Here is a 72,089-nt window from a genome sequence, read left to right on the forward strand (position 1 = left end):
CAGAGGGTCTGAGGTTATTCTGGGCTACAAAGTGAATTGCAGGGCAGCTGGGCTATGGAGTGAGACCTTGTCTCTGAAAACAAACTAAACAATTTTAAAGCGAGTCTGAGAGAGGACATTCAAAGCACAGGAAGATTCAGTGCTATGTCACTCAACAGTGGGGACAGGTTCTGAGAAACGAGTTTGTGGACAGTTTACCATTGTGTGAGTGATAAAACAAGCCTGTGGGCTAGACTAACCTGTTACACACCTGCACACACACACACACACACACACACACACACACACACTCACACACGCATATGCACACAGAGACAAAGACAGAGAGTCACCCAGAGAGAGACACAGAGAGAGGGAGAGGGAGAGGAAGAGGGAGAGGGGGAGGGAGAGGGAGATGGAGGGGGAGAGGGAGAGGGAGAGGGAGAGGGAACACACAAGCACATAATGCTCCTAGGGCCACTATGAACAAGACAATGTGAGATTAGATTAAGCACAAGAGAAAGTAATGCATAAAAAACATGATGGGGCCAGTGAGGAGGCTCAGCTTACTGCTGTGTAAGTGCGTTGACCCAAAATTGATCCCCAGAACCATGTGGATATAGGAGAGAACTGGCATTGTAAAGTTAACCTCTGACCTCCACATGTATGCTGTGGCATGCGTGTACCCCTCATGGCACACATGCACACACACTCTTACACACTCACATTCACACTCATACACTCATATACACTCACACTCTCTTTCACACACTCATACACAGTCACATCCACTCACACTCACACACACACTTATACACACACTTACATATACACCCACACAACTCTCACAACTCTCACACACTCACACGCTCACATTCACACTCAAACACACTCACACACACTCATATACACACTCAAACATACTCACACTCATATACACGTGATAAACTAGGACTGTAAAAGGCTGCTATATAACTATTTTACAGAAAACCTTAGTAAATAGAGAGATTACACTTTGATTTAAAACATATTTATATATGCATACGTGTACACACATATATGTATATATTTAAGGCAGTGTCTCACATAGCCCAGGTTAGCCTCAAACTTGCTAAGTAGCTAAGGATAACCTTGACCTTTTGCCTCTACATGACCCACCATGACCAGATTTATTGTTTTTCAGTATTGGAACCAAACCTATGGCTTGGAACATGCAAGGCAAACACATTATCAACAGGGGCACTTCTCCAGTCCCACACGCTATAGTTTTATATTCCTGGCAAGGCTGTAGATGTGTTCATACCACACTATACACCCACAAGTAATGGTTTCTGCGACAATGTTAGGCTGCTCTGATGTCACAAGGGAATAATTGTCATCTCTTGACATTCTTTGAGGTCTAACATCACATATGTGGTCTGTCATTGACTAGATGTGGTTCTGTGGCTTGTGACTCTACCAGGCCATTTTGCACACATTCACGTAGATGTGGTCCTCATGTTCATGTTTCCCCAGCCACGTGGATGTCAGTCTTCCCCTCCCCAGAACCCCTTCCAGCCCCTTTGTGTTTTCATACCACAAAAGTCTCAGATATTATTTTACATTCTCATGTAAGAGCCACAGCACCATCCCATAATATTCCACAGCATGACTATGCTTGGTAAGCGTTCTACCACTACACTACATGACCATCCCTTACTTTAAATTCTTAGCTAAATTCAGGAATCCCTGAACCAGGCTCAGTGGTGGGTAAGACTACTGGAGGAGCAGCTGCAAAGTCATCTATACACCCCCCATCCTTAAAAAATTCAATTAATTAACTAATTAATTAATTATGCTTACCGATGGAACCTGATGGAATACATTTTAAGTTAGTCCTCATCCGTCAGTCCAAAAGATTAGCGAAGGATGGCTGACTCCAAAGTTTTAAACCACAACCTCAAGGCAGGATAGCAAGTTCAAGGTCAGCCTAGACTATGTAAATAGACTTTGTCCAATGGGAGGAAGGAAGGAAGGAAGGAAGGAAGGAAGAAGGAAGGAAGGAAGGAAGAAGGAAGGAAGGAAGAAGGAAGGAAGGAAGAAGGAAATGGCCTGAGGAACACATTGCTTTGTTTTTTGTTTTTTTGTTTTTGTTTTTGACATTGTTCTCACTGGGTATGATGGTTTGTACATGCTCAGCCCAAGGAGTGGTACTTTTATAAGGTGTGGCCCTGTTGGAATAGGTGTGGCCTTGTTAGAGTAGGCATGTCATTGTGGGCGTGGGCTTTAAGACCCTCATCCTAGTTGTCTGGAAGTATTGTGCTAACAGCCTTCAGATGAAGATGTGGAACTCTCAGCATCTCTTGCCTCATGCCTGCCTGGACACTGCCATGCTCCCACCTTGATGATAATGGACTGAACCTATTAGCCAGCCCCAGTTAAATGCTGTCCTTTATAAGGGTTGCCCTGGGGGCTGGAGAGATGGCTCAGTGGTTAAGAGCACTGATTGCTCTTCCAGAGGTCCTGAATTCAAATTCCAGCAGCCATCTGTAATGAGATCTGATGCCTTCTGCTGTGTCTTAAGAGTTGCCTTGGTCATGGTGTCTGTTCACAGCAGTAAAACCCTAAGACACTGGGCCACCCTCAGCATTGGTTTGTAGAGCTGATTCCACCTTGGACCAAAACTGAGGGATTGGATAGCCATATGTCTCCACCCTGTGGCCATGGCTAGAACCACACGTGTCTTGCTCTAGCTGTCCAGCCAGGACAGAGAATTTCGCATTTTCTGCATCCTGCGACTGAGGGGGAAGAACTTGAATTAAGGGGAAGAACCAAAAACCCCCGCCTGGCACTCCACTCCCTTGCCCTTCCCTTGATGTGGAAAGAGAACCCAAAACACCCTGATCAAGCATTTCATCTGCTGCGCTCAGTTTTGTAGTCCTGCTTCTTGAAGTTTTGCATCAATTGCAGCCTGCCCAAGGGAAGGGCACCCACTGTCCCTGTGGTGGGTACAGAAAACTGGGGGACAGACTGATAGACAGTGAGGCAAGACACAAATATTTTATTTTATTTTTAAAAGATATTTATTTAATGCACATGAGTACACTGTAGCTGTCTTCAGATAAACCAAAATCCATTACAGATGGTTGTGAGCCACCATGTGGTTGCTGGGATTTAAACTCAGGACCTCTGAAAGAGCAGTCAGTGCTCTTAGCCACTGAGCTCTCTAGCCCCCTTATTTTATTTTATTTTATTTGATACAGGATTTTGTGTACCCCAGGATGGCCTCAAACTTTCCAGGTAGCAAAGGATGGCTTTAAACTCCTGATCAAGTGCTGGGATTGCAGGTGTGTGCTGTCATACCCAGTTTTAATTTGTGCTGGGGATGGAAGCCAGGGCTTCCTACATACTAAGGAAGAATTCTATTATTCAAGGCTGTCTGAGTATTAGGCCTGAAACACAATGCCCAGTACCCCAGCAGTGGTCCTTGTCACATACAATGCCCACTGTCCCAGCATTTGTCCTTGTCACACACAATGCCCAGTGTCCCAGCAGTGGTCCTTGTCATCCAGATTCTCTTCTAGACCTGGACTCATTCATGTGCAGCTTCCTTGCTGCCTGCCCAAGGCTCTCACTAGCTTCCTTTGAATTAGACCCTACAAATCTGGACCACCAGCCTCAGCAGAGCTCACAACATACTTCTGAAGACCAAGCAACTATCAAACCCAGAATTCTCACCTGCCTGGGCAGGGAAGCGATGTGTGGGAATGGCAGAATCCGTGGACACAGCTCAGTGGAGCCACCAAGAGGAATCATTGACCCCAAAAGACCCTATTTATGTGAATTACTCTCCCTCCCTCTTTCCTTCCACCCATCCCTTCCTTCTTTCCACCAATACATAGGTATTAAGTTTTAAATGGAGACAAAGTCTCAAAGGGGCCCAGAGATGAGCTATGCATGGATGTATGGTGAAATATCTCTAATAGCAGGGATAAAGACAGCTAGGTGCTGGGCAAGGTGGCACATGCTTGTAATCCCAAGACTTGAGATCAGGAGCTCAAACTTATTTTTGGCTACACGATGAGCTGAGGAGGCAGTGAACAAAGGGAAGAGGTCTCCTGCTGAGGTAGATGTGAGCAGGCATCATGGTGGCTTCCTGACAGTAACTCTCACATGGTGAAGAGAGTCATATTAAGAGGAAGCGAGCCCAGTGACTGAAGGAAAGACGTGAGGGTCGGATGTCCACGGAGGAGGAGTGCATGACCCTCAGAAGACAGAAAGCTGGAGGTGGTGAGAACAGCTGAGGAGGCGTGAACCTGTGAGGTCTGAGTTGAACCTCTTCTAGGACCTCTTGAACGAGACTCACGGAGGTGGTAATCGATGTGATGGCAAGAGGAGTTTAATTCCGACATGTTGGGGTCCTCCCACTGCGAGGGGAGATGATTCTGAGCAGATTTTAACAGGGGATTATAGACCATGCAAACAATTGGGGCAGAATTCAAACAAGTGGGGGCAGAACCTGCACAACAGTAACTAGGCAGGGCATTGTGCACATTTGGTGGAGTGAAACAACTTTCAGATTGGACTCAGTGTACCATTCAAGACTTTCCTAAGTGGGGAAGGGTGTTGGTTGGAAGCCACAGGTAGTTTTGTGTGACAGTTTGGCTTGCAGCTGTTGCAAAGGAACTTAGCCAGGAACTAAACCAGGTTTTTTTCTTCCTGGAATGGAGGTGTCCTTGTGCTCAGAGGTTGTGGTGGGAATTTTCCCACTGGCCCTAGATTGGCCTCCCAACAACTCTGGCTCTTTCAAACTTGCTTGGATTTTTTTATTTTGTAAACAGTTTTGAAGGCGCGGGAATGTATTTTTAAGGCCGAGGATTCTTGAGGAATAGTTATTGTAGAAAAATTGGAAGAAGGAGCTAGAGGCATAGCGCGGCGGCGAAGAGCACCCTCACCGAGGCTCACAGCCGTCTGTAGCTCCAGTCCCAGAGGCGCTGGCACCCTCTTCTGCCCTCTGTGGGTGCTGCCCAGTGTGGTGGGCAGACATTCACGCAGACAGTCACACACATAAAATAAGGTAGACGTAAGTAAGCTTCAGCGCTTGAAAGTAATTAAGAAAAGCTGAGTCATGCCCTACTTAAAGAAAAGCTAAGTCACGCCCCGACTCCGCCAGACCAAATCGCCACTCTTAGACTTTTTGAAACTTTATCTCTACGCTGTCGACTTATTTATAGTTAGCTATAATCCACAAAGACTCACTCCCGTGGGCCCGCCTCCCCCACACTTTGGAAATCGAGCCGGGAGGATTGCTGCAAGTTTGGGGCCAGCCAGGCCTGAAGAGTGAGGCCCGTTCTCAACAAACAAACAAACAAACAAACAAACAAACAAACAATAAGCAAACATCTTAGCGTGTCCTTTTTTTTTTTTTTTTTTTTTTTTTTGGTTCTTTTTTTTTTCGGAGCTGGGGACCGAACCCAGGGCCTTGCGCTTCCTAGGTAAGTGCTCTACCACTGAGCTAAATCCCCAGCCCCAGCGTGTCCTTTTCTTGAGCTCCCATCCTCCTATTCATGACTTTGTTTCCCACCATTCCTTACTTCCTGTATTTGGAGTTTGTTTATCAACCATCCGCAAGACCCCAGATGGTGCCGTAACCCTGGGGATGGGGAAGTGGGGAACAGTAAACAAGCTTCCTACACCCCGGCTTCCTCTTCTTCCTCCCACTGCTTGTCCCCAACAACGAAATTCTGGTGGTGGCTACCAAGCCGATTGCTCACGTGCTTCTGTAGAAATGAACTATTAAAAGCCTTGGAGCCTCCGAGTTGCCTCTGTGTGTGTGTGTGTGTGTGTGTGTGTGTGTGTGTTTAGGTGTGTAGGGAACACTTTGAGTGGGGTCCTCTTGCCCCATAGTTGCTCCGTGGGATGAACTGAAACGATATTCACTGCTCTTGGGTGTCCTGCGGTGTCTCTGTGAGTCCAAGTTGGATGGAGGACAATGTTGATTTCTGTTACCCTGGCAAGTCTATATGTTGGGAATTTTCCAGCACTAGTTGGTGTGGGAAGTAGACAGTGGCACGCTAGTGACTCATAACAGGGACACATCAGCAAATGAGTCTTTGGAAGACACATCAGAATGTCCTCTCTCCTACATAACTGAGGGACATTCTATGATGCGTGACATCTTGCTGCACCTCTGATGACCCAGATAAATGGCCTAATGACTGATGGATAAGACTAATGTCCAAAGGGCTGGAGTGATGGCTCAGTGGTTAAGAGCACCGGCTACGCTTGCAGAGGACCTTGGTTCAATTCCCAGCACTCACAGCTGTCACTTCAGGTTCAGGGATCTGATGTCCTGTTCTGACCTATGTGGGCCCCAGGCACGTACATAGTACACATACAGACGTGCAGGCAAAACAGCCACATGCATAAAACAAAGATATAGAATTAAAAAGAGTTATTTCTAAGGTGGAGGCCCAGTCAAACAGCTTTGTCAGGGGGTCACACTGGGTGCCACAGCCGTGCTCAGGGACCTCTTGACAGGGACTTTAAACTGTGACTGGTAGGGTTTCTGCTACTCCCTTCTAACCCTGTGCCAGCAGCACTCTTTTTTTTTTCCTTTTTTTTTGGAGCTGGGACCGAACCCAGGGCCTTGCGGTTGCTAGGCAAGCGCTCTACCACTGAGCCAAATCCCCAACCCCTACAGCACTCTTGTTTTACTTTGACTAATGCCATCTGAGGATACCGTATCCTCCCCAGTCAGAGAGGGGACCCGAGTTAACACTGGGGAGATAGCTGTTCCCCGATGAATGGATTTAAGGGAGAAATTGGCAGCCAAATAACGCCTCAATATTTCTTTTTCCTTCCTTCCTCCTGTTAGTTAGTTATTGATGGATTATTGATATATTGGCAGGAATATGGTTATTTGGTTTGTCAGAAGCATCTGGAAAGCGATGGTTATTTAGCCTCCAGCTGTGAGGAGTCAGTGTCCTCACAGAACCTTTTGTTCAAGAGAGAAACATTACCTTGTCCTGGAGGAGACTGAGCTGAGAGGCCCAGGAAAGGTCAAATTTCCAAGGCTGCATCCCTCAGAGAACTCACAGTCTCTCTCTCTCTCTCTCTCTCTCTCTCTCTCTCTCTCTCTCTCTCTTTCTCTCTCTCTCTCTCTCTCTCTCTCTCTCTCTCTCTCTCTCTCTCACACACACACACACACACACACACACACACACACATGAAAGCCATCTGCAAACTATCAGGTCTATGCAGGAGAGGGATGCTTTGGTGTGAACCCTGGGCTCTCAGGATGAGAGAGCCAAGGGCTGCTGCATCCACACAGACTAAGGGGCAGTGTGTGAGAAGTCCAAGAGCAGAGCTGGGTTCTAGAAAAGCTTGTCCAGGAGCCTCCTGCCCGGCTGCCACACCCAGACAGAGTTGGCAGAGGGTTACACCCCAGCTGCCAGGTGCTTCCAATCATCCTGATCACTGGTTGGCTTAAAGGTGACCCTATGAGTCTGACCCAGTCTGAGGGCCTGGTGGAAAGTTCTAGAAGAGATGGCTCATTTCTCCCTTGGAATTCGTTGGGGCTGAGTGTGATGACTGTGTGCAATACTTCCTGGAGACTAGGAGGAGCCAGTGTTAGGACGAAGATAATGGTGGCGACAGGCGGAGAACAGGAAGGAACTTGCATCAGCCCACCCACAGAGGCCCAAGTGGACTAGCTTCAAGTCCTGCAGAGTTAACAGTGAGAACGCAGAGGAAGCGGTGGCTACCCTGAGCCAAATGCTCGTACCAGGAGGCTCTTCATGGAGGGGAATCTTAATGTGGTAGATTTGAAATCACCTACCTAGGAGCAAAGTAGGGACGTGAGCAAAATGAGAATGGTTAAAAGTACAACTGGGGGGCTGCAGAGATGGTTCAGTGATTACGAGTGTTAGCTGCTCTTTCAGAGGACCTGGGTTCAGTTCCCAGCCCTCTTACGGCAACTCAGAACTATCTGTAATTCCAGTTCCAGGGGATAGGGTGCCCACATTTTGCTTCTGTAGCACCAGGCATGCATGAGGCACATGTTTATGTGTATGTGTATGTGTATGTGTATGTGCATGTGTATGTGTATGTGTATGTGTATGTGTATGTATATATGCAGACAAAACACTCATGCACACAAAATAAGGGGTGATTATTAAAATATAGTTTACCTTATTGCTGAGAGCATTATGTAATGCAATTACAGGCCACAGAAGAATGAAGCTGGAAGCTTCTCCTTAGAAGCTAATAGTGTAGGAAAGTGCTATGTAGGCTACAGGGAGACTTACCCAGTGGTAAGGCCAGTGGTCTCATCAAATTGTGAACCCTGAGCATTACAACATTAACCTATCAGGCAAGACAGACTCCTTGGTGCAATAGCAGCACTGCTGTTTTGAGAGTAACCGGTGGGGTCTGAGAATCACCACATAAACCACTCAGACACCGATCTCAGCCAAATAGGGATGGCTTATTGAACACCGCACCCCATGAGGGATCGATCAGGGATGTAGCCCAGATTTGGGAGGTGAACTGTGTCCTTGACCTGGACTGCATCCTTGAGTTAAGATCCTACAGGGCCTTTAAGGCCCAAATTCACAAACATCTGTGCCAAGTTATTCCACCAATCAGGATTTAGGGATGGTAGTTTTATTAGAAACATGCCTTTGTTGTAGTATATTTATCTTGATCCCATTAGTTGGGGTAGTAAACTTTGGCCCAGGGGTCTAGCCTCATCTAACATTCACGTCTTAACTTGCCAACCAACCAGGATGTCAGTTACCCAAGCACGTCTCTTCCTGCCAAGGAGGAAGTCAGGTCCCAGGGAGGACTTGGGATCAAAATGGAAGTCTTATTCCAAATAGCTTCTTATATTGGTGCAGGTGTCTTTTATGGTGGGATCCATCCAGGGGCAGCTTATGAAAGCAAAGACCGTAAAAGCTCATACGCAGGTGCAGGAAGTGCTGCCTGGTGGTTGGTTTAGGTCCACGGTAATCATGGCCAACTATAAAAAGCAGTTCTAATTGACTTCTATTGAGATTGGTTTCCAAGAACACCCAAGCAGGACTTCTTAGTAACAGCAGAAACAACGTATGAGAAAGTTTCCTTGTGACATTAGTAACAGCGCAAAATGGCAGGCCAGACAGACAACACAGACAGACAACAGTTACGTAAGCCTTAACATTTCACCAATAGCCAACCCCTATCTTCTTGAATTTGAGGCCCACTACCCAGGAAGGAGTGAAAGCCCCATACTGTACACTTGATCAGAAGCACTCTGATATTTTGCCAAATAGACACAGAGTCAAACTGCTTTCTAAATCTTTGTATTTATATAGAGAGACTAGTGATGCTCTTTGGCCTTGGTCAGAGAAGAAGAGACTTATACCTTGTCAATGTGCGGAGAATGAGAGACTGTGGGTGCTCATCCGTAAACAGCACATCTGCGTCACCCCCTCCAAGGCCCAGGGAACACTGAAGAGGAATGGCTGTAAAGAGTACAAGATTTGAAGGATGGGGTATGTCTTAGTTAGGGTTTGACTGCTGTGAACAGACACCATGACCAAGGGAACTCTTATAAAGTACAACCTTTAACTGGGGCTGGCCTACAGGTTCAAAGGTTCAGTTCACTATCTTTATGTTGGGAAGCATGTCCGCATCCAGGCATGGTGCTGGAGGAGCTGAGAGTTCTGTATCTTGCTCCAAAAGTAAAAAGGAGAAGACTGGCTTCTAGGCAGCTAGGATGAGGGTCTTAAAACCCATACCCACAGAGACATACCCATTTCAACAAGGCCACACCCACTCCAACAAAGTCACACCTACTCCAACAAGGTCACACCCACTCCAACAAAGCCACACCCACTCCAACAAGGTCACACCCACTCCAACAAAGCCACACCCACTCCAACAAGGTCACACCCACTCCAGCAAGACCACACCTATAAATAGTGCCTCTCCCTGGGTCAAGCATATTCAAACCACCACAAAAGAGGAATACTGTCCTCTGGACATGACATAGCTGTTGCAATCATGATCACAGAGCAGCTGTGACCACTTGCACAAGGACCCCCCCCCAACCCTCCCCCCCTAAAATCCCCAAAAGACTTGAAAGTAGAAGTAGCAAGGTTGAATTGAGAATGGAGAGGGCAACGGGTCTGGATGTGATAGGAGAGGGCAGCAGGTCTGGATGTGATTGTACACTGTACACATGTATAAAATTGTCAAAAAGAATTTAAAATATAACTGGAAAACAGGTTGGAATGTAGTTTAGTTGGTAGAGTGCTTTGTCTGGGTTGAATCCCTGGCACCACATAAAACTGTACACAAAGGCACACACTTATATCTCATCAGTTTTGAGGTGGAGGCAGGAAGATCTGGAGTTCAAGGTCGTCCTCAGTTACATAGCAAATTCAAGGCCAGCTTGGGGTATGTGAGAGTCTGGCATAAACAAAAACAAACAAACAAACAAACATTCCACAAAAGTAAGAGGAAGGATGTTTATTCACTTAACAAAAACAATGTCAGTTTGGCATGTGACAGGCTGTGAATGTGCTTTAATCTTCTCATAGAAGGTGAAATCCTCTACCTACCTCTTGCAGCCAGCTTGTTTCAAGTCATGTTTCCACTGCCATAAATTAGCCATCATTTCATATTTAGACAAAAGAGCAACACCCCTTTAAAATTTTTAATGATTTGTTTTTATTTTACATGCATTTGGTATTTTGCCTGCATTTATGTCTGTACAAGGAGGTCAGATGTCCTGGAATGGAGTTACAGATCGTTACAAGCTGCTGTGTGGATGCTGGGAATTGAACCTGGGTCCTCTGGAAGAGGCCAATGATCTTAACCACTGTTGCATCTTTCCAACCTCTGAGCAATACTCCTTTTTATTTTCCCTACATTTTTACTGGTTCTTTGTGAGTTTCACATCATGTACCCCAGTCCCACTGATCTCCCCATCCCCTTGTGTCACAATGTGTGCCACAGCATATCCCTCTGTCCACATATCTTTATGTGTAAATGTTCATTGCAATGAGTCATTGATTTGGTTCGAGGTCTCTGGCTTCTGTGACGTCATCAATATCGGATCCTCACTGGGACTCCTCCTGGTTATCCTGTTGTTGCTTTGTGTCATGGAGATCTTGTAGCTTTGGATCAGCTGAACTGGTCCTTTCACATGCCCCAACAGTTCACAGATGATGTAGATTTTGGGGTAGGTCAACTCAGAGCCCTGGACCTGGGTGGTAGTTAAGCAGAATATTCTGCCAGCTCTCCCTTATCTGAGCTGCCAGGGCAAGCTCTCCAGCAATGTTCTGGCTAGGCCACCCAGTGTTACCATTGGTAGCAGGCAGGGTCAGCTCTCTCACTCTCCTGCCCTCTTGGCTGGCTCACCCACACCCACAACACCAGAGCCAGCTCTACTGTGTTGCCCAGGTAAGGTGCAGGGCCCTCTCTCCCCAGTACTGCAGCTGGTGAGGGGCAGGAACAGCTTTTATGACCCTGGGGTCATTGAGCAATACTCTTAATAGAGTATAAATAATAGTAACAGAGTGGGAGAGAATGTTAAAAAGAATATATTTGAGGAGAGAGTATATCTAGAATATATAGAAAAACAATCTGACTAAAAAGCAGGCAAAAGGGAGTGGAAGTGACAGCTCGCCAGTTAATTAACACCCACTGTTCTTGCAGAGGAACCAAGTTGGATTCTCAGCACACACATCAGGTGACTCACTGCCATCTGTCGCTTCAGTCCCAGGGGATCTGATCCCCTCTTATGATCCCGACAAGCAGAGCACTCATGGGCACATAATTAAAGAACACAAATTAAAGTTAAGAAAGAACTTGTTTTTAATGGGCAAAGGACTTGAACAACAAGGAGGTAGCAAGATGCCTGACATCTCGAATTATCAGGGAAATAATATAAATTAAAACACCTGGAGAATGGCTGTAGCAGAAAATAAGCAGACAGAAAACAATTAATGTAGATGAAGGATGAGGAGAAATTGGAATGCTTACATCCTGTCAGTGGGAATATAAAACAATGTAGTGATTGCAGGAAAGAATACAGAGACCAGTCCAAAAAATTACAATGAGGATTGCCATGTGACCCAGCAATACTCTTGGGTATACGTGTTAATTACTTGTCTTGCTGCTTGACAAAACACCTGAGAAAAACAACTGAAGGAAGGAAGGAAGGAAGAAAGGAAGGAAGGAAGGAAGAAAAGAAGGTTGGTTTATGTTGGCTCACAGTTGGAAGGGGTACAGTCCATCATGTTATAGATGGCATGGCAGCAGGAGTGGGTTTATCTGTAGCACCAGGCTAGCCACACTTCGTTCTCAGGAAGGAAAGAGAGATGGACCAATGGGTGCTTGGGGTTTGCTTTATCTCTTTCCTCCTTTTTATTCAATCTTAGATCCCACGCTACGGGATAGTGAGTGTCCACATTCCGGGTGGGTCATCCCTCCTCAGTTAAACTTCTTCAGAAGCGCCTTCACAGAGAGGCTTAGAGGTGTGTCTCCCAGGTGATTCTAAATCCAGCAAAATCAACAACCATGATTAACCATCACAACCATATGCATGTCAATGGGAAACCGATACGCTCATGCTCATTGTAACATTTTCCACAAAGGCCAAGAATAAAAACAACCAGAACGCCTGTGAGTGAATGAGTGGAGGAAGAAAGTGTGGTATATCCATACAGCGGGATGCTATTCAGCATCTAACATAAAGGAATTCTGTCATCTGCTAGAAGGTGGATGGTTCTTGGGGACGTGACTGATGCTAACTAAGATAAATAAATCCCAGAATGACAAAAACCTCGTGACTCCACTCAGGTGCATTAGTAAAACTCCCAAGGGAAAAAAAATTAGATGGTGGTAGTCAGGGCCTGGTGAAGTGTGTGTGCGTGGGTTGCTCAGTAGGCTTAGAGTCTGAGTCTTGCAAGATGGGAGTGTTGTAGAGATATGACGTCTTTGCAATGTGCGTGTCAGCTCTGTGCTGTGCAACAGACACCTCGATAGAGGCAGAGTTCATGTTACGTTTCTCCCCCACCAACTACAGTTAAAGACAGAAGTACCCTATGGTAAGAGGACCATTCTTGCGACCTCTACCTTCCTGGCTGGTGCTCTCGGTAGTTACTCTATGAGCTACCCTTGCCCTTGACTTCCTCTGCGGTGCAGATGTATGCAGTGCAGACCACAGGGAGGATCCAGGTGGGAAGATGGCTCTCTCTGTCTCCTGAGCTCTCTGCTGCTCTCTCCTGTCTGACCTTTGCTTAAAGCCAGCATGTCGTGAGTCTGTGTAGTCCAAAGATCTGTTTAAGGCTGTGCAGCCTTCTGCCCCTGGCCCTGGAAGATCTGTTTGCCTTCTGCTCCTGGCACTGGAGCAAAACACACCTGCTGGGAAACACACCCACAGCTCCTGTGGCTAAGTCATGGATTCCCCGGTTCTCCACATTCCAGACCCTGGGCCTCTCAGAGAGGCTTTCCTCCTCACCTCTCCTCAGAAGTGCATGCTGGGGTGGCCTCAGTGTCCAGCACATGGAGAATGGACACCTGCTCTGCTCTCACAGAGTTTTCTATGACAGAGTCATAGGACAGATGACCTAGCCACCCCACTGGTCCCTTCTGCTTCTCTGTGCTTCTGTCTCAGGCTCTGCACAAGCTTTTCTAGCAGAGCACACGCAGCTGTCTTGCTGCAGCTTGGGCTGTGTTCCATCCGTTGTCACCCTGGACTGACCATGGTGGGTAGATGGGGCTGATGAGGATTTAAAGGGAGAGTGAGGTGCTCATCATGCGGGTGTGATGATACCTCAGGAGGGGCCTGACTGTGGTCCCATGCTTTGAAGAGTGCAGATCACACCTCAGTCACCACCCACCGAGGATTTAAGGATGTTTCTTCCCTGTCCATGCTCTCTTTTGAAATGAGAGTTCAGAGAGGGAAGGCTCTGCTTATCCATCGGTCTAAGGAGAAATGTCTTTAGCCAGAGGTACGGAGTCTAAATTGCTACAGAGAGTGTGTCTCCACTCTTCCTCAGGGACCTTCTGAGTCGACTGCTTCAGCCAGAGGACAACACCAGCCAAGATGAGCAAGACAGGCACCTTCACAAACACCAGGAGCATGTAATGGGTCCTGTGACAAAGACACAGCCATTAGGGCCTCATGCCCCCAGCCCCATTATGTCCCATCCCCCAAGACGTGACAGTCAATAGCTAGCTCAACATAGCCTGAAACTGAAGGCCTGCATCCTACTTGGAAGATCCCCCCAGGGACCTTCTCCAAGGTCTACCCAACCAGGAAGGCTCTAAAGTGACTTCAGATGGTCTCAACAGGGGCTGTCCCCTTGTCCTAATTTTGTCTTCTGGGGCTCTCCTTTCCCATTATATCCCTCAACCAAGCAGAGACCTGAAACTTTCCAATCTGGGTTGTGTTGGCTTACTCTGCCCTCAACACTGGCTCCAGGTTAGCAAATCATTGCCCCTGCCCTGTTCTTCACATGATGACACGGGAACCTTGTCTCCCTCTTGGCAGCCACGATGCTGCCAGGGCTTTTTTTGACCATTTGGCTAGGTAGTGGTAGACAGCTCTGTAGATCGGTTTCCTGGTGGGGCTGGAATGGGGACCACAGTGGGTGGGAAGGGCCAGGGACAGAGGTGGTCTTGGTACCTTGAGTCCTGACTATGACAATTATTGACTCCTAGTGATAGAACATAGGTAGGAGTCTCCAGGCTTGGCATCCCCATAGGAGGAACCCATGTAGAGGAGTGCCTTAGGGTTTTACTTCTGTGAACAGACACCATGACCTAGGCAACTCTTATAAGGACAACATTTAATTGGGGCTGGGTTACAGGTTCAAGTTTCATTCCATTATCATCAAGGCAGGAGCATGGCAGCATCTAGGCAGACATGGTTTAACCAGAGCTTCTACATCTTCATCTGAAGGCTGTTGGTGGAAGACTACTTCCAGGCAGCTAGGAGTAGGGTCTTAAAGACCATGCCCACAGTGATACACCCACTCCAACAAGGCCACATCTCCAAATTAGTGCCACTCCCTGGGCTAAGCATATACAAACCATCACAAGGAAGGAGAGAAGACCTCAGGACTCACCTCTTCTGCAAGTCAGAAGACGCCATGTCTGCCCTGCTGTCCACGGTGGGCCAGGAAAGTTGCTTAGAAGTCGACATGGTAGCTTTACCTAGTAGACATAAACAAAGATGTCCATAGGTTATGAAACAGATTGGGGGATAGTTCATGCATGGCTCACAAAGGCATCCCAATCCAACCAGCCTTCACCAGGTGTCTTAGTCAGGGCTCCTATTACAGTGAAGCACCATGACCCAAACACGTTGGGAGGACTTTATTTGGCTTACTCTTCAATGTCCATCACTGAAGGAAGCCAGGACAGGAACTCAAACAGGGCAGGAGACTAGAGGCAGGAGTTGATGCAGAGGCCATGGAGGCGTGCTGCTTACTGGCTTGCTCCCTGTGGCTTCCTCAGCCTGCTTTCTTATAGAACCCAGGACTACCAGCCCAGGGATGACACCACCCACAATGGGCTGGGCCCTCTCCTATCAACCACAAATTAAGAAAATGCTCTACAGGTTTGCCTGTAGCCCAGTCTTCTAGGGACATTTTTCTTAATTGAGGTTGCATCTCCAGTGAGTCTAACTTGTGTCAAGTTGACTTAAAACTGTCCAGCACACCAGCATATCTGTCTTCTCTGGATTAGGAAGCTTGGTCTCTTCGATACAGTCTGTTGGCTGCTATTCAGCTGTCTGACTCCCTATAATTTATCTCCTCCGTCCTTGTTATTAATAGGAGATATGACAGTGAGATATAGACTGTAGTTTATTCTGGAGGAGGAGACATATCACAGTCTCTTTCCACTTGCTTTGAAGGCAAGAATCTGTTCCCTTCTATTAGATAGTACCCAAGTATTAGCTAGTACCCCAGTAAGGCTCAAGGCGATCTCAGAAACAAGTGTTTAGTGGGATGAATGACAAAGGACTCCTGGAGGTCAGCGAGCAAGAACGCACAATGCTAGTTAAATCATGAATGACTATGAGGAGGGAAGTGTCACCATGAGGAAGTTGTGGGGTGTCTTGTAGTGGGTGGCTGGATCATGGATTCCTGAGAACATCTCTGGTTTACAGCTGTCCTTTGAGCTAGTTCTTGACCCAGCAAACCGTTCCCTCAAAGGTTCTAGGTTTTAATCATGCTTGGAAACTGAGCAGAACTCTGGATAATTCCAGTCCTAACAGTCCTCCGAACAGCCACAATCACCATACGAGATGGTGTCCCCTCAGACACTCAAAGTTCTCCATGAGGTAATTCTTTGGCCACTTTGTCTTTTGCCTGCATATCTTAATCAACCCACTTCTTGCCCCCACAGATCTTCTCAGCTTCCCCTCAGTGGTAGTCTTAGGGAAGTCTTATTGGGGTGACTTTTTCTGAGCCTCACTCCCCCCAGAAGGCAACTTTGTGTCGTTCACAGGTTTCAGACCTACCTACCTACCATCTCTGCTGCCTTTTCAGGAGCCAGAGTGGCTGCTGGGTTGAGGAAGGTCTGCATATGGCTAGTTGGGTGGAGGTGGGGTAGGCTGCTTCTTAGGCACCAATAGAATGTCCTGGAGTCCCTCACTGAGGCTGAGGCAGGGAGAAGCCAGAAGAATCAGGGAAGTCTCTGAGTCTGATTTAATAGCTTTCTTTTTGAAGCATTCACTAAACAAATCGTGGGCTTCCTTACCCTATGCCTTTTCTTCTGCAGTCAGAGAATGCAGAAGTGGTCACTTAGAAAGGTCAGGCCCCCCAAAGTGGCCAGACTCACTGTGGTTTGGATAGGCCTGGGCTTCAACCCTGGGAACCCTCTCTCAGATGCCTTAACTTGCCCCCCCCTCCCTTGTGACAACGGGCCTGGGGTACAAGTTTTGGAAGACTAGAAACTTCTCAGACTGATGTGCTGGGGACGTCTTCAAGCATCTGAGACCTACTCAAGCCTCCAGTGGAAGAATGTGAGGTTTCAGAGCTGTGTATCTCCAGGACAGCAGGGCTGGGCCATGGGTTCCACAGGGAGATGTCTAAGCCCTGGCTCCACACCAACATCTGCCAGTCAGGACACACGTCAGTGGGATTCCTTGGAGAGACCTCAGGGGCTGACATCGGTAAAGGTGTTGGGCTGCTATCCTTCCTTACTTCTGCAATTGCCCTGTTCCATCTGTCTGTGTGTCTCCCTTCCTTCCTTCCTTCCTTCCTTCCTTCCTTCCTTTCTCCCTCTCTCTCTTTCTTTCTGTCACTGCCCTGTTTCATCTGTCTTTCTTCCTTTCCTTCCTTCCTTTCTCTCTCTTTCTTCCTCCCTCCCTTTCTTACTGTCACTGTCCTGTTTCATGTGTCTTCCTTACTTCCCTTCTTTCTCTCTTTCTCTTTCTCTCGTCCTTCCTTTTCTTTTTTTCTGTCTGTCTTTCTTTCTCCCCTTCCTTCCTTCCTCTCCCTCTCTCTCTCCCTTCCTTGCTTTCTTCCTTACTTTCTATCTTTCTTTCTCTTCCTTCTTTCCTTCCTCCCTCCCTCCTTCCCTCCCTCTCTCTCTTTCTGTCACTGCCCTGTTTCTTCTTTCTTTCTTTCTTTCTTTCTTTCTTTCCTTCCTTCCTTCCTTCCTTTCTCTCTCTTTCTTCCTCCCTCCCTTTCTTACTGTCACCGTCCTGTTTCATGTGTCTTCCTTACTTCCCTTCTTTCTCTCTTTCTCTTTCTTCCTCTTCCTTCCTTCTTTTCTTTCTTTCTTTCTGTCTGTCTTTCTTTCTCCCCTTCCTCCCTTCCTTCCTCTCCCTCCCTTCCTTGCTTTCTTCCTTTCTTCCTGTCTGTCTGTCTAGTAGTACCCATGGGAAAGTACTTACCTGAATAAACAATCACTTTAACTCTGGTCCCACGGTCAGTTCCAAATTTTTCGATACCGCACCAGTAAGTGTCCGTGTCGTTTTGCTTAAGCATCTCCATGGTAACCTGGAACGAGTTGTTTTTCTGATTGTCCCTGATGGACAACCGGCCACTCTTCATTTCTTTCTCTGATCCTGTGGTTCGGATGAGGATCCTGCAAGTGCTCCAGTGTGCTCCTCGACACCACCACTTCCTGTTGGTTTGCCATCTTGAGCTGTAGTGACATTGCACAGTCACCGACCCCTGCTCTGGACCCCTCACCAATTCTGGGCCTTGGATGGAGAGGCACCCTGGAAAACAGAATGTCTGTTAGGGCATGGCTTCTCCTCCTCTGAGCCAAGCCAGTGTCCAAAGGATTAGATAAAGGTCCTGGCCACCCCAGCCGCTCTGCCCCACTTGAATCCTTACACCCATTTTCTCTGAGGGCCAGTCTGCTATTAACCCCTGCATGCCTGTACCCTGGCCTCTCCAGACTATCTTCCCAGGCCTCCTGTATCATGTGACACTTCTGATTTCCTGTCCCATTTTTCATGTTCTCTTGCCACCGTTCTTGACTGGATGGCCTCCTCCTCTGACTATTCCACTCTGTGACCTTCCCCCTTCAGATCTTAGAGTAATTAGTGGTACACTGGTAAATGTTTAACAAACTATCTAGATTTAAAAAATGTTTTGTTTAGCGGCATCTGCAAATCTCTGTGGTGTCAATGTCCCCATTGTGACCGACGTCAGGCTAACAATGAACATGGAGCAGAGAGGAGACTTCGCAAACCAATGCTTGTGAGCCACTGTGAGCCGGTCCTACAGGCATCCGGGGAAATCCAGGACTTGAGTTACTTTCCTCCTGGCTGTCACAAAAAACCTGACAGGCCACTTGAGGAAGGAAGCTGCTTTTTGTTTTGTTTCATTTTAAATTTTGATTCATGGCGTAAGGAATGCATCCATCACGACAGGGATGATGAGGTGGCTGGCCACATTGCATCTGCCACCAGGAAGCAGAGACAAAGGTTCAGCTTGCTTTCTCAATGAAAATATTCAGTCCAGACTCCCAGTCCATGGTATGGCGCTACCCACATTCAGGGTCATTTTCCCTCCTCACTTACGTCTGTGGAAATATCTTCACAGGTATTCCCAGATGTGTGTCTCCTTAGTGACTCTAAATCCAGTCAATGTGACCAGGAAGCCTCATGCCCAGGACCCTCTCCCTAGCCTTCTTGCCTCCACAGAGGGAATGTCCCATGTCTATGGTTCTAATTATTGCGACATTTGTAACCCAAACCTTCCCCTTGGTTCTAGGCCACCATTCCGAACATCCACCATATATCACCACCTCTTCCACAGAGCCCACTTTGCTGCTTTCTCTCAACAGCAGTCAGAAAAACCAGAGCCAGAAATGGGTTGGAGAGTGTACGGACTGGGTATCCTGCTGGTCTGTGGAGAGACTCAGTAAAATTGACTAAACACAGATACATTCTTTCCTTATAGTAACTTGTTGTTCTCACACCTGGATGCAGACAAAGAGACTGAGAGCTGAGGTGGGGGCCTTTCTTGACCATCTCTCAGCCTTGGGCTTTGGCCTCTGTGAATGGGATAGGTTTGCACAGGTCCCCCCCCCCCCCCAACCCCTTTAACCCTTTAGACATCCTCCTTAGAGCTAATTTAGTTTTGTTTGAGGTCTGCATCTGTGACTGATAGAATAACCTTTCTTCACAGACTGTTAACATCTCTCTCTCTCTCTCTTTCTTTCTTTCTCTTGCTTTCTTTCTCTTTCTTTTTGACCTTAGCCTGGCAGGCTAGGGAGACTGTGAATACACCCACGAAAGGCAGAAGCAGACCTTGATAGGCTTTATTGGCCTGAGCAGAAACATCTGCCTTCGCTGCAGCTGTGAGCTTTGACCCGAGTTAACAAGCTGCAGACTTGATGTGCCAGAATTAACGAGCTGCAAAGATATGGAAACTTATGGGATTTACTGCTGTGCTGTTGCTACCCCCATGTTACTGTTCTGGGGGATGGGTTTTGTGGTTTTTCCTTTATACACACTGTGCTGACAATTAAATTTTGAGCCTTGATCAGAACACTGTCTTGGCCCCATGTTTCTCTTGTCGTCCCCCTTTTCATTTCCAGCCCTCCTTTCAGGTGAGCCCTGCTTGATCTTAAGCTGCTGGATGGCTACCCTTCCTTCCTTGCTTGTTCTCTCTCTCTCTCTCTCTCTCTCTCTCTCTCTCTCTCTCTCTCTCTCTCTCTCTAAGACAAGGTCTCACTATGTAGTTCCGACTAGTCTAAGACTCACTACATAGACCAGGATGGCCTCTAATTCACAGAAATCTTCCTGTCTCTGCCTACCAAGTGCTGGCTGTTGAGGTCTAACACCCAACCTCTTACTATGTGGCCTCACACAGAAAGAGAGAGAGATGGATACACGAATTTGCAGAAACTTGCAAACCTGAGTTCAATCCCCACAATCCATGTGTGTGGAAAGAGAAAATTGACCCCATAAAGTTGCCCTCTGACCTCCGCACAAGCTCTGTAGTGCAAGCGGCAACACCAAAGAAAATAGCAGAAAAGACCCTTCGATGTGCATAGCCCTGTCTGCAGTTTTTAAAAGAAAAAAAGGATAAAGGCGTTTGCAGGTGTGACGAGGGCTACTGAGGTAAGATTGACCTGGGTTATTCTATGAATCCTGATGTTGAAATTGGCGTAGGTTTGAAGGCATTCTGCTGCTGACCTGGAGGAGGAGGAGAGGCCATGCAGGGGCAACAGACATGCAGGGGCTTTTGGATGAATCCAGGAAACGGATTGTTCTCCAGAGCTCCAGAAGGAACGCAACCTTGACTTTGGTCAGTGAGACCATTCTGGTCTCTTGATCTTGGAACAGTAAGGTAAAAGTTGTGCTGTTCTGGGGCACTGAACTTTTGGTCCCTTGCAATAGCAACCACAGGACATGCAACCTTAAAAGCACCAAGTGCGCTCCACTCTTTTTTTTTTTTTCTTTTAAAGATTTATTTATTTTATGTATGTGAGTACACTGTTGCTCTCTTCAGACACACCAAAAGAGAAGAGGGCATCAGATCCCATTACAGATGGTTGTGAGCCACCATGTGGTTGCTGGGATTTGAACTCAGGACCTCTGGAAGAGCAGTCAGTGCTCTTAACCGCTGAGCCATCTCTCCAGCCCCAGCGCACTCCACTCTTAATTGGAGATTTAACATCTACACCGGCCTCCCCTTGGCAAATGCTCAGTGATCCGTTCAGCCAACTCCACCCTGGAGATGTCGACCCAAATCACTTTCTTTATCTCTCTGCCGCCACAGTGCAAGGGACATCACGACCGAGCGGAGAGAGCGTGGGCTTTGCAGGCAGATAGCGGTGCCTACCACGGCGTGGTTGAGAAACCCTGGGTACGTTACTTAACTTTCCGAGCCTCACTTCCCTCTTTGCGCAGCTGCCACACTACAGTACTGGCTGTTAAAACCGCATGCGAAGCATCTAATGCTGGGCGCTGGGGGCTGTTTGGCCAGATATGGCCTTCATCAGGTACCTGGATTATGGCAGGAACTGTCATGAAAGCCCAGTGAAGCTCAGATAGCTGCTCGGACTGGACTGAGCCTGTCTCCTCAGCTGCACCGCAATGTCAGCTACTCCCCTGCCCAGAGTGACTTAAAAAAAGCCTCATCTCTGGCATGCGTATCTTATTGCAAACTGGTTTTGGCTTCTCATTAGTGGCATAGCTTGCTCCTGCATAGCCACTTGTGCTTTTCTCTTTCCCTAACCCCCTAAGGCTGTGGACTTAGTCCTGCCTGGAGAGCCCTTGTCTTGGTCACCCCACCTCCTCCAAGCCAGGCTTCTACCCGGTGCTGTATCCTCTTCTTGGAGCTGCTTCCTTACTGTGGGCCTCCTGGCCTCTCATCTGGAGCCTGAGTACACACATGCACACACATACACACACTTATTCCAGTTCTAGGATTAATACGGACAGTGGAGCATGGGGCATTAGCCTCAGTGCAGATGTAACAGTAAACATCTGGAAAACTCAAAGACCATTCATAGGGAATTAGGCTGAGAAGTCCCGATATAGCAATAGCATAAAAAAGTAAAGAGCAATGTCCAAACAATGACAGGAAAGATGTCCAAAGCATATTATGACTACATTACTTTTTAAAAATTTGCCTAACAAAGTGGGTATAGTGGGATATGCCTTTAATCCCAGAATTAGGGAGGCAGAGGCAGGAGGATCTCTAGGAGTTTGAAGCCAGCCTGGTCTACATAGTGAGTGCCAGGCTAGTCAGGGCTATACAATAAGATCCTGTCTCCAAAAAAAAAAAAAAAAAAAAAAAGGAGGGTGAGTGGCTAGAGAGATAGTTGGGTTAAGAGCACTGGCTGCTCTACCCGAGGACTCTGTTCGCTTCCCAGCTCCAAGATGGTAATTTGCAACCATCCTTAACTCCAGTTCCAGGGGATCCAGTAACCTCTTTCTAGACACCAGGCACACACATGCTATGTGCACTTACATACGTGCAGGCAGGACACCCATACATAGAATAAAACAAACATTGAAGTCCCTTTTGTGAACAGTCTCGGATTGTGGCATCTTCAGAGTGTGAACATGCCGTGGGCGCTGGCTGCCCGCTGTCAAAATGGGGGAAAGTGGTGCTGGTCCTGGCTAGACGCTACTCAGCGTCATGAAGAACACTGTCAACGTGAAGACTGCCCTTACAGCCATGCCCTGGTGGCTGGCATTGACCGCCATCCCCAAAAAGTGACAGCTGCCATGGGCAAGGAGAAGAGTTCCAAGGTCAAGTCCTTTGTGAAAGTTTACAACGACAGTCACCCCACACCCAGTCTGTGATATATCCTCTGGGACTCTGCATATCCTCTCGGATAAAACTGCTGCCAACAAGGATGTCTTCAGAGACTCGGCTCTGAAACACGAGGGCAGGGGAGGGCAAGGCCAGTGTAGGGAGCAAAGCAAAGACAGAGAAGAAAACGGTTTTCCAGAAGCTTCGCTTTTTTGGGTGTGCTTTTGTTTCCATCGTTAAAAAACTTAAAAAAAAAAACCCCACAAACAAAACAAAAACAAAACAGACCCCCAAACCACAAACAATGCCCCCGCCCCCCTCAAAAACAAACAAGACAAAACGAGTCCAACGAACCAACCAACCAGAGTGCAAATGTGAGCAAGTGGATGATCCCGGATGTATGGACAGAGTGTGTAGGTGTACGGACTGTATGTAGGCGTGCTGCCTTTGAGTATACTAGTGAGTGTTGCTGTGCATGTGTGTAAATCTGGAAGCCATGGCATAGCTCACTCCTGGCCTGCTCCGCCTCTAGGAAAGCCCGGTGTGGAGGTTTAGAGAGCAGGCAGCTGGGGGCCTGCATCTCAGATGCAAGTGCAGTGACGGAGGCACCCACAATTGTCCTTCATTTTACCTTTTGTATTTGCAAACTCACACTTAGCCAGTGCCCCCTCAGTGACCTGTCCACTGAGTGCACCCTTCCCATGTGTGCCAGCCGCTCTAAGCCTATAACCTTCCCCCCAAGCCATGCCCTCTCCCTGGAGTGCACGGTCTGCTTGCTGCAAGGGCTGTAAATATCTGCTTCCTTCTGGGGCAGGCAAGGAGAAGGCTCAGAAGGCCTTTCAGTAGCTCTCTCAATAGTTCTTTCCCCTGAGCACTTCTTTCTTGTGCTTCTTCCTGCACATCTCCCCCACCAGAGCATCTGGAGTCTCCTCTAACGGCGGTCATCTCCATTTATTTCCCCTCACGTTCCCAGGTCCCGACCCACTCCTGGCACAGCGTAGAACCCCGGGTCCTTTTGCTGAATGAGGCTACAGAGCCACCCCACATTTCCCTGAAGGTGGCAGCTTCAGGGACGGAGCCCTCTGTCTGCCACTCTACACCCGCTGTCCCAAGCCCCCAGGTTCTAGCTGAACATACCTGGGAAACTGAGAAGCAGCAGAGCAGGGGACAGCCACATGGTCCTGCCTTCCCACTCTGCACCTCTTGCTGTACAGCCAGCAGCAAATCCAAAATCTCAGCAGGATAACCAAAGCCCCGGAGATCCCAGCTGACTTGCTCTGTTTGTCCAGGTTGCCTCTGGGTGTCTTACTCATATGCTTCCTTTTATAGCGTGGGTGTTTCCTGCTGTTGGTTACTCAGCACAAGAGGCATCAGTTAATGCCAGAGCCGGGTCACTCAGTAGAAATGAGGAGGCCAGGGAACCGTGCAGGGCAAGCAGAGGAAAAGGGGGGAAGCCCATAGACCAGTTGTGGGGATGTCTGGACAATCTGGTCTTGGGTTAAGGGGTAGAGCACTCTGGATATTGGATCCAGATGTGTTCTGTGCTATAAATGATGGGCCCAGCAGCTGAGAGAGTCTCAGCTCAAGTGTTAGTGGGCTATGCTCAGCACACCTGGCATTGAATATTTAATCCCCAGTTGATGGTGCTCCTTGGGTAGGTCTAGAGGATATGGCCTTGCTGGAGGAAGTAAGTCACTTTGAGGTTTCAAAGCCTCATGCCATTCCAAGTACGCTCTCTGTGCTCCCTACTTGTGTTCCAAGAGATGAGCTCTCACCTGGTCTGCTGCCTGCTGTCATGATTTCCTACCATGATTGACTTTAATCCCAAGGAATAAAAGCCCAAATCGATCATCTCTTCTATAAATTACCTTGGTATGATTTTTTTTACAAAATATTTTTATTGATTATTTCTTGATCACATCATAAACCCTGATCAAGCTTACTTCCCAGTCCTCCCAGGTCCTCCCTTCACTCTTCTGACCGCCTCTGCAAAATAAAGAAGGAAGAGGAGGAGGAGGGGGAGAAGGAGGGGGAGGAGTAGGGGTAGAAGGAGGAGTGGCAGGAGGAGGAGGGGGAGAAGGAGGGGGATGTTCCGCTCGACCTCTCGCCAGCAAGAATACACGGGAACACACGACTCCTTCTGTAGCCAAAATGCTTATTATTTATTAATAATAGAGGGCGGCGGCAGGGTGCCAGCATGGCATGGCTTATATACACCCTAGCGTGGCGCATCCACACCTGATTGGTCGCTTACCCATGATCTCATTAGGCACACCCCGGAGTGGGCAAAGACCTGGCACGAAGGCACTCTTGCACATGCGTACACAGTTAACTTCCTGAAAGGAAGTCGGCTGGCGCAGCGGAGGCCAGCGCCATCTTGTAATGGCGAAACTATCTTGGCCTTCCACGTGGGGCGCAGTGGAAGCCAGCACCATCTTGTGGTGGCGAATGTTATTGCGGCCCTCTACATCTCCCCCTTATTATTTTATTAATTAATAACAATAAATTATTGTCTAGGCTGGTCTAGGTCCCTGCAGTTACGTCCATCTGCTGTGGCTCCTGTCTTAGGTCGTTCCTCTATGTCACAGCCTTATCGAAGGGTAACCCTATCGCCACCGGGCCCCGTGTACTGTGCCTGAGGAAAGTTGCCCGTCTCTGGATACCACAGTGCTGTGTGACAGTAACTGTTAATGACCTAGGGCGAACTCTAAAAAGAGGCCAGCCAGAAGATGAGTTAGTGGGGAAATCATGATCACCCTATCGCGTGCAATGAGGAAACCTCAGCGATGTGGAAGGGCTGATCAAAGAATCATTGAGTCTCTCTCATCCCAGTGTAATGGATCCACAGATCCATGGGGTGCAAGAGCAGAGAACTCAGATACCAACTAATTTTTGAAGATAGATAACCAACTTTCAGGGTAGGCCCCTTGTTCAATGGCCCCAAGTGCTTGAGTGATAACGGCCTTGTCACATTTCTGTTGAGATCTGAGTTTGCAAACCAACCATAGCATGAACACTAATCCACAGCATAGGGCTGCACCAAACAGAGCCACTCCCGATAAGTAGTGGGCACCTCATCTGGTTCACCTCAGCTGTTACCACCAAGGGCCGTAGTCAAGCCGCTCCTATAATAGAATTTAGAATTCCTAATTGTTAGCAACTACTCCAGAAAGTTCACCCACGGTGCTTGTCCAACAATAGATTGGGGGAGGGTAACTCCAGACACTGTAGACACAATGGCTATAGCAGTAAATGGCTGCTACAATAGCAGCGAAAGTAACAAGGTCTTTCCCAGGACAGTTCAGGATCAGCCATTCTTTTCTGGAACAACCAGCAGGCAAGGGAACCATGTCTGAGATCTGTACAACCAGGACAGAGTTCCCCAGTCCACAGCAGCTTCACACAGGTGGCATGAAGCTATAGTCTGCAAAACGACACCAGTTAAGGTAGCAAGAGTCACCAGGGGAATGAGGGGGGCAGCAACGGCTGGAGTCCAGTCTTCTCCAGAAAGCAGCAGTGCACAGAGGGTCAGAGAGCAGGCCACAGTGGAACGGGACACACGCAGCGGTAACACTGACTGCAGCAACGCCAAAATCTCTGTGATGACAAAAGATGAGGGGGAATCTTCCACCTTCCTCTCAGGGCAGAGGAATGACTCCAGGGACCCGAACCAGGAGAGCTGAATCTTTATGCAACCAGGATCAGCAAGTCTCACCAGCCACTCAGGCAGCTGGCACACTCTTGTAGCATCCTGTAGAAAAAACACAAACATTCCCTCTTCCCCATATAAAATATCTGGACAGGATCATGTCAATATGTGAATCTTTCTATTTCACCTAGGCAGAAGTATGCCTAGTTGTAGGGTGCCATAAACTTTGGCATCCAAATTTTAAAATTGAAATAAAAGGAGCATTATTTAGCATACAGGGATAACTCCCCCTTTTTATTTATTAAGATATAGTAAAGATATTATTTATTAGGGTAAGTCCTCGAGGATTAAATTGAGGACACTGAGCACTTGTATTTATAAATTGACTTGTATACCAAATTATTGTCTCTAGCATTATTGTTTTGGATATATATTGAATGAGATTTTTTGACTAATTGTTCCTATGTAAGGCCTATAATCTGTCTGGTATCATTGTCCTCCCTTGTTAAGGAGTCTAGGCAATCTAGTTTGAGTTCTTAAATGGTCTATTAAGGAACAGTACTTAGTGCTCTTAACCACTAAGCCATTTCTCTAGCACCTCACAAACTTTATTTACCTAAACATAAGCATTAATTAGAAATGTCAAAACCTGTAAATATTGTCTAGATTCAGTTGTACTAGAAATCTCTGAGCTGGCAGGGTGAGGCTGGGAATTGAAAGTAAGCAAATGGAGTCTTCCTCTTTTCATATCAACTCCATTAAAAAACGCCATTTTAAAGAGCTGGGTCTATGGTTTTATTTAGTTGTCTGAGCCAGAGCACTGAAAGGACAGTGAGTTGTCAGACAATTCATACTGAAATCACTCATTGGTTTTAAGTAGAAAACCTGTCTCTAATAAAGCATTAAGTAATTGAAATCAATTGTAAACCACAAGCCACACATTGGCTATCAGTATGTGAATTGAAAGCTTGATTTAAAAACAGTGGCTAAACCACGAAATTTAATAATCTGTGTTGAAGCAATAGAAACTCAAGAGAATAAACAAGTGATCCAAACATACATGTAGCCTTTTCATTAGATGAACCACCTATAAATACAGTAAGCGCATTTCCTATGGGTTGTATGCACAAATATACAGGAAGTACAAAAGCATGTAAAGAGTAAAATTATCAATTTTGCCTGAAAAATTTGTATATGTAATAGGCCAAATATCAGTATTTTGTAATAACCAATTTGATTGCTGTTTGGAATAAGGTATGTTTTACCAGGTTTTTTTTTTTTTTAATACTTCTATGACTCTAGCCTACAATTCTGTATTAACACAACTGAAGCTTTATCTCCAATGTGGATAACAAAGACCTAAGTCCTCTGGCAAGGTGAGGTACTTAGCCAATTAACATATCTTTAGAAGCTTAAAATTAGTTTTAAATATTCTTTTCTGGAGTAGTGTAACAGCTACTCCCCAAATATTAAAGCTCATTTTGAGAGGAAAGGTTTGTAGTAAAAATTTCTATATACACTGAAAGATTTAAAGTTCTAACTTCTTACATTGAAGAAGCAACAAAATTACATAATATAAGGCTATTAGCTATTCTTTTTTTTAAAGATTTATTCATTTATTATATATAAGTACACTGTAGCTGTCTTCATATACACCAGAAGAGGGCATCAGATCTCTTTACAAATGGTTGTGAGCCACCATGTGGTTGCTGGGAATTGAACTCAGGACCTCTGGAAGAGTAGTCAGGTGCTCTTAACCGCTGAGCCATCTCTCCAGCCCGCTATTAGCCATTCTTATTGATATCACTTTATGGGCTCTCTAAAATTATAAGCAAGCTCACGAAATGAAAACTCAAAATCAATCCTCTAAATCTATCTTGAAATGGCAGTTGGAGTAAACAAACTGGCTATAGTGCTCTCACAAGTTCTAAAACCTCATTAATCCTTTGTAAATCCTGTAACAATCTCTACCTGTTTGATTTTTCTTAATTACAAATAAGTTTGAATTAGTCAATGTAACACTGGCAATCCTTAATCACAATCCTTCAGTTCTCCTTGTAACACCAGAGCACAGCCACAATTTTGGAAAGTCACCAGAGTTCTGAGTACTGACTAGGCAGCTGTTCTTGGGGCAGTAGAATTAGCATCAAAATATAGATAACTTCAGGGCAAACCACAACTTTGGAAAGCAAAACTCAACCTCCAACAAACGATCTAGTCTCTAAAATCCAGTCTCCAATCTATCCTTCATGTTACAAAGTTTGACTGCCAATTCCTACATATGAATGCACGATGGTGCGGTCTCTAATACCTCAACAAAGAGACATTGTCCTAAATTCTTTTAGAAGCCTGGTTTCTAGAATAAGAGTTCCATAAAAATATTATCTCAATTTAGACCTGTTTCCCTAGGTTGGCTCATGCCACATGTTGTCTAGAATGACTCCGTCCAAATTACCAGCTTTATGTCAACTTTCTGTTACCAATATTATACCTTTTAAACCATATTCAATAACTTAAAAGCCAACAATCCATGACCAAGGCAAGTAGAGCATATTTATACATTTAAAACCAATGAGAAACAAAATTGAAGTGGCTACACATATCTTTAATATTTAGACCAAACACCATTTTTACCTTTTTAGCTATGATTTTAAGAGAAGCACCTTGTCACCTGTTGAGTCAAATAATAAGTCAGGGATTTTTCTAAGAGAAACAGCTATCAGCTCTTGTACCAAAGAAGCTGAGGAGCTGCTGGCGCCTTTAACATCAGCTCGTGTAGACGCTTAGCCCCTGGGCAGCTTCTCCAGCTGACCTAGACTCCGGGCTACAGGTGTAGGGCTCTAAGGACTGGTTTTTATTCATTTGTTCCTTTTTTGAAATGAGTTAAACCAAATCAAGATGTGAACGACCAGCAGATAAAGTTTTTACCATTTTTTCTTTTGAACATGAAACATAAAACATTTAAGTAACAAGAAAAAAAAAACCACAGACATAAACTGACATACAGGGACAGCTTGGTGCACCAAGGACAGACAATAGACAAAGAGGGAAAAAACCAGATGGTGTCAGCAGAGAGGTAGGATTTTCCCTTTCCCACCACTTCCATGGTGACTATCCACTCGAGTGGAGTTGATATGGACGATGGATTGTCTCAGTTCCTGGACTAGTCCATCAATGTGTTGAAACCAAATTCCTGTAAGATACTGAGATATATTACGGGATATCTGAGCAGCACGACTGACATTGACAAATGGTATGGAAGTGAAACAAAGTCCTGAATATTTTTACTCACAACCCAATTACATTAACTCCATCAAGCTGTGCATAGGCATTGAGATGTCCTTTTGTTTGATTCTCCTGAATAAATTTTCAGGCGTTCTACCTCTATCAAGTCTGATCAGTATGACTCTGTGAAGCTTCCAGAGCCTAATCACACCTTTTACAAGCACAAAGACAAAATTTTTCTCCCAAAATACTGTGTTCCTTTTATCTCCTCCCTTTTTCTCTCCCGGGGCGTTTTTCCCCAATCTCTCGCCTCCGCAGATCTGAAGTCGTTGGAGGGGACTGTCTGCTTATTGTCTTTTTTCCTTGAGCTCTTTAATTTTTTACCCAACCCTGTTTCTGACATGCCGCCTTGTCCTTCCCCCAGCGCTCTCTGCTTTGCTATTATAGCTGGGCGGCTCCCATGCGACCTCTGACGCTGTCTGGCAGTAGCTAGAAACTCAAAGGCCAATAGAGAAAGCCCGAGGGCTGCCAAAACGATAATAAAAACTTCCGCCGCATCTAGCAGGGGAGTGAAGTGGAACAAATCAAGATGCATGTCTCTCAGGGCTTTACCTTTTAAACACTACAGTTCTGGATTCCTTCCGCAGGCGGAAGACCCCCTCTTGGCGCCTGGCGATGGCGTGGTGTCCTGGGTTCTCGGCACCAAATGTCCCGTGCGACCTCTCGCCAGCAAGAATACGCGGGAATACATAAATCCTTCTGTAGCCAAAATGCTTATTACTTATTAATAATAGAGGGCGGTGGCAGGGTGCCAGCATGGCATGGCTTATATACACCCTAGCGTGGCGCATCCACACCTGATTGGTCGCTTACCCATGATCTCATTAGGCACACCCCGGAGTGGGCAAAGACCTGGCACGAAGGCACTCTTGCACATGCGTACACAGTTAACTTCCTGAAAGGAAGTCAGCTGGCGCAGTGGAAGCCAGTGCCATCTTGTGGTGGCGAATGTTATTGCGGCCCTCTACAGGGGAGAGAAGGAGGAGGGGGAGGAAGAGGAAGAGAAAGAGGGGAAGAGGAGAAGAAAGACAGGAAGGAAAGAAGGAAGGAAGGAAGGAAGGAAGGAAGGAAGGAAACAAGTCCAATTTGTGTCATTCTCATGCTCACTGGAGCACGGTCAAACTCCCAGTGGCTAGCCCCTTAAAGAAAATTGAGTCCTTCCCCGTCTGCACCCCATACAGAAGCCATCAGTTGTGGAGAGCTACATGTCAGCATCCTCATCACAATTTTTTTTTTGGTTCTTTTTTTTGGAGCTGGGGACCGAACCCAGGGCCTTGCGCTTCCTAGGTAAGCGCTCTACCACTGAGCTAAATCCCCAGCCCCCCTCATCACAATTTTTAAGAGTTCTTTTCCTGTCTAGGCTGTTACTTTTTTGGGAGGTTGGGAGGTAGGAGTTGTCACAGAACCTTTTTTTAAAAATTTTTTATCTATTTAATGTATATGAGTACACTGTCACTGTCTTCAGACGCACCAGAGGAGGGCATGGGATATCATTACAGATGGTTGTGAGCCACTATGTGGTTGCTGGGAATTGAACTCAGGACCTCTGGAAGAGCAGTCGGTGCTTTTAACCACTGAGCCATCTCTCCAGCCCCCCACAGAACCTTTCTATGCCACCCTTTCTCAGCTGTGAGTCTGCAGCCATTGATAACCCCTGAAAGAATAGCTTCCTTGCCCTTCACAGTCAGTGGGAGCATGGATCAGGGACTTCCACATGGCTTCTGGCAACAGCATGGACCACAGACATGTGCATGGTTTCCAGTGGCAGTACGGACTACAGACATCAACACGACCCTCTGCCACAGCATGGGGTATGAACACCATTACAGCCCTGTCAGTTGCACAGGTCAAGGACATCAACATGGCTGCAGGTGTTTGCATGGCCCATGGACATCAACATGGCCTCAGGTAACAGCACAGATCATAGACCACCTATATCAACACAGACTTCAGCAGGATCATGGACCTAGTCATGGTCTTTAGCAGTGGCAGGCCCATGGACACTGTTGTGTTTCAGACCTGGGACGAACAGTTGAGGTACACAGTTAATATACCAAAGTGGAACTGGGCTCCAAGTTCTTTTAGCACCCCCCAGTCTCTATCTGTTACACGGCATGGCCAACATACCCCACCTTCTATGTGAACCTTCTATCCCAAGGGCTGGACTTCCCCTCCCCAGAAGCCCTTCCCGATATAATCTAGACATTTTGGTCTCTCTCCTTGCTCTCCCTCTCTCTTGGCATTTCCTCTCTCCCTGCATGCACACTCTTTCTCTTTCTCTGCTCCTCTGTCTCCCTCCCCATGGTGACTTCCTTCGCCTCATTCCTTGGGACTAGTGAATCCCCCTGAGTGTTGTACCCAATAAACCTGCCTTCATACTTTAATTTGGCTCATTTCATCGGCAGAGAATAACATCATCTGGTGGCAAGAAGTTGAGCCCCCAGTCCCAACTGCGAATGTGGAGTTGATCCTTTCCTTCATCTTTCTCTCCACCTGATAAGATCAGTTCTGGATTCTGTTGGGCCCTACCTTGGGGTATTTCTCTTCCCCCTTGCTGAGCCTTTCAGCTTGTTGTTAAGAAGTTGTTTATGCCCCTGTTTTGGTGCTGGGACTTTCCATGATGCAGATTTTTCCTGTTTTCCTGGTTGGGGATTTTCACTTGCTTTATTATTTTTCCATGGCTTTTGCCTCTTGTATATAAGGAGATCTCAGTAAAGCCTGGACGTCATTCTCTTAAGATGAATGACCCGAGTGTGTGTTGTTTCTTCTTCTTCTTCTTCTTCTTCTTCTTCTTCTTCTTCTTCTTCTTCTTCTTCTTCTTCTTCTTCTTCTTCTTCTTCTTCTTCTTTTTTTTTTTTGGTTCTTTTTTTCGGAGCTGGGGACCGAACCCAGGGCCTTGCGCTTCCTAGGCAAGCGCTCTACCACTGAGCTAAATCCCCAACCCCGTGTGTTTCTTCTTAAATCTTGTAGGCCTACACCTGGTTCTCAGTGTCCTGACAACACAGGCATCATCAAATGGAGGTCCCATTGATTGGGAAAGAAAGGACAACCTGACGAGATTGTCCCAGGAAGCCGGCTGGTGAAGAAGGAGGGACACATTGGGGAAAATGGGCCAGGAAAGGCCCCAGTAAACAGGATACAGAAGGACCACGGGAATTGAAACCATGTGCAAAGAAAAATAAAGATTTGGACTAACAGTGAGTAAACCTTGTAAAAAGGAACAAGGTAATAATGATAAAATGTTTTTGTGTATGTGTTCTTTTAGAGTTATGCTAAAATCTAGAGAAGCAAAGTCAATTCTCATAGATGCTTTTAGCCTTTGGACCCTGACTAGAGACAGTTTACACCCTAGACAAGAGAGAGAATGGGTTTGAGAAAAACCGCCCTCCTGGACTCTCCACAGATGCTTTGGCAAAAGAAGGAAAATGAGTTTAAGCTTTTTAAGAGCCCTCCTAGGGACAGAAGGAGGGTGGGAGATGTCTTGCCTCCTTGTTGGCTCCTATTGGAGAAGTTCTCATTTCTGGTTCTGGGTCCTTTAGGTAGGATATCTGGGTCCCTTTTGTGGTGCGCCATCTAGTTCTTTCCCTCTATGTCTGTTGTCTGTCCTTGGTGCACCAAGCTGTTCATGTATGTCAATTTATGTCTGGGTTTTGCTTCTCATTGCTTGAATATTTTGGGTTTCATGTTTAAAAGAAAAAATGGTTAAAACTTTAAATGCTGGTTGATTCATCCCTTGATTTAGTTTTAACTCCTTAAAGGAAAGGAACAAATAAATAAAAAGCAGTTTCAATTGGCTTTTGGAGCCCTGCACCTATAGCTAGGAGCCTTGGTTCCCTGGAGAAGCTCCCCAGGGTGCTGGCTAAATGTTTACACTAGCTGATTCTAAAGGTACCAGGAGCTTCACAGCTTCTATGGTAATGGAGCTGATGGCTGTTTCTCTTAGAAAAATCTCCGACTATGATTATTGAATTCAACAGGTAACAAGGTGCTTCTCTTAAAATTACAGCTAGGAAAAGTAAAAGTGGTGATTGATCTAAATATTAAAGATATGTTTAGCCATTTCATTTTTTGTTTCTGATTGGTTTTAAATATATAATATGCTATACACGTCTTGGTTATAGGTTACTGGCTTTTAAGTTATTGGGTATGGTTAAAAATTTGTGGGGAGCAAAGATGTCGTTTTCCAAGTATAAGTCTGCGCCCCTGGCCACTCTCCCCAGTACCCTTGACCCTGCCGAGTATGACGTGTCTCCAGAGACCCGAAAGGCACAGGTCGAGTGCATGAGCATAAGGGCCCAGCTTAAACGTGTGTATCTGCTTCAGTACAATGACCCCAAATGCCAAACGCACATCGAGGATCCTGCCTTGATTCTTTGGACCTATGCAAGATCAGCAAATGTTTATCCTAATTTCAGACCCACTCCCAAGAACTCACTTTAGGAGCGGTGGCAGGTTTAGGGCCTCTCATCTTCTGGTATTATGTTATCAAAACAGACAGGAACAAAAAGGAAAGACTTATCCAGGAAGGAAAACTGGACAGAAAATTTAGCATCTCCTACTAAGTTCGGCAAGGATGCCTCTGTTCTTGCATCAGTAAATCTCCTATTAATTAATCACTGAAAAAAATTCGTAACATTTGTAGCATACAGTTGGCTTAAAACTGATAATTCGGATGGAGTCATTCTAGACAATATATGGTATGAGCTAACCCAGGGAAACAGGTCTAAATTGGGATATTTTAATAAAATTCTTATCATAGAAAGTAGACTTATAAAAGAATTCAGGGCAATGTCTCTTTGTTGAGGTATTAGAGCCTGCACCATTGTTAGTTCATATGCAAGAATTGGCAGTCAAACTTTAAAGCATGAGGAGTGGACTTGGTTTTTTGGAGAGACTGAATTTTGGAGAATAGATGATTTGTTGGATGTTGAGTTTTGCTTTCCAAAGTTATGGTTATGCTCTGGTGTTACAAGGGAAACTTAAAGATTGTGGTTAATGATTGCCAGTGTTACATTGGCTACACTTTACAGTTCGATCACACTCAGGCTCAAGATTCTAACTCACACATATTTATAATTAAGAAAAAATCAAACAGGTAGAGATTGTTACAGGATTTATGAAGGGTTGATGAGGCTATGGAACTTATAAGAGCATTACAGCCTGTTTGCTCACTCCAACTGCTATTTCAAGAAATACATATAGAATTATTATAGATTTAAAAGATTGTTTTTATGCTGTTTTTTTACATCCTGGTGATTGTGAAAGATTTTCATTTAGTGAGCTTTCTTATAATTTTGGACAGCCCATGAAGTGATTGGAAAGCCCATTGGAAAGTTTTGCCTCAAGGAATCACTTATGGCCCTACATTATGTAAAATTTTTTTGTCACTGCTTCAGTACAAGAAGTTAAGACTTTGAATCTTTCATTGTATATTATTCATTATGTAGACATTTTAATTTCACTACAAGCCTTTACTTTTACAATGTGCTTTAAACTTTGGGGAGAAGCTGCTGCTCCAGAAAAGATTCAATATTCCTTTTCAATATTTGAGACATTGGTTATATCCTAAACAAACTGTGGCACAGAAAATTCAAGATGGTTTACTTTAAATTATTTTTAAAAGCTTCCAAGATATGTTAATTGGCTAAGACCTCACATCAAGTTTGCCACAGGAGGACTTAAGCCTTTTTTTTTGATATCCCCAAGAGAGATGCAAATTCTATTCCCCTAGACCATTAACTGAGGAGTGACTGAATAGCTTTACAGAAAGTAAAGAGAGATAGATGTACAGAATTGTAAGATTGAGTCATGGAGATCTTCCTGGTTGCTGCCGCCGTGGAGAGCTCGTAGGCAGCACCCCACAAGCAAACTTGAGCCTCGGGACCACAGGTAAGACTAACTTTTCTGCTGCAAGAGACCTGCCTGGTGAACTCAGGACACACAGAGGCAAAATTCCTCTAGGACTGGGCACTTCCGCTATTTTTTTTTTTTTGGTTCTTTTTTTCGGAGCTGGGGACTGAACCCAGGGCCTTGCGCTTCCTAGGTAAGCGCTCTACCACTGAGCTAAATCCCCAGCCCCTCTTCCGCTATTTACCGGGAGTCCCAAACCTGCGGATCTCGGCCCGCAGCAGCTCTGTGCTCCCAAACCCCGTGGAAGAGAGACCTCACCGCCTGGTCAGGTGGGCACTCCTGAGGCTGCAGAGTGGAAGAGACCACCAACACTGCCCACCCCTGCCCACATCCCTGGCCCAAGAGGAAACTGTATACGGCCTCTGGGTTCCCGTAGAGGAGGGCCCAGGAGCAGCAGGACCGCTGCGCCTGAGACACCGCCATAACCTGAAGGGTCCTACCGGATAAACAGTTCTCTGCACCCAAATCCCGTGGATGGGAGAGCTAAACCTTCAGAGAGGCAGACACGCCTGGGAAACCAGAAGAGACTGCACTCTGCACACATCTCTGACGCCAGAGGAAAACAACCCACGAGCAAACTTGAGCCTCGGGACCACAGGTAAGACCAACTTTTCTGCTGCAAGTGACCTGCCTGGTGAACTCCATACACAGGCCCACAGGAACAGCCGAAGACCTGTAGATAGGAAAAACTACACGTCCGAGAGCAGAACACTCTGTCCCCATAACTGGCTGAAAGAAAACAGGAAAACAGGTCTACAGCACTCCTGACACACAGGCTTATAGGACAGTCTAGCCACTGTCAGAAATAGCAGAACAAAGTAACACTAGAGATAATCTGATGGCGAGAGGCAAGCGCAGGAACCCAAGCAACAGAAACCAAGACTACATGGCATCATCGGAGCCCAGTTCTCCCACCAAAGCAAACACGGAATAGCCAAACACACCAGAAAAGCAAGATCTAGTTTCAAAATCATATTTGATCATGATGCTGGAGGACTTCAAGAAAGACATGAAGAACTCCCTTAGAGAACAAGTAGAAGCCTACAGACAGGAATCGCAAAAATCCCTGAAAGAATTCCAGGAAAACACAATCAAACAGTTGAAGGAATTAAAAATGGAAATAGAAGCAATCAAGAAAGAACACATGGAAACAACCCTGGATATAGAAAACCAAAAGAAGAGACAAGGAGCCGTAGATACAAGCTTCACCAACAGAATACAAGAGATAGAAGAGAGAAACTCAGGAGCAGAAGATTCCATAGAAATCATTGACTCAACTGTCAAAGATAATGTAAAGCGGAAAAAGCTACTGGTCCAAAACATACAGGAAACCCAGGACTCAATGAGAAGATCAAACCTAAGGATAATAGGTATAGAAGAGAGTGAAGACTCCCAGCTCAAAGGACCAGTAAATATCTTCAACAAAATCATAGAAGAAAACTTCCCTAACCTAAAAAAAGAGATACCCATAGGCATACAAGAAGCCTACAGAACTCCAAATAGATTGGACAAGAAAAGAAACACCTCCCGTCACATAATAGTCAAAACACCAAAATGCACAAAATAAAGAAAGAATATTAAAAGCAGTAAGGGAAAAAGGTCAAGTAACATATAAAGGAAGACCTATCAGAATCACACCAGACTTTTCGCCAGAGACTATGAAAGCCAGAAGATCCTGGACAGATGTCATACAGACCCTAAGAGAACACAAATGCCAGCCCAGGTTACTGTATCCTGCAAAACTCTCAATTAACATAGATGGAGAAACCAAGATATTCCATGACAAAACCAAATTTACACAATATCTTTCTACAAATCCAGCGCTACAAAGGATAATAAATGGTAAAGCCCAACATAAGGAGGCAAGCTACACCCTAGAAGAAGCAAGAAACTAATCGTCTTGGCAACAAAACAAAGAGAAGAAAAGCACACAAACATAACCTCATATCCAAATATGAATATAACAGGAAGCAATAATCACTATTCCTTAATATCTCTCAACATCAATGGCCTCAACTCCCCAATGAAAAGACATAGATTAACAAACTGGATACGCAACGAGGACCCTGAATTCTGCTGCCTACAGGAAACACACCTCAGAGACAAAGACAGACACTACCTCAGAGTGAAAGGCTGGAAAACAACTTTCCAAGCAAATGGTCAGAAGAAGCAAGCTGGAGTAGCCATTCTAATATCAAATAAAATCAATTTTCAACTAAAATTCATCAAAAAAGATAAGGAAGGACACTTCATATTCATCAAAGGAAAAATCCACCAAGATGAACTCTCAATCCTAAATATCTATGCCCCAAATACAAGGGCACCTACATATATAAAAGAAACCTTACTAAAGCTCAAAACACACATTGCACCTCACACAATAATAGTAGGAGATTTCAACACCCCACTCTCATCAATGGACAGATCATGGAAACAGAAATTAAACAGAGACGTAGACAGACTAAGAGAAGTCATGAGCCAAATGGACTTAACAGATATTTATAGAACATTCTATCCTAAAGCAAAAGGATATACCTTCTTCTCAGCTCCTCATGGTACTTTCTCCAAAATTGACCATATAATTGGTCAAAAAACGGGCCTCAACAGGTACAGAAAGATAGAAATAATCGCATGTGTGCTATCGGACCACCATGGCCTAAAGCTGGTCTTCAATAACAATAAGGGAAGAATGCCCACATATACGTGGAAATTGAACAATGCTCTACTCAATGATAACCTGGTCAAGGAAGAAATAAAGAAAGAAATTAAAGACTTTTTAGAATTTAATGAAAATGAAGGTACAACATACCCAAACTTATGGGACACAATGAAAGCTGTGCTAAGAGGAAAACTCATAACGCTGAGTGCCTGCAGAAAGAAACAGGAGAGAGCATATGTCATCAGCTTGATAGCACACCTAAAAGCTCTAGAACAAAAAGAAGCAAATAGACCCAGGAGGAGTAGAAGGCAGGAAATAATCAAACTCAGAGCTGAAATCAACCAAGTAGAAACAAAAAGGACCATAGAAAGGATCAACAGAACCAAAAGTTGGTTCTTTGAGAAAATCAACAAGATAGATAAACCCTTAGCCAGACTAATGAGAGGACACAGAGAGTGTGTCCAAATTAACAAAATCAGAAATGAAAAGGGAGACATAACTACAGATTCAGAGGAAATTAAAAAAATCATCAGATCTTACTATAAAAGCCTATATTCAACAAAACTTGAAAATCTGCAGGAAATGGACAATTTCCTAGACAGATACCAGGTACCGAAGTTAGATCAGGAACAGATAAACCAGTTAAACAACCCCATAACTCCTAAGGAAATAGAAGCAGTCATTAAAGGTCTCCCAACCAAAAAGAGCCCAGGTGCAGACGGGTTTAGTGCAGGATTCTATCAGACCTTCATAGAAGACCTCATACCAATACTATCCAAACTATTCCACAAAATTGAAACAGATGGAGCACTACCGAATTCCTTCTCTGAAGCCACAATTACTCTTTTTTTTTTTTTGAACACACATTTTGTTGTTTATTTTTAAATCTTTAATTTTGTGGGGTTTCCTTTGTCATTTACTTTAGAATTTGGTTTCCATGGCTGTGTTTGTTTATTTATGTATATTTATTTATTTATTTATTTATTTATTTATTTATTTATTTATTTATTGAGGCAGGGTATCATTTTTCAGATCCAGCTGGTCTGAAACTTCTTTTTTTTTCTTTTTTCTTTTCTTTTTTTTTGGAGCTGGGGACCGAACTAGGCAAGCGCTCTACCACTGAGCTAAATCCCCAACCCGGTCCGAAACTTCTTATGTAGACCAGGCTTCCCTTGAAGTTGTAGATCTCTGTTTCTGCCTCTGCCTCTGGCTCCTGAGTTCTGGAATTAAAGGCTTGTACCAATTCGCTCAACCCGCACAGTCATTCATTAGTTATATAAGCATTAATTCATAGTCTCAATGTTAATCCCAGAGATGGGAGGAGAAAGACCACCAACCCAAATCACCAAATTAATTAAAGCCAGGTTTTTAAAAATTCCTGTCTATGGGCTGCCTCCCACCTAGGTGGGGGCTTTGAGGTCTGCTTTGGATGTGAGGAAGAGAAGGCTTTTATATCTCAGCCATTGGTCAGAGATTTCCAAATGAAAGGTTTGGTGGGAAAAAAAGAGGCGGGGTTATAGGGGCAGAGGAGAAGCCCAACAAGCTGGTTTCTCCTGAAACAAAGGCATGCTTGCAAGGTGGGCAAAACAAGGCAGACATGGCAACACAACAAGTGTTGTCATAGGTGGTGGTCATACAACCTTTCGAAACAAAGGTAGAGTCGCAAGATGATTTTACACCACATTTTGAAACAAAGGCATAATTTGCTCTTCCTGGGACAGGCGGTACAGAGCCATTTTTCCTTAAGATTGCGGGCACAATTACTCTTATACCTAAACCACACAAAGACCCAACAAAGAAAGAGAACTTCAGACCAATTTCCCTTATGAATATCGACGCAAAAATACTCAATAAAATTCTGGCAAACCGAATCCAAGAGCACATCAAAACAATCATCCACCATGATCAAGTAGGCTTCATCCCAGGCATGCAGGGATGGTTTAATATACGGAAAACCATCAACGTGATCCATTATATAAACAAACTGAAAGAACAAAACCACATGATCATTTCATTAGATGCTGAGAAAGCATTTGACAAAATTCAACACCCCTTCATGATAAAAGTCCTGGAAAGAATAGGAATTCAAGGCCCATACCTAAACGTAGTAAAAGCCATATACAGCAAACCAGTTGCTAACATTAAACTAAATGGAGAGAAACTTGAAGCAATCCCACTAAAATCAGGGACTAGACAAGGCTGCCCACTCTTTCCCTACTTATTCAATATAGTTCTTGAAGTTCTAGCCAGAGCAATCAGACAACAAAAGGAGGTCAAGGGGATACAGATTGGAAAAGAAGAAGTCAAAATATCACCATTTGCAGATGATATGATAGTATATTTAAGTGATCCCAAAAGTTCCACCAGAGAACTACTAAAGCTGATAAACAACTTCAGCAAAGTGGCTGGGTATAAAATTAACTCAAATAAATCAGTAGCCTTCCTCTACACAAAAGAGAAACAAGCCGAGAAAGAAATTAGGGAAACCACACCCTTCATAATAGACCCAAATAATATAAAGTACCTCGGTGTGACTTTAACCAAGTAAGTAAAAGATTTGTACAATAAGAACTTCAAGACTCTGAAGAAAGAAATTGAAGAAGACCTCAGAAGATGGAAAGATCTCCCATGCTCATGGATTGGCAGGATTAATATAGTAAAAATGGCCATTTTACCAAAAGCGATCTACAAATTCAATGCAATCCCCATCAAAATACCAATCCAATTCTTCAAAGAGTTAGACAGAACAATTTGCAAATTCATCTGGAACAACAAAAAACCCAGGATAGCTAAAACTATCCTCAACAATAAAAGGACTTCAGGGGGAATCACTATCCCTGAACTCAAGCAGTATTACAGAGCAATAGTGATAAAAACTGCATGGTATTGGTACAGAGACAGACAGATAGACCAATGGAATAGAATTGAAGACCCAGAAATGAACCCACACACCTATGGTCACTTGATTTTTGACAAAGGAGCCAAAACCATCAAATGGAAAAACGATAGCCTTTTCAGCAAATGGTGCTGGTTCAACTGGAGGTCAACATGTAGAAGAATGCAGATCGATCCATGCTTATCACCCTGTACAAAGCTTAAGTCCAAGTGGATCAAGGACCTCCACATCAAACCAGATACACTCAAACTAAGAAGAAAAACTAGGGCAGCATCTGGAACACATGGGCACTGGAAAAAATTTCCTGAACAAAACACCAATGGCTTATGCTCTAAGATCAAGAATCGAGAAATGGGATCTCATAAAACTGCAAAGCTTCTGTAAGGCAAAGGACACTGTGGTTAGGACAAAACGGCAACCAACAGATTGGGAAAAGATCTTTACCAATCCTACAACAGATAGAGGCCTTATATCCAAAATATACAAAGAACTCAAGAAGTTAGACCCCAGGGAGACAAATATCCCTATTAAAAAATGGGGTTCAGAACTAAACAAAGAATTCACAGCTGAGGAATGCCGAATGGCTGAGAAACACCTAAAGAAATGTTCAACATCTTTAGTCATAAGGGAAATGCAAATCAAAACACCCCTGAGATTTCACCTCACACCAGTGAGAATGGCTAAGATCAAAAACTCAGGGGACAGCAGATGCTGGCGAGGATGCAGAGAAAGAGGAACACTCCTCCATTGTTGGTGGGATTGCAGACTGGTACAACCATTCTGGAAATCAGTCTGGAGGATCCTCAGAAAATTGGACATTGAACTGCCTGAGGATCCAGCTACACCTCTCTTGGGCATATACCCAAAAGATGCCCCAACATATAAAAAAGACACGTGCTCCACTATGTTCATTGCAGCCTTATTTATAATAGCCAGGAGCTGGAAAGAACCCAGATTCCCTTCAACAGAGGAATGGATACAGAAAATGTGGTACATCTACACAATGGAATATTACTCAGCTATCAAAAACAACGACTTTATGAAATTCGTAGGCAAATGGTTGGAACTGGAAAATATCATCCTGAGTGAGCTAACCCAATCACAGAAAGACATACATGGTATGCACTCATTGATAAGTAGCTATTAGCCCAAATGCTTGAATTACCCTAGATGCCTAGAACAAATGAAACTCAAGACGGATGATCAAAATGTGAATGCTTCACTCCTTCTTTAAAAGGGGAACAAGAATACCCTTGGCAGGGAAGAGAGAGGCAAAGATTAAAACAGAGACTGAAGGAACACCCATTCAGAGCCTGCCCCACATGTGGCCCATACATATACAGCCACCCAATTAGACAAGATGGATGAAGCAAAGAAGTGCAGACCGACAGGAGCCGGATGTAGATCGCTCCTGAGAGACACAGCCAGAATACAGCAAACACAGAGGCGAATGCCAGCAGCAAACCACTGAACTGAGAATAGGACCCCCGTTGAAGGAATCAGAGAAAGAACTGGAAGAGCTTGAAGGGGCTCAAGACCCCATATGTACAACAATGCCAAGCAACCAGAGCTTCCAGGGACTAAGCCACTACCTAAAGACTATACATGGACTGACCCTGGACTCTGACCTCATAGGTAGCAATGAATATCCTAGTAAGAGCACCAGTTGAAGGGGAAGCCCTGGGTCCTGCTAAGACTGAACCCCCAGTGAACTAGATTGTTGGGGGGAGGGCGGCAATGGGGAGAGGATGTGGAGGGGAACACCCATAAAGAAGGGGAGGGGGAAGGGGGATGTTTGCCCGGAAACCGGGAAAGGGAATAACACTTGAAATGTATATAAGAAATACTCAAGTTAATAAAAAAAAAGGATTGAGTTATGGAAGTATTTTAGAAAAAGAACCTGATTGTTGCGCCAATTTATGCTTCCTAGTAATTTTTGAAAGTCATTTAATGTTTTTAAATGATCTTTCCGTAATTCTATTTTCTGAGGGGAAATACTATGAGGAGTGATTTTAGTTCCTAAATATTCCCCTATTTGGCCCATTTGAACCTTTTCAGGTGCTATGAACAATTGATTGTTTTCAAGCACCTTAACTACTTTTGCATAGGCTGCTTTTAAGGTGCCACAATCTTTATCGGAAAGCAAAATATAACCTTAGCCAGATTGGTGGGGCTTTTAGGATCAAAGGCACTCTCCATGTTCTCCTGAATAAATTTTTCAGGCAGTCTACCTCTATCAAATCTGATCAGTATGACTCTGTGAGGTTTCCAGAGCCTAATCACACTTTTTAAAAGCACAAAGACAAAATCTTTCTCCCAAAATACTGTGTTCCTTTTTTCTCCTTTTCTTTTCTTTTTTTTCTTTCGAGACCTTTTCTCCCTCGGACATACTTTCTTGTTGCTCTGCAAGGACCCTCTGACCTGTCCTAATGGCTCTAACAGCTTCCCACACAAAGAAAAAAATAAACAAAATTACAAGACTTACCCACAAAGGATCCATTGGAAACAACATTGCTGTAGTTTACAAACCTTTCCGCCTCTATACCAAGGCTTTCATCATCTCTGCTTACCTCCAGAGAACCTTATCGTCCCTTATCCGGGAACTTTCTTTCATTGTCTCTGCTTACCTCCAGAGAACTTTATCGTCCCTTATCCGGGAACTTTACCGATGTCGCCGTCCTGAATCTGAAAAGTTCTGGATCCACGAGAATATCCTCGGGTCCCCGTACAAGGCCACCAGTTGTCGCGCCCACCTTGTCCAGCAAGGAAGACGCAACACCGTCGGATCCTTCTTAACAGCCTTTATTGCAGGACCACCTCATTTGCTGATATGGGGACCTCGAGCGGCAAAAGCGCTCGCCTTATATACACAAACAGGCTGGGGCTATGCTAATTGTCTTTCAGGGATTGGTGAAGCATGAATCACCCCACTATCACCCCACTATCACCCCACTATCACCCCTGCTACTTGTCCTCCAGGGATTGGCGGAGAATGAATCACCTCACTAGCATAGTACCGCCCCCTCATTAGCATATTACCGGCCAACTGACACCAGGCGCAAAAACTGCACATGCGCAGTACCGTTGTTCACCACTGGAGGGTGCCCTACACCTGATGAAACATACCTTATTCCAAACAGCAATTAAATTGGTTATCTAATGAAAAGACAACACATGTAATTGGATCATATGTTTATTCTCTTGACTTTCCCCCTGCTTCAGCACAGATTATTGAATTACATGCTGTGGCCGCTGTTTTTAAAATGCTAAAAAAAATCAAGCTTTCAATCCATATACTGATAGCCAATGTATAGCTTATGGTTTGCAATTAATTAAAATTTTTCCTTTTTTAGATACTGTTAACCCTTGAATTTTACAACTATTTATGCTAATACAACTGATTTAAGAGAAGTGTACTGTTCCTTTATAAGCCATTTAAGAATTCAGACTGGATTGCCTGGACCCCTTAGTGAAGGCAAAGTCACAATAGATTTATATACCAGGCAGGTTTTGGGTCTTGTGTAGGAACAATTAGACAATCTCATTCTTTAAGCTTCGTGAAGAATCCCCCGATTCTGATGCCAGTAGGAATACATAGCACAGCATGGCCTGCTGTTATTACAAGAAACTGCACAACAGGTAAAGCAGCAGCTTGCATAAAGGTAGAACGAATAATTCTTAACCTTACTTTTCATCTTAAAGGATAGTCTATGTTTTGTTAAGATTTTTAATAAAGCCTCATTAAACGGCTCCTCCTTCTTTCATTCATGTTTACTTTTTAGTAATGTTTCCATAGCTGATTTTAGTATTAATGTTACCAATGCTAGTGTTATAGGATTGAGAGATATTTTGTACCCCATTAGTCTTGTTAGAAATGATAGTTATCTGCCTCCTAGACCAGCACATAGGTCTACATTTTAGCCCAATTAAGGAGAGTAAAATTTTTCTGAAGTCTGCCTGTGCCATGCATGTTGGTACCTCTTTTCTTTTTTAGTTTGGAATGGGATTGAGGCAGTGTCAAGAGAGGAGATTCTCAATTCCAGGTCCTCTCTACTGATCAGTTGCGGAGAACAGGAAGATTTTGCATTGTTTGTTCGGGTTCCTGGTGTGATCTCCATGCCTCTGGAGGATGAAGAATGATTCCCAGTGGTACTCTACAGGCATAAAAGAGACTCTGGCATTACTGCAGCAGTCATTTGCTGCCATTGTTATTTCAGCCACTGCGGCTGCAGTGGCAGGTGTGGCCATATCTCAATTGGCAGCTGTCATTGGAACTACAGATACGTTGTCTTGGAGAGGTCACCACAGCATTGACTGTGCAGAATAGTGTTAATACTCAGATTCAGTTGGACATTCTTATTTATTTATTTTTTAAAATAAGAGCATTACAGATGGTTGTGAACCACCATGTGGTTGCTGGGATTTGAACTCAGGACCTCTGGAAGAGCAGTCAGTGCTCTTAACCACTGAGTCATCTCTCCAGCCCCCAGTTGGACATTCTTTTTTTTTTTTTAAAGATTTATTTATTTATTACATATAAGTACACTGTAGCTGTCTTCAGATACACCAGAAGAGGGCATCGGATCTCTTTTTTACAGATGGTTGTGAGTCACTATGTGGTTGCTGGTAATTGAACTCAGGACCTCTGGAAGAGTAGTCGGGTGCTCTTAACTGCTGAGCCATCTTTCCAGCCCAAACTAAAGTCTCTCTCTCTCTCTCTCTCTCTCTCTCTCTCTCTCTCTCTCTCTCTCTCTTTTTCCCGGAGCTGGGGACCGAACCCAGGGCCTTGCGCTTCCTAGGCAAGCACTCTATCACTGAGCTAAATCCCCAGCCCAGTTGCATATTCTTAATCTCAACCAACAAATTGGTCTCCTACATGAACAATTAGATTTACTTTGGGACCATGGAATTATAACTTTGTAAATTATACTAATCAGTTGATAGTTGCTATTCAAAAGATTAATGAAACCCGAGTAACACCTCTTCCTGGGGATAGTCTCTTCGAAGCTCTTAAATATGCTGGATATCTCGTTAAAGAATGGTCAGAATCCATCGTTCTGGGATTGCTTGCTTTTAGCAGCTGCCCTTGGGCTATTTTGCTGTGCCGTTTCAAATACCAACAGGTCCAGTCTCAGGCTGAAACCAAACAGGTTTGGTTTTCATTGGCCGGGAATAATCCATCGGCCCAAATTAGGCTCAGTTTGTAGGACAAGTAGTTAGCCAAAGACAGGCAACCTTCTGGGACCATACTCATCTAAGACAGAAGCCCTGAGGACTGGCAGGGTATTCAGAGACAGGTAAGAGTGCTGGAACCCCAGATTGTTTCTAAGACAGGTGCTACTTAAAAAAATAAAAGAGGGGGAATTGTTGGGCCCTACCTTGGGGTGTTTCCCTTCCCCCTTGCTGAGCCTTTCAGCCCACTATGGAAAGAAGTTGCTTACGTCCTGTTTTGAGTCTGGGACTTTCCATGATGAATATTTTTCCTGTTTTCCTGGTTGGGGATTTTCACCTGCTTTATTATTTTTCCACGGCTTTTGCCTCTGGTATATAAGGAGATCTCAGTAAAGCCCGGACAGCATTCTCTTAAGATGAATGACCCGAATGTGTGTTTCTTCTTAAATCTTGCAGACCTACACCTAGTTCTCAGGCGTCGTCAGGACTCCATGGGTAACCACCTCCCAGCAGCCTTGCAGCACTGTGTGCTCCTTCCAGGTCTGCAGTCCCCTGGGATCCCCTGCCAAGAGCCAGCTGTCCAGGGCAAGCCTGTCTGTTCCAGAGCAAAAGTCTTTGTTTCATGGGAAGTCTTCAGATTAAAAAATGTTAAACCTGAGGCTTCTCACCCCACTACACACAGACACACACACACACACACACACACACACACACACACACACACTGTATGACTCCAGGCTTATGTGCAGCTTATGTGCAGAATGCTGCACAGTTGAGCCTTCGGGTTCCAAGAAAGGCTGGACATCGTTGGGTCTAAATAACCTTGATTGCCAGACACCATCAGGTTTTATCCAAATTGTGTTTGTCTCAGATCTTGCATAGACTTCAGTCTGAACTCCGTGTGTTTAGTTGTTTTTTTTCTTTCCTTTCTTTTTTTAAGAAACCAGTCTTTTGCACCCACTTCAAGAGTGACTGGGCACATAGTGGTTCCAGGTGTCACCTATCCCCACCATCTCCATCCCTGTCTATGCAGTGGTGACAGTAATGGTGGCAATGACAGAACAGCCTTGGTCCTTTAAATCATTTGTTGCACCCACTTAACTACACCTGGGCCAACAGGAGGTGGGAGAGAGACAATATATACAACACATGGCTGGTTACCATCTTGACTAATGGAGAAATAAGGCGGAGTCATAACTTCACCACCATCTTGATTAAGGGCAGCCACATGACTGGGAGCCATCTTTGTTTTGAGAAAGTCATAGCTTCACCACTGTATTAAACAAGGATTGCCAAATGCACTCAGTACCTCACTGACAGTTAAATCTAACTACTCTGTTAAGCTTTAGCCATTGGGATAAACCAAGTCATAAAGAAAACTACAATGGTCTATATAATGATGAAATATTGTAGGATCAGCAAAATTACCAGTCTCTCTGTGAACTGCACCTATGATTAAAATTTTTATTTTAACATTAGAAGAGCTTCAATGGAAAAATTGTGTTTTAAGGCTCAAACCTAACAGGATTGGCTTTATTTAACTTCTTGTATGTGTCTTCAAGGTCAAGTCTTGGATGAATAACTAGAAACAAGCCAAGTTTATCTATTCAACTGTACTGTACATAGACAGATGGCACTGGTGGGACTTCAGAGACCTGGTGAATATATCATTTAATGTGCTTAAACTTACCTTGACAGAGATTTCCAAATCCTAACAGTGACTCTCCCAAGGTCCCCACAGAAGATAGATGGGGCAGCAATGACTTCACCTGTATTGTGGAAATGCTAACCACTGGGAATAACTGTCCCTAATGTCTCACTGACTGTCAGGACTCTGCACAAACTATGGACATTCAGGACACTGGAAAACTGATGCCTTACTTTGCCTAGACAAAGATAGGATAAGCTTATCAGGTTCCTGATTCACAGAAAAGCTTATTCTGAAAACTGATGCTTTCCTGGGGCCTGTTTCCTCAACTAAGCTACCAACATCACATGAGCCTAATGGGTTGGTTGTCTAGGTAATGGGTAGGTACCTGCCATTCTAATTAATACATAGGCTGTTTAGATTATTCTTCTCAGGTCCCTGATGGGTTTGAAGACAAGATTAATGAAACAATCCACTTTCTACTATTTCCTTTGTCTAAAGGAACTCACTTTACAGTGATTGCTCCCAGTAACCAATCACCTGTGTCTCCTGGTGAATAATTGGATGGGAAAAAGTGTGATGTTTATGTAAAGTCTGAGGATACAAAAACTTAAGTTGTGAGGGTCTAAGAAAGTGTTTGAGGGTCTAAGAAAGTAGTAGAGGACTTAAAAAATGTAAATAGTGATAAGAAACTGATTAAAGGTAAATAGAAAGAATCAAAGGTGCTTCAGATTTCTTTTTCCTGTCCACAGCACCAGCTTCCCCAGAGGGCATGGCCTTTGTGCCTGCACATGCGCCTGCGCCTACTCTCTGAGACATGGCAGCGAAGGGTACAGGTTCGTCTTTCTCTGTTCAGCTCGCAATCTTTCTCCACAATATCGCAACCCCATTTTTAAAAGGCGCTTTCCCATAAGACCTGCCTTTATTTTCCCCTTAGTCATTCCAGAGCTATTGCGGGTACTGCAGTCTCTGTTTTTGCAGCTGCTTCATGGGTCTCCCAGGCTCCTCGGAGTTCCAGCGGCCCCAGCCATCTTTGTTTTCTGTTGGGATGGTGTTTTTTCACAGCATAGAACACTAATATGCCACATAAAGAAAGAATTGGAAAGAAACCAAATTTTATTATGATTGAAATATTTACATATAAAAATGAAAAATTTAAGATTTTAGAAAAGTTGTTAAATACATGCACATGTGCACATGCACACACATGTACAAATACATGCATGCACATACACATACACACATGCACACACATAAATATACATATATACATGCACACACATACATGCATACATACACACACATGCATGCACATACACACATGCACACACATACACACACATGCACACATGCACACATACACTCACATATACCCACATATACACATACACACACACACACACACACACACACACACATAACCCACTCCACAGACACAAGGAGGTGGATACATGTGGGCCTACATCCTCCATCCTTCTGTCAGTCAAGCTAAGTCTGGCATCCTCCTCTGGCTTCTGAATGTGTGGAATGGCTGTGCATCTGCAAACAAATGTACACACACACATACATACATACCACACACATACACACACCACACATACCACACATGTAACACACACCATACACATACACACCACATACATGCACACACAAAACCCACCTCACACACACATAAACACACACATAGCACATGACCAAACTCTCTCTCTCTCTCTCTCTCTCTCTCTCTCTCTCTCTCACACACACACACACACACACACACACACACAGACACACGCACACACACACACACCTCCATCCCCAAAATACCATTTAATGATAATCTTTTACTTTTTGTGTGTTACTGGAATCAAACCCAGTGTTCTCTGCATGGTAGACAGGCATGCTGCCATTGAGCCCCAGCTCCAGTCTAAGGACGCCATTTAAAGTAAAAATAAGGGGCTGGAGGGACGGTTCAGTGGTTAAGAGCATTTGCTTCTTCTTCCAGAAGGCCCAAGTTCTAGTCCCAGCACACACATGAGGTAGCACAGAAATCACCTGTAGATCTAGGGATTTCTGAAGCTCTGATCTCACACACACATACCATTAAAAGAAAAAAATAAAATGGAGGTTTAAGCAATAAATATGTAGTTAAATAAATATAAGGAGGTGGAGACGTGGCTTATGGGTAAGAGTCACCTCTGACCTTCATGAAGAAATGCATTCACATGTACATACCAACACACAGTCACACACACAGTCACACACACACAGTCACACACACACACACAGTCAGACACACATATAGAAATTAAAAATAAAAGACAGGGACTGGAGAGACAACTCAGAGGACCCCAGTTTGCCTCCAAATAACCACAGGAAATGGCTTAGCATCCCCTGTGACTTTAGCTATGGGAGATCTGTCACTTTATTCCATTAGCCATGGGCACTGAACTCACCCCTGCATGTGTATGTGTGACACACACACACTCGCATACGCACTGAGACATATACAAATAAAATAAAACAAATGTTTTTAAAAAGTAAAAATAAAAGTATAATTTATTCAAAATCAACTTTAACAAACACATGAACAAGTTTCAAAGAAGAAATCATTTATAAAAGAACATTTTATTATTGGTTTTAAATATTATTTATTGAGTGTGTGGTGTGGGATGTGTTTGTGAGTGTGGGGTGCAGTGCAGCCTGCACATGGGAGTCAGAGGACAACTTATGGGAGTTGGTTCTCTCCTTCCACCCTAAGTCCTGGGCACTGACCTCAGGTGACCAGGCTTTCACCGCAAGGTTGATCCATCCCACCGACCCTTAGAAGATATTTTCAAAGTTCCCAAGTCATTGTGCTTACAGTCCATGCTCATAGATAAGTAAGTTATCCTAACGGTGCATTGGAGGCTCTGTGCTGCCTGGGTTTAATGTCCAATTGGCCTGAGCTAGAGTCACCTGAGGGAAGGAAACCTCAGCTGAGAAACAGCTCCATGCAGGCAGAGTGGTACAGACATTTGATGCCCACAGTGGGGAGGCAGAGGTAGGGGGATCTCTGTGAGTTCCAGGACAGCAAGTCACCAGGACTACATATAGAGACAGACTTCCTGTTTCAGGTCAGGACTGGTGGTCCTGGGTTCTATAAGAAAGCAGGCTGAGCAAGCCATGAGGTGCAGAACAGTAAGTGGCCGCCCTCCATGGCCTCTGCATCAGCTCCTGCCTCGGGGTTCCTCCCCTGTGTGTCTTCTGTTTTGACTGCTTTGATGCTGGACTGAGATATGGAAGAGACAACAGAATAAACCTTTTCTTCCCCCAGTTGCTTTTGGTTGTGGTTGGTGTTTCTTCACAGCAACAGAATCCCTGCCTGAGAGAGGGGCTCGCACTCAAAGTCCCAACACGGGCTTTTCAGAAAACCTTTCCTTTTATAAAACTTTGTGTGGTTGTGTGTGTGTGTGTGTGTGTGTGTGTGTGTTTGTGTGTGTGTGTGTGTGTGTGTGTTTGTGTGTGTGTGTTTGTGTGTGTGTGTTTGTGTGTGTGTGTGTGTCTATTTGTCTGTCTGTCTGTGCACCTTGTAAGTGCAGGACTTACAGAGACTAGAAGGAAGCATTAATCCCTTGAGCTGTGTTATGAGACACCCAGGCTGGGTGCTAAGAAGTGAACTCAGCGTCTCTGACAGAGCAGTTGCTGCTCTCAGTGGAGCCATCTCTCTAGCCCAAATTTCACTTTCCTTTTAGGAACTTGATTGTCTTTCCCAAGATGGGACCAGCAGAGGACTTGTCCAGTGTGGAGGAAGACAAACAGATACGTAAGAAGAGAGCCGAAACACTAAGACTTAAGACTACCAGTCCAGCTAGAAGACCACCGTGTACCAGTGTGAACCACGCTGGCGCAGTGGGTGATGATGCTCCACAAGCCTGGGGACCAGCATTCAGTGTTCGAACCTCAAATGACTGTGGAAGGAGGGAACTGATTCGACGAATGTCTGCCCTGACTGTGGCATGCACGCACACACAATATACACTCAGTAATCATAAAATATAGAATGTAAGGAGTTAAACATAAACGTTTACAATTCAGGAAAACAATTTAAATTTTAGGGCGTCACCTTCTCTTCTTCCTGATATTATTAGTCTCCCCCTCCTCTTCATCTTCTTAGGTTGTTTATTTTGTTGAAAATATTTTTGTTTCTTTTTATTTGCATGAGGGTTTGTGCTACCATGTATGTTACTGTACCTGGCAGTGCTCAGACAGGGCCAGAGAGGAAGTTGGATCCCCTAGAAATGAAGTTAGAGGCCACTGTGAGCTTCTATGGGGTGCAAACATGGAGGAGAAGCCAGTGCTTGTAACTGTCAAACCATCTCTCCACCATTGTATGTAGCCTAAGATGATCTAGAATTTACTATGTAGCTGAGGATGAAACTCCAGATTCTCCTGCCTCTATGTCATGTGTGCTGGGATTGCAAGCATGTGCTTGTATGAAAATTCATAAGTCAGAGTCAAAGACCTAAGCCACAAAAGGGATATTGACTAATTTGCTACATTGCAATTAAAAGCTATACATCAAAAGGTGTATCTCATTCTCTATATCTTATGACTATATATATATATATGAATATATATATATATATGAATATATATATATATATATATATAGAGAGAGAGAGAGAGAGAGAGAGGAGGATCAGCAGAACTCACATAAAAGCAGGTCTTGGTGATGTGGTGATGTGTGCTTGTGTCGTATTTCATAACACCAGCAGGAAGGGAGAGAGAGGAAGAAGATGAGGAGGAGGAGGGAAGGAGAGAGAAGGGAAAAGGAAAAGAGGGTTTAAGTGTTTAACAACAGAAGGGAAAAATGATGTCCTAGGGTGCTTACATAGCCACCAAGAGTGTAGCATGGACAGGGTGCGTGTTAGAACATCCACATATCAGCTGTGGGAACCTCGAAGACACAATGTAAACTGGTAAAGCCACAAGACTTAGAAATGAACCAGGTGATTGGGCATGGTAGCACATGGCTGTAATCCCAGAACCAGGAAGGCAGAGTCAAGAGAATCAGGATTGGGGGTTGCAAACTAGCCTAGGTTGTATAGGGAGACCCTATTAATGACAAAAAGGAAGAAGAAAGGGTGGAGAAAAGCGAGAGACAGAGAGACAGACAGACAGACAGGAGGGGAGTGTTGGGTGCATCTCTGTGGCAAAGTGCTTGTTCTATGAGTCAGGCTTTGGGGTTAGTCTAGAACACTGGGGGAAAAATCTAACATAGGTCCTGGTATGACAGTGCTGCTGAATTTCTTAGTTCAAGGCCAAACGGGTCTATATAGTGAATTCTGGACTAGACATCCATAGTGAGATTCTATGTAAAACAAAAAAAGTATAACTTTGTTTATATAACAATCAGAACCAGAGAAGCTAAAAAATACACCTTTGGCAAGCCCATGAGCATGTATGTGGCAAAGCCTTAAGCCAAGCAGATATAAGTGTTAGATTCAGGATGTCACCAAGGTGGCTGGGAATCAGGGATGTGACAGCAGACAGTAAGGTCATCAGTATAGACCGCATTCTATTAGTGAATATGGAGGACACAGTGCATTGGGTATTTTTCATGGAAGGTGTATGTATCTATTTGACAAGCTGTCACATTGTCCTCTAAGTGTCTACGTCTCTACCCTTGAATGAGTGCTGCCCTGGCCTTGGTTGGCGATGCTTCCCTCTGCTGTGGTGTAAGTGACAATCGATTGCTCAGCCCTGTATGACACTGCCATCCCACCACAAGGCGTGAGGGAGAGGAAAGAGTTCCACAGGCAGAGGTAGGGGAGGAGAGTGCCCTGAAATGCTGTGTTCTGAATGTGGCATTGTCTCCTGATCCTGAGGTCACTGTAGCCATGGTTACATGCCCAAGACCAAGTCAGCAAGGTCAGCTAGCATCCAGTCACGAGGCACTAACTGTTCTCGGTGAGATACAAAATGAAAAAGAGAAATGGAACATGAAGGGAAGCAGGGGACACAGGCCCGAGGGAATGGGAGAGTGGGGACACAGGTGGACAGGATAGAGTCATGTTGTACAGAAGTGTGAACTTACCAAAGAACAAGTAAAGGTACTGTGTTATAATTCCATTTAATTAATTTTAATTAATTTATTTAATATGAGTGTTGTCTGCATGTGCACCTGCACACCAGAAGAGGGCATCAGTTCCTACTGCAGGTGGGTGTGAGCCACCATGTAGTTACTGGAATTGAACTCAGGACCTCTGGAAGAGCAGCCAGTGTTGTTACCTGCTGAGCCAATTCCCCAGCTGGTATTTATTGGGCACATTCTTTTATGTGTTTGACACGTGCAGAGAATCTTCTAAGAGTCTCAGAGCATTCTCAAGAACACAGGTTTACTGGTTGTCCTCGGCCACCAGAGGTGATGCATCCAGGGACAGGGCCTCCATGTGAACAGACTTCATTGGCTCTCATGACAGGGCCCAATGCTGTGTCACCCAGAGCACCTCTGAGCCCTGTTCACCCACAGGACAGCACAGAGCATGCACAGGAACAGGGGCAACTCCAGAAACACCAGGATGCAGAAGTAGGGGCTGCTTAGAAGAGACCTGGAAGGGACAAAGTCACAATGAGCTCCCTTCCCAGAAGGCGATGCTGCTGCCCTGTGCTATGTGCCTGTGTCCACCCTAGGTCTGTGTCCGCAGAGATCTATGCAGGGACAAGGACAGGACTGCCTGATAGGCCAGTGTGATTAATCCATAGCCCAAGAAGTAGCCATGAACTTGCTGTAGCCTGGCTTGCTCTCTCCAGACCAAGCCCATGGGACTCTGACCTCAGGGCCTCTACCCATGCAGTCACCTCCTCCCCAACCCACACCAAATCTCTTCTAACTGGACTTCTTCCACTTTCTCCTGGGTGTCATTCATTCATTCATTCATTCATTCATTCTATGTAGTCCTACCTGAACCACGCTGGCCTTCAACTCACAGGCATACACCTGTCTTCTCCTCCCAAGTACTGAGTGTCTTGTGCTTCCACATCCGCTGCTTATTTATTTTACATAGATAATTGTGTGTGTGTGTGTGTGTGTGTGTGTGTGTGTGTGTGTGTATGTGTGTGTGTGTTTGCTCACGTGAAGTTATGGAGGTGTACATACATGTGCATGAATGTAGTGGTTAGAGGACAACCTCGGTCATTCCTCAAGAGCTACTACTCTGCGTTGGTCCTGAGATAGGTCTCACTATGCTTCCACACCCGCTGCTTATTTATTTTACATAGATAATTGTGTGTGTGTGTGTGTGTGTGTGTGTGTGTGTGTGTGTGTATGTGTGTGTGTTTGCTCACGTGAATTTATGGAGGTGTACATACATGTGCATGAATGTAGTGGTTAGAGGACAACCTCGGCCATTCCTCAAGAGCTACTACTCTGCGTTGGTCCTGAGATAGGTCCCACTATGTAGTCCAGGCTAGAATGGAATTCACTGTGTAGTGCAGGCTGGTCCTAAAGTCATAGAGCTTGACCTGCCTCTGCCTCCCAAGTGCTGGGATTAAAGGTGTGAGCCACCACACCTGGCCCATCTGTCTTGTTTTCTGACAGGATCTCTCACTAGCCTGAAGCTTGCCAAGTAGGCTGTGTAGCCAGTGAGTCTCAGGCATCCTTCTGTCTCTACCTCAACAGCTCTGGTCCTTCAAGTATGTGCCACCATGCCTGACTTTTCCTGTAGGTGATATGGCTTAAACTCAGATGTACTCAGAGGGGCAGAACCATCTCCGCACAGCCATTTCTACAGGCTCTGGGTGTGTTTAGGCAGGATCTCCCTAGGTTGTGGTGAGTGGGGGAGAGTCCATGGCAGGTAGCCGTGAGAGGCCAGCACATTTTGGAATTCTAGAGCCCAGGTTTTACCAGGAAATTCACAACTGCCAGGAGAGATACGAACAAGGGATAAATTAGGGTTAGCTCCATTTGGCCCCACAGATGCTGTGGCTACTGGGGGATAACAGGTTTAGCAAGTTTTTAAATATTTCTGGCCAACAAGTGGTTCTGTATCCTAGTGTCACTTCTGTGTCCTTATTTTCAGATGAGCAACTGGTACTCACAAGACCCTCCCGGTTAGCCTGAGCTTGGGAATGCAGCAGAGGCATACAAGAGGGAAATCCAAACCCTTCTACCTCTGCTCTCTCAGTATGACCCCTCCTCCCCAATAAAAAGGCTCCAGGGATATTGTTTCCTCACCGAGGCTGTGGGCTGGGAGCAGGAATTGTCATTTGTGGTCACGCTGGGCTGAGTGTCAACCGGTGAGGATGTGGTGGGCTCCTGAATCTTTGTACTGCTCCCAGGGCTCGAACCTGTGATTAGAGAGCAAATGATGGGAACACAAGGCAATTCCAGTGACCTCCACACTGTCTCCTACCCACAGGAAGCTCTGTCACTCTGCTTCACACAGCACCCTGGGCCGTGTGAACAGCTGTCTTATAGCCTATCGGCCCCATGGCCACACCAATGCCTGGTCAGGGATTCCCTTCCCACCCCATTTCAGGGTGCACAGTGTCTGGCCTGCACTTGTAAACATGGAGACAGTCTTCTTACAGAGGAGAGTATAAGTGTCAGTGACAGGATATTTGGTGAGTGCCATGTCTCATCCAACCTTAACCACACCATTTGCCTCCATGTCTGCCGTCCTTCTGGGGAAAAACAGGGTAGTGGGACTCCTTGTCTGTCTGGCCCACTCATTCCCAGTGTAATCCAGAAAGGCGACTAGGCAGGGTTCTCTGAGGAATGAACAGATGGAAAGTTCTAGAAAGGCAGGTGATTGTAGGGCCCTGGGCAGAGTGGCCTCTACTGCAGAGAGCTAGCAATTCAGTGGGATTTTCATTCCCAGGCTTCAGCATGAATCCACAGACGAAGTTGCAGGGAAACATAAGGGTGAAATAAAAATTGAGAACCAGGAGCTGGGTGTGGTGATGTATGCTTGCAATCCTAGTTCTGGAGTGGCAGAGACAAGGAGAGCAGGCATTCAAGATGAATCCTGAGAACAGAGTGAGATTGTGGTTAACCTGGTCTACTTGAGATCCTCTCTCAAATAACTATGATGATGATGAAGATGGAGAAGGAGAAGAAGGAAAAAAAGGAGAAAGATGAAGAACAACAGGAACAGGAAGAACAAGAAGATGTGATGATAAAAACTGGGATTATCAGGGGCATTTGACCCCTTCCTTCAGTCCCTGTCACCACACCTGCCCTTAACAGATGGTCTAATTCAGTACTATGATAAAGGAAAGCCCCATAATCTTAGAATGAACTATAGACATGGAGAATATTGGCGACTAAAGTAGCTGAAAGCCTGTCTTCCATCCAGCAAGGGGAACCTTGGAGGAATCCTCTGAGTTTCTCCCAGCAGGAAATTGTAGCTGGGAAAGGGGGACATGGAGGAGCTTAGAGGTGTTGAGGGGGTTCCTCAGGGCGCTGAGATGCCCTATACACTGTCTAGGCTCCTCCTTCTGTCTCTGGTGGTATCTCGGAAGTCACAGAATCAGTGATGAAGCTGGTACCCCAAGAATCCCGATGGAAGGGAACTATCCACTCAGTCGCAGGTCAGAGGCACCTTGAGAGAGGGGAGTTGATGTGCAGGGGTTCTGTTCCCATATGGAGATTGGGGACAGGATCATATGAGACCTGAGAAGGAGGACTTGTGTCTTACCAGGACAGGAAATCACAGAGAGCAGGCAATTCAGAGCCTGTCTCTAGAAAGTTTCACACCTGAAACTGTCCCACAGTGGACACAGAGAATCCCCAACAGGGACTGATGAGAGGACTCAGTAGGTCCTTGTTTGCCAAGCCTGATGACTTGAGTTTGACCCACAAGGTGGTAATAAAAAACTAACACCCAGAAGTTCTCCTTTGACTCTCACACAGCATGGACCAGGCTTACTCACAGACAAATAGACAGATAAATACACAAACAAGCAAACAAATAAATAAAATAGTAAAATGCCATCTAAGAACACAGGTTCGCCACTGTGTCTGTGTGCACAGACAATCATGTACTGGTATACACACACACTGTCAAACATACCACACATGTTCTCACAGAAGCAAGTGTGGACACACACTCCCTGTCCTGGATCACTAACTCTCCCAAGTCGTCATGCTAAGCATCATGGATTCCTTCTTCCATGAGGGAATGACAGCCCTGGACTCAGGCTGCCCTGGCATGAAGGAGGCTTACCTGGGACCACTGACAACTCAATCTTGAAGAACTTATCAATCCCCAAGGAGTCATCAGTAAATGGTGTATCCACCCCACACATGTAGGTCCCTGTATCCTCCAGGGTGAGTTTCTGAAAGATCACTGTGAAGATGAGGCTGTCTGGATGGTCCCTGATGGACACTCGGCCATTCCTAGCTTCTTCTGAAACTCCAGTCTTGATAATATTTTCACAAAGTAGAACAAGTGACCGTCTGCACCAGTATTTTTCATTCATCTTGTATTTCTCCTCATACTGACACCACACGACCAGGGACTCTCCCACAGTGCGTGTCACACTGCTGGGGCCGCGCAGAGGGACACAGCCTGGAAGACACAAACCTCATAGCTGGATGAGGAGGAAGGCCTCCCTTGAGTCAGGTCATAGAAAACTCTCTGGTCTTGAGGCAACAGTGAGAAAGGAGAGAGGCTTTGTCAGAACAGGAGTCAGGATGGAGAGATTGTAAGATAAACAGAGATTATGTGGTTATGGCCCTGACAGTCACAGGTAACCCTCTCTGTGGGTCCTGATTCTGTCTCACGTGTGGTAGACATGACCATATGGTGCACAGAATCCTGGCAGCACTGCTGAGTCAGATGCTGACTGCCTCCAGCCCCATCCCACCCCATCCCCCAACCCACCCTCCTGCCTTTTCTCTAGGTCAGTCTGCTTGTGGTGGCTGCTCCTTTCACCTCACAAGGCCCTGTCAGGTTTACAGCAGGAGCTTCCATTTTCAACGATGGACCTGACACACCTGCCCCGTGCTCACCTGGGACCCGAGAGAGGAGCAGAGCTGAAGGCAGCCACAATCCTATTCCTCTGGGGATCATTTCTTCAGCTCAGTTGTCACCTGCACCCACACCAGAGCCTAGAGGGACAAAGGAGCAGTCTCCTTCTACACAGTAGAATGTCCTCTTGCCTAGTTCTCCTTTTTCTCCTCAGCTTCCTGGTTCCTTGCTCCCATGAGAGGCTCCAGATGAAAGGTATATGGAGGGCTCTATAGATGTTCCAGTCCTCAGAGGCTGTGGTTCCTACTACACCTAGCAAGTAGAGACTCCCATGGCTGTGGTTTGAGGATGCCCTCTGTCCCTGAGGGCTTCAACCTCCTGCCTGAAGGCCTGGGGGAACATTTCCTTTTTCGGTCAGGTGGTCCACCCTCTCTGAGAAGCCACTTCCTGAGTGGTTTAGAAAGCTGCCCTTCTCTTCCTCTAGCTTTGTGATCACAGAGAAACCTCCTCCTTTCAAAAATCAGATTTCAGGGTATCTGAGTCTACAGGGTCTTCAGCACTATCTCTGCGTTCACCCTGCTGGTCAAGCTCATGCTATGACGTGAATCCTGGGTCCCCTGCAGTGTTTCACCCCTTGTCAGACCCTTGTGTGTCCCCTGCAGTGTTTGACCCCTTCTGAGCCCTGCTGATGCATGTGGAAGCCTTTTGTTCCTAACGAAGGAACGCCCTGACCGGGTAGGAACACACCTGGACATACACCTAGGCGCTGGTCCATTCGTTCCTGTCTTTTGCTCTCTGTCTTTGTTCCTGGGACTTAGGCTGGTCTTGCTGTATTTCTCCTCAGGAAAATTGGGGCACATATTCATTCTTTTGTTACTGTAGCCTTAAGCCGAGTTTTCCCACTGTGCTTCCTAGATTTTTCTGCCTAGTCAACTTGGGGTATATATTCGGTGGATAAAGCTACAGAATTGGCATTCTTTCTTAACAGGAATGACCCGCTTATGTGTGTTTTTCAATCCCGCAGGCTTATGCCTGGATCTCGGTGGCTTGTCAGTGCGGTCATTGACAGATCTGTAGGTCACAGCTTTTTATTCTCCTATCAGGTTGCCGTCTTATTCTGTTTGGTTTGCTATTTGTCTGTAGCAGCATCTCTAGCCCAGGCTGGCCTCTATTTAGCTAAGGATGTCCTGAAACTGAACCTCATGCCCCCACTTCCTGAGTCCAGAAATTATAGGTGTGTGTCACCACAGCCCAATCATGGTGTGCTCGAGATGGAGCCCAGGGCTTCCAATGTGCTAGGCGGGCAGTGTGCCGACTAAGACACATCTTTGGTCCTGATGATTTGAAAAAATGTCTCACACTTCCAACCAAGCTGTGCTGAAATGCACTATTTAGCTAGAGCTAATCTTGAACTCACAGAAATCTCCCTTCCTTTCAGTGCCAGAAGTAGATGAGAGCCACTGTGCATGACAGCTCTGTTTTTCTGTGTCTCCTGGCCCCATGTCTAGACATGGACATGATTTCTGGTAGGTGTTATGTGGAAGAATGGAAGATTGGCCTCATATCTCTCCTTTCAGATGCCTTAGTTTCCCAGTTCTGGCCGTCCACTTCTCTTTCTTGTTGGGGAAGAAGGGATGAGAGTGAGTACTGAACCCTGCTGACCCACCTGACTACAGAGGCACCTGCTCCCCTCTGATCTACAGGAATATCTCCTGGCCATGGTGACATTTTTGGGGTACATTTATACTTTCAGTTCCCTGAGTTGGGACTCAATTCTGTATATCTACTCTTATTCCACTCAGATCTAGTCCCTAATAACACAGAATGCAGATGGCCTCCCTACTAAAACAGAATGCAGTTCTCCTAGTAACCCAAATGCATATGTTCTTCCACTGTATCATTTTCTTGCCTCTCACTGGTTTATGTTCAGGGTTTCTGCCTGTACTCTGTCTGTGTCCACTGTTTCTTTATGCTCTACAGAATATCAGATCAACAAGTGCAAAGGAACTTTGTGTATTCACTGCAGGGCTCTAAGGCAAGGTCACTGCTTGGTATCTGTCTTAGTCACACTGTACTTTTCCTGTGAAGAGACACCATGACCACAACAGCTAATATCAGAGAAAAAATGTAACCAGGGCTGGTTTACAGTTTCAGAGGCTTGGTCCATTTCTGTCATGGTGGGGAGCACGGTGGGGAGCATGGTGGCCAGCAAGGCAGATGTAGTCCAGGAGACACAGCTGAGTGCTATTTCATGATGTTCAAGCAGAGAGAGAAAGGCAGAGAGAGGAGAGGAGAGAGAGGAGAGAGGGGGAGGAGACAGAGGAGCGAGGAGCTGGAAAGAGTGGGAGGGGAAAGAGGAGCGGGGGAGAGAGACAGACAGACAGAGACAGACACACACACACACACACACACACACACAGAGAGAGAGAGAGAGAGAGAGAGAGAGAGAGAGAGAGAGAGAGAGAGAGAGCGAGAGCTTACAAGTGATACAGGGCCTGGTGTTGAAAGACCCCCCCCTTAAAGGAAAATCATACAAGCTTAAGATCTACAAATATAAAATTAAAAGAGTAAGCCCCAAAAGCCACAGACTCAGGGCTAAGCCCTGCCGCCAGGAATAGCAGTCCATAAAGATAAAAAAAGGAATGCAGGAACCAACCCAGGCTATCGGGACTGATTCATGGGCCATCCGACAAGAAGACATCCCCCCAGTTTACTCAGGATCATACTTTAACCAGATGTCCTCCAGACCCTGATAAGCCCCTGACTTCTAACACGTACTCTTCTGCTTTGTTCTCACTGCTATGTTTGAATGAGCCAATTGTGTGTAACCGCGCCAAAACCCCTAGCTTTCCCTATATAAACCCCTGACTTTTGAGTTTCAGGGTCGACACTTCTGTCTCCTGCGTGGGATATGTGTCAGCCCGGAGATCTCTGTAATAGGTCTCCGTAATAAACCTTGCCATTGCTTATTACATCCAAAATGGTCTCTCTGTGTCTGGGGTCCGCGATTTCCCAAGACTTGAGTAAGGGTCTCTCTGCATGGGACCTTTCATTTGGGGGCTTGTCGGGGATCTTCGCGACCACCCCAGACTCCGAAGACCCCTTGGAGGTGAGTTGGATGTTTGTCTGAGTGTTTCTGTGTGAGCTGCGCCGCATTGGTCAGTCTTTGTCTGTCTCTGTTTTGGTTCTGCCATGTGTGTATATGTGTGTGTCTTAGTACCGGTCAGTGTTAAGAGGGCAGATGTGTATTCCTGCCCTGTGCTAGGAGGGTAGATGTGTATTCCTGCCCTGTGCTAGGAGGGTAGATGTGTATTCCTGCCCTGTGCTAGGAGGGTAGATGTGTATTCCTGCCCTGTGCTAGGAGGGTAGATGTGTATTCCTGCCCTGTGCTAGGAGAGTGGATGGGTATCCCCACTCGGTGCAGCTGCCTTTGTGGTTCGTGAGGATCCTCTGGCTGTGGAAGGGGGGGACGCCCCTGGGCCCGCAAGCTGCAGCCCCTGGAAGACGTTCCACGGGTGGAGAAAAGTTGGGAAAGCCCGGCTGTGGACAGTGGACTCTGGTTTTCTGGAACAAAGGAGACAGAATGCTCCTTTTACCTAGGCGGGAGTGGACGAGGAATCGCACTTCGTCAGAGGTCGCGTTCGGCTGCCTATTTAAGAATAGGCGTGGACAAGTATGCTTGGACGTTAGGACAAGAGGACACTCTGGAATCCTGTTGGGAGGTGGAATCAGATGGTCCATCTCATCCCAGAAGCAGCTAAGGTTAAGCTGCAGTTTGGGCCAGGTACTGAAGGTACCAGGCATCTGTGGAAATTGGTTATAGGATACTTTGTCTTGGTCTTGTTTGTCTGGTTTGTTTTCTGTGGTATTGTTGAGTGTCTTTTTGGCTTTTGTTTCGTTTTTTGAATTTGGACTGACGACTGTGTTTGAAATCATGAAACTGTTTGCTTTGTTCGTCAAAGAGTTTTACTTGGTCCTCTTGGTGCTTAAGTTAAAAGTTAAAAATAATTTGCTTGAGAAAAGTTGTTTTCTGCCAGGAGTTTTATTTTTCTCTCTTGAGCCTCCTCCCCAAAGAGAGATGCCTTTTTTAACTCCCCTTGATCAGTCTAGCTGCTGTAACAGTTGTGTAAACAGGCATTAATAACAACCTTGAAGAAGAAACCGCTCGTAAATAAAAAATTTTCCCAGATTAGGCCTCTGGCTATGGAACAAGTATAGTGAGTAAAAAACTTAATTTTATAGACCCCGCTCTAGTGGTGGTGTGTTGGTTGATAGCCAACGTAATTGTTTGAAGCATAGTGTTTTATCTGTACTTGTGCTCACAGCCCACACAGTGGGGGAGAGTGAAACTAGCCGCGGGGTCGCTGTAGCAAGCATGGAGACTTCTCAGTCTCACCCAATTTTTCTGACTCTTCAAGAGCTGTTTGAAAAAAAAAGACTTAAGATAAAAAGAAACACTATAGAGAGATTTCTTAGTGAATTGCTACACCTTGGTTCGCTATCTCTGGGAATCTCACGGTGGACAGCTGTGATAAGCTGGGGAAGATTTAAATTTTGCTTGGGAACAAGGAACCTTAAAGGGACAGGCTACATTAGAAATGCTACAGGAGGAACGATCTGAAAAGGCTGAGAGTGAGGAGGGGGAGGACTCTAAAGAAAACAAGAACAAGAAAGGAATTTCTGCCTTTAGTGGCCTGACCTTCAACATTTGCTCACAGAAAGAGAGCGCTCATTAAGAGAAGTTCTTTAAGGAAGCCTGCCTTATCTGCTGGCCTTATTCCAAGAGAAGAGTCAGTCTCCAGCATTAAATTACTTTTCTCTTTGGTCATCATTAACATGGAGAGTGCCTTTGATCCTATCCCAACAGCAGCCAGTTCCTGCCCCTGTGGTCAAAATGCCCCAGGTTGGGGGACAAAAAAGCCCCTAAAATAGTTTAAAAAAGAATCTACAACAAACTGTGAAGAACTTTATTTTGCCAGTCAAAATCTAGAATTCAGGCTTTGGCTGTGGCCAAGGTCAGGATTAATGTTTTCTTTTCCATGGGCCTTTAACCCAGTGAGACAGTTTGGTAAAGGGCTGCTACTGAGGTCCTGATAGCCCCAGGTGAACTGGTTACAATTCTTATGTCAGCCACTTGGCATCTAACACCCAGGTTCTAACCATCTCTCCATCCTTTTGTTATTGGTTCTTACTGGAAGCCTAGTGCCATTAAGAGGATGGGTCTCTTGAGCGATAAAGCCACGGAGCTGACACTGTAGGGTGGTACTCCTTGAGGGAAAATCTAAGTACAGAGAGACAGCCAGTAACAGCTAGGCTGCCCCTCTGCTCGCCTTTATGTTTCATAGACAAAACTTGTACTTATTTTTACAATGGCCTTTTTGTCCAAAAAAGGCCTCCTGGTTTAGCTGTGTGACTAAATGCTATTTGCCCTCTTCAGTGGACCTCTATTCTCAAGATTCTCTTGTTTTCTCACCATCCCACTTGAGATGCTTGTTAATAGCTGTTACAGGAAATACAGAATCCTACTAGAGACCAGAGAAAAATGTTCCAGACACGGATGGAAGGCCCTCACTTCTGCCTGCTCTCTCCAGACGCCTGAAGGTAGGGAGTGCTCCAGGTCTGCCGCCAGACTCCAAGGGTGGGTCTCCGAGGGGCTAAAAAATGCCCCACCAATCTGGCTAAGATAAAAAAAAAGATATTAAAAAAAAGGTTACAGAAACTTAAAGGGTTAAGCTAAGTCACTGAGAGAGTTATTGTAAGTTGCTGAGAGTTAGTATAAGTTACAGAGAAAGTACAGAGAGACTGAAAAAGAAAAAGAAAAAAAAAGAACAAAAAGCTAGGAAAAAAAGGGTAAAAAAACAGGAAGCTAGAGAAAAAAGAGACAAAAAGAAAAAAAAAGCTAGAGAGCTAAAGAGAGACAAAAGACAAGAGAGGAACATATACTGGCCACAGTAGTTAGAAAACCTAGGAAGACAGTACCTGGCAACAGAAGAGAATTCCTGGCTAAAGATCAGTGCGCCTAATACAAAGAAAAAGGACACTGGGTCAGGGACTGCCCCAGAAAGAACAAGAGGGGCCACTGGAGAGCCTCTCGGTCCTAGAGTGCTGGCTATGTGCAGAGATAAAAGGGAAGCCCGCCCAGTTGTTTTATGGATACAGAGACTCAACGCTCTGTGCTCCTATGCCCCAGTGGGCCAGTATCCAAAGACCTTGAGTACAGGGGGCTACTGACAACAAACAATACTTATGGACTACCCGAAGAACAGTGGACCTTGGCGTGGACTGGGTAACCCACTAGTTCATGGTCATCCCTGACTGCCCCTATCCCTTGCTCATGAGAAATTTGCTCTCCAAAATGGCTTGTGTGGGCTGAAATGGCTGGGTGAGGCCATTTATATACATATCTACAGACTGTGTATGTGGAGCTTAAGACCTGTCTCAGTACACCAGTACCTGATGCTGGGAGATGTGTGGCTTAGTGCTGTTCTGCCTGGAACACATCACTCCTGCCAACCGGGCACTAACAATTATCACCCAATCCAGGACATAAACTGTGGTAGAGTGGCTGATGTTTTGCCTTTGAGTAAAATTCCCAGAGGATGAGACCACTGGTCAGCTGCCATAGACTAGATTCTCCACCAGTTGGGGACAATCTGGTCACCTTGCTGCCCAGTCCTGACCTAGAGCCACCACAACATGAGTGTCAAGCACTGACAGAAGCCCATGGGTAGAAGAAAGACCTCTGCGACTGGCTGATTGACCCCTGCTGAAAGTGGAGGCTACCTTGTCCACAGATGAGAATAGTTCTCTTCATGAAGGTCAGAGATAAGTGGGTGCTGCCATGGTGGACAACACAATGTCATTTGGGATGGCTAAACCCCAACCCCCCAACACATCAGCACCACAGATGCCTTTGCCATCTCTTGGATGCCCTGATGAAGCCAACAACTGTGAGTACTATTCATTGCTCAAGATATCAGGAGGGAAGAGATTCAGTGGCATGGGACAGTAACAAAGCAGATAAAGTGGCTTGAAAAATGGCTATACAGGAGCCTATCCTGGTTACAGGCCTGCAGGAGACAGCCACTGGGAACTGGGATTGGACTAAGGGATGGCCTCACTTAGAATGTACAACAGAAGAAAAGGCCCAAGTTGCTTAAAAGATAAAAGGACAATGACACACTTGGGGAAAAAGCTATACTCCCCAGAGAACAAACAAAAGACTCACTTTGCCAAATTAAAAAATAGACTCATTTAAGAGATAAAAAGTTTGTTCAAGTAGTTAAGGTATATGTAATAGACTTTAAGATTCTAGCCAGAGAGACAATAAAAAAAAAATATAAGATATGTCACTAAGTAAATGCTTAGTAAACAAACAGGATAAAGAGACCTAGAGAGTTTAACAAAAAGTCGAAGTGAACTTCACTAAGATAAAACCAAGAAAATATGATCACAAGTATCTCCTAGTGCTTGTAGATACCTTTCCAAAAAATAGATAGAAGCTTTCCTCACCAAGCAAGAGACGGCCTCGGTAGTCATCAAGAAGATACTGGAAGAAATCTTCCCCAGGTCTGGAGTGCCCAAGGTAATCTGGTCAGACAACGGCCCTACTTTCATTGCCAAGGTAAGCCAGGGTGTGGCCAAGTATTTAGAGGTCGATTAAAAATTACGTTGTGGGGCTGGGGATTTAGCTCAGTGGTAGAGCGCTTACCTAGGAAGCACAAGGCCCTGGGTTTGGTCCCCAGCTCCGAAAAAAAGAACCAAAAAAAAAAAATTACGTTGTATTTACAGACCTCAAAGTTCAGGACAGATAGAGTAAATAAATAAAACTATAAAAGAGACACTGACCAAATTGACCATGGAGACTGACACAGACTGGGTGGCACTCCTTCCCTCTTGCTCTCTTCAGAGCAAGAAATACCCCTTCCAGATTCAGCCTTACCCCCTTTGAGATCTTATATGGGGCTTCAGCTCCTCTGACTGTATTAGATGATGTTATTGAACCAACATGTCATAGTAATAATGATTTATATGCCAGACTAAAAGACCTACAGGTGATACAAAAAGAAGTCTGGTCACAGCTGGCAACAGCCTATGCCCCAGGGACCCCTGAGACATCTCATCAGTTCCAAGTCGGAGACTCGGCTACATACAATGACACGGAGCCCAGACACTTGAACCTCGCTAAAAAGGACTGTACTTGGTGCTGCTGACCACCTTGACAGCCGTCAATTCTCAGCCCTCACCAGCGGCATACTAGCTGTTGGGGCTGAGAGCTGGGACCTAGAGGGAAACTCAGATCTTCAAAAAGCTCCCTAGACTTATACATCAGATAAGTGGATACATCAGAGACATGACTGAGAGGTTGCTATAATGCTCACTTAAAGAGTGTGCTTTAAAAACAAAGATTTCATGTTTGCCCTGGGTTCCATCGAGAGAAGTATAGAGATAGGCTTGATTTCTATTACAAATGATGTGACATCCCCTTACTATGAAGGCATTACGTACATTAGTACTCCTAACACTTCTTGGGACGGTGCCTCAGGGATCATAAGTTTAAAAGTTCTAAGACAGTCATGACCTTGGTGTGTAGGTTTAGATAGTGTCCAGATTGGAATCCTGATGCTAAAGACTTAATAAGACGAAAAAAGAGTTGAAAATTACTTAAGGCTATCTAGGTTTATAGAGAATTCAAAACTGCCATTGACTCAGATAAAAAGAGTAAAAAAGACTTTTTAGCTGATCTCCAAGAATACCTAACCTCCCTCTCAGAGGTAGTCCTTCAGAATAGGAGAAGATTAGACCTGATATTCCTTAAAGAAGGAGTCTGTGTGCTACACCGAAAAAAGAATGTTGCTTCTATACAGACCATTCAGGAGTAATTAAAGACTCCATAAATAAACTTAGAAAATGGTTGAGACAACAGGAAACAGAAGTTCCTTAACCAAGTTGAGTAAAAGATTTTACTCAATGTTAAAAGAAAATGGGGGAATGAAAGACCCCCCCTTAAAGGAAAATCATACAAGCTTAAGATCTACAAATATAAAATTAAAAGAGTAAGCCCCAAAAGCCACAGACTCAGGGCTAAGCCCTGCCGCCAGGAATAGCAGTCCATAAAGATAAAAAAAGGAATGCAGGAACCAACCCAGGCTATCGGGACTGATTCATGGGCCATCCGACAAGAAGACATCCCCCCAGTTTACTCAGGATCATACTTTAACCAGATGTCCTCCAGACCCTGATAAGCCCCTGACTTCTAACACGTACTCTTCTGCTTTGTTCTCACTGCTATGTTTGAATGAGCCAATTGTGTGTAACCGCGCCAAAACCCCTAGCTTTCCCTATATAAACCCCTGACTTTTGAGTTTCAGGGTCAACACCTCTGTCTCCTGCGCGGGATACGTGTCGGCCCGGAGATCTCTGTAATGGGTCTCCGTAATAAACCTTGCCATTGCTTATTACATCCAAAATGGTCTCTCTGTGTCTGGGGTCTGCGATTTCCCAAGACTTGAGTAAGGGTCTCTCTGCGTGGGATCTTTCAGTGTTAGCTTTTTGAAAGCTCTAAGCCCACTACTACTAATGCACTTCCTCCAACAAACTCACAACCCTAGTCCTTCAAACCCTGTCAAACAGTTCCAGTCCCTGGTAGCAAAGCATTTGGATACATGAATGGGGCTAGGGGCGATGTGGGATTTATCCCTTTGGGCAAACACTTCAGTGAGGACAAGGGGCTCAGAAGTATTGGTGATGATCGTTAGCTGTGCTCCCATTGTACCTCATGCTCATGTTAGGTCACTCTGCCAGGAGCCGCCTGGTCACATAAGCTTTAAGGCAGACCATTAAAAGTTATATAGAGTCATGAAGAGAGTTATAAACACACCGTTGTAATGCAACATCCTATAGCATCTGGGCTACTTCCTGTTACCTACTGTGCCATCTCGAGCCCCAAGACCCGTGCAGGGAGTTGACATCTCAGGGAGCTCCAAGGGGGTGGGGAATGACTCAGTAGGTAAGGTGCTTCCGGTGCAAAGTGATGACTTGAGTTCAGATCCCCAGATGCCATGTAAAGGTGGAGGCTGCCACACATATGTAATCTCTGCCCTCCTAGGTAAGACAAGACTCAGAAATGGGGAAATCGGGGACGCTCCTGAGACATTTAGCCTGATGCCTGCAGTAGAGAACAAGAGAGGCCCAGTTTCAAATAAGATGAGAGGTGAGGAGGGGCATTCAAGACTTTCCTCTGTGAGTCCGTGGCATACGCATGTCTCATGACACATGTGTGCCCCCAGGAGTGTTCTCCTTGCATCCTCAAACACACAAAGATGTAACCAAACAGAACAACAGAAAGAACAAAACAGAACAGAACAAACACAAAAAATCCTCCAACCCTTCATGGCAAGAAGGTGAACACTCGTCCCCGGCCTGGGAAGTCCTTCACAGCAGGAAGCAGATGTTCTGGGTCCTCTTCTCTCAAAGAGGATGGCAAGAGGTCCCAGAAGGACTCAGGCCCATTCAGATAGGACATGGCCTTTATCAGGACATGGAGGTATAAAGACCTCAGGCCTAGATTCTTCCCACCCCTCGGCTGGAAATGTCTGGTTCTGGCACTGTAAGGTAGGACACACAGCTCCTGAAGGACAGATTTGTCTCTGTTCATTTGCACAGACCTTCACATTCAGACACATATTGTACAACACACTGGTCATTGTCATGCACTGTACCCTGAATTCTTGCTAGGCTGGTTTGTTTCATGTCTTTATCCAGGGCTGTGAAGGACAGTCCTGTGTTTTGACAGTTCTGTGTCTGCTGGGATCATGGACTCATGATGGGACAGACAGGACAATCGGGAAGGTGGGATTGTACTGAGGTCCTTGTGGTCCCTTCTAAGTCCATTTTCATGAATCCCACAGCACTTGTGCCTGTGTCATCTGGAGTGAAGTCTGCCTGAGTTTCCTGTGAATGGGAGGTTCAAGAAACAATCCTGACTGATTCATGGACAAGGTCCTCTTCCCACCTCGGCGCATGCTAATCCTCCAGGGCTAAGCAATATGGGGAACACAGCAGAATTGGTCCGGCCTTTGAAGCGTAAAGATTTCTGAGGTATTTCATGTGGTATGTACAGTGTGTACAGTGTCGAGTTCATAATTACTTATGAAGTGCATAGTGCATATGCATTATATCTGTAGCATGTACAGAATGTGTCCTATGTTAGGTATGAGGTATGGTATACATAGAAATGATGCGTGTAGTATATAAGTATCACATGTAGTGTGTGCACTATGCAACACATACATGTGTTACATGTATGTTGTGTGATATATACAGGTGTGTGGCATGTTTAGCACATGTGAGGAATCTTCACATTTATATGGTAGTGCACACACATGCCAATGATCTCCTTGTTCCTGATGAGGTTACAATTGTAATGCTGTACCTTGGGCAGACATACCTATTCTGTGTATCTATAAGACAGTGTAGGCCAGCCTGCTTCAAGTGAGTTCTGGGAGGGTGGACTCCAGTGACTGGTCCTGGGTCTGGGAGCCTCTCCCTCCTGATAGAGTGCAGGATTGAACTGATCCTTGATCCATATGCCTCTCTTGGAAGGTGGAGAGGAGTGGGAAGGATGGGAGGCATGGGTACTGATCCTCTGAGAAATGCACCAGAGACTGTAAAAATTAGCAACTTATTTCTGTGGCCAGCAAAAGTCTGCTGAGGTACATACTCCACAAAGTCGGGGTTCCAGGCTTCTGCTGTCTTCTTGATCTGTGAACTCCCAAGAACTGACTTCCCCTGGACATCTAAGACAGTCATTACTGAAGAGTGAGAGAGAGGGGGGTAGGAAGTGGACAACAAGAGGTCTCTGCAAACGTGGGGTCACTTCACACTCACCCACACCTGTCAGGCCACAGAAAGAAACAGCCACAGAAACCCGTCCAGTTGCTATGGGAAGAGAGGAAACTCAGAAGGCAATGGTCTTCTTATGCCTCTGGCCAAGCTCTGCCCTGAGGTGAGAAGTAAGAGATCCAAAAAGAGAATAACCTTCAGCTACCTGAAGAGGAAATTTGTAGACACATCCAGTGCTGATCCCTGCAATTCCACAGGGAGAGAAACATCTGGGAGGTGCCTAATAGGGCTTTTCTGGACATGTGGCGTCTCCTTGTGTCTCCTCAGGGACTCTGTTGTGATCAGGGTCTCTGAGGAACAAGATGGAGGTAGGTCCATTTTAGGGAGAGGAGAGTGTCGGGAGCAGATGCCTACGCTGGGCTCAATGTCAGACTAGATAAACGGAAGGAAGGGAGCAAGGATGGGAACACCAGCTCTTATCCATCTCTGCCCTCTACAGTGGAGGCAATGTGAGCAGACACCTCACAGCCCCCACCCTGCCTTTCCAGCACGGTGCACTGAATCCCTTCAAACCATGAGCCAAAATAAAACTGTCCCTCCTTAAGTGGCCTTTGTCTTATTATTTATCACAGTAATGAGAAAAAAAGAACTAACAGGCAGTCTCTGGAAAGAGGAGGGAATGCTGGCATTGATGGTACAGGCTTTAATCTTAATGCTGTTGGAGGCAGAGGCACGTGGATCTCTGTGGGTTTGAGACCAACCTGATCTACAAAGTAAGTTCCGAAATGGCCGAGAATACACACAGTTACCTTATATTGAAAAGCAAAATAAAGCAATACAAACAACAACAATAAAAACAACAATAAAACCCACCAACACACACACAAAAAATAGAAAAGAGAGAGAAAAAAATAATAAACAGACACACAGGCTGTCGGTGATTTCATAGGTTGTACTGCACTTGTAAGGTCTGTCAACTGGTAACAAACTAGAGAACCTTGGAAGAACCTATATTGAGCACTTTCTTCTCTAAAGTTGACATGGCAGGCACGTTCATAAGGACCATTTCCTGATTGTGAATTGATGGAAGGGTGTGATGCCATCCCTGGACAGGTGGTCCTGGCTTCTATAAGAAAGCAGGCTGAACAAACCAGGGAGAGCAAGCCAGTGAGGAGCGCCCCTCCATGGGCTCTGCTTCTGTTCCTGCTCCCAGATTCCTGATGAGCTCCTGAGCACTTCCTTCAAAATGGACTGTGCCATAGAAGCATCAGCCAAATAAAACCTCTCCTCCCAGCATGCTGACTTTGGTTAGGGTTTTATCCAAGCAACAAAAATACAGACTAGGACAGCCAGCCAGATGGGTACATGGACCAGACATTCAGACAGATC

General features: G+C 45.3%; 1 protein-coding gene and 2 pseudogenes across 1 annotated transcript; 1 reads left to right on the forward strand and 2 right to left on the reverse strand.

The window, feature by feature from the left end:
• Positions 1-13,912: 13,912 nt before the first annotated feature.
• Positions 13,913-23,902, reverse strand: Cd300lb (CD300 molecule-like family member b). The gene is given in 4 exon segments (NM_001167664.1): positions 13,913-14,107; positions 15,084-15,171; positions 17,864-18,193; positions 23,835-23,902. Coding segments are annotated over 4 exon segments (627 nt in total). The 5' UTR covers positions 23,875-23,902; the 3' UTR covers positions 13,913-13,938.
• A 3,953-nt stretch (positions 23,903-27,855) lies between these two features.
• LOC134480899 (NADH dehydrogenase [ubiquinone] 1 beta subcomplex subunit 4-like) lies at positions 27,856-35,629 on the forward strand (annotated as a pseudogene).
• An 18,714-nt stretch (positions 35,630-54,343) lies between these two features.
• CD300c-ps1 (CD300c molecule, pseudogene 1) lies at positions 54,344-59,260 on the reverse strand (annotated as a pseudogene).
• Between the last annotated feature and the right edge of the window lie 12,829 nt (positions 59,261-72,089).

Source organism: Rattus norvegicus, chromosome 10 (assembly GCF_036323735.1).
Source record: "Rattus norvegicus strain BN/NHsdMcwi chromosome 10, GRCr8, whole genome shotgun sequence".
NCBI lineage: Eukaryota > Metazoa > Chordata > Mammalia > Rodentia > Muridae > Rattus > Rattus norvegicus.